Raw genomic sequence first — 72089 nt, forward strand, 5'->3', positions numbered from 1 at the left:
ATGTAGACATAAAAAAGCAGATTAAATTTCATATGACAAAAGTCTAAGAAAAAAGCTAACATAGAATACAGATTCAAATTAACCTTAATAGGTTTATTTGATTTTAGTTACAAGGAAGAGAAGCTAATGGGCTTAATTGAGAAGATGAAATTATATATATACAATGTGAGTTTCTAAAATCAAAAATCAGTTGCCTATACAATAACTATATCTATATGAAAGAGCTGGTTGGATGAGATTCCCTTAAACATGGCTAATCTGGTTATGTTCTTAATTGCCATTGATGAGTTCCTGGGTGAGAACTCCCTAATTTGGCTCTAGGTCAGCAAGTAAGGTTCAAGAGAGCATATGTAACTTATAGGTGCTCTATAGAGAAAATTTCATTACAAGGATTTCTGGTTTTATTGACTTTTCATGGATAATGATGCAAAGAAATTTCTTTGCAACATGATAATAACATTTGTGTTAAGTTCATCCATGACGAGGAATCTGATAATGAGAAACTGTACCCTGAAATACATTGTTGCTTGTGTCCTATTCCTATGCAATGATACATAGAAATAGAAATGTTTCTCATTGTCCAAATACTCTTCTCATGCTGATTGGTCAGAGGGCAAGTTTATTATCTTAGTCTATACGAAAATGTATGAACATTGTAGAATCCAGGGAGTACTTTGAATCCAAAAATTATGAGGTTAGCATTGAAGATTACTAGTGAAAACTGGATAATTTGCACAAATTCTTTGTTGGCAAAACCACCATTAAATTCCTTCAATTGCTAGGAAGAGCTTCTCTCTCACTGTGCTTCTCTCCTTCCTCCCCCAACTTCAGCCTGTTCTCATTTCTTATCATTTTTGTATACTTTTGGTTAAAATTTGGGTTCCATTTCCCTTATCCCTTACATTTGGAATTTACCAGACTAAAGAGTTGAGGTTAGGAAATAAAAGTTCATCTATCAAATACTAATAAATATATTCTCTCTAATATACAATGAAAAGACTGACTCTAGGGTAACTTACATTGGGGTTCAATTACCCACCAATATATCATGTAAATAATTAATATGCCAATAAAGCTAATGCAGTTAGGCCTCATTATTGGAGACCTATTGATATCTCATTGTATCATATAAGTATCTGATCAATTATTAGAAGGCAATGAATAAGTCTAAGGAAGGTAATCTCAATGTAAAGGATGGGCAATCATGACAAACAGAAATAGCAAAGGGAAATAACGATGTTTAGTATTAGGAAAAAAATGTTTAAGGAAAAATTGACAGCTACTTACAAAATTTTAAAGGGTTATTGTGTTAATTAAGTAAGAAATATATTCTCTTTTGGAACAAGGGACATAGATTTTGTTTAATAAAAAGAGCTTTCTAACAGTTTGGCTTGCCTGAGAATGAACTGCTTTTAAAAGTTATGAGTTTGTGAGATAATCTAATAATAATAAGTCTGCTTGTATTAGAATACCTTCCCATAGATAACAATAATAAACTCTACAAAAATATTATTAAAAAAACTATTTGAAGGCACTGGAGAACAACTAAAAGTAGACACTGTAAGGGATTGGACTAGTCAAAGAAGGGAATTAAAATAACTGAGTGAGACCCATATTTATACAGAATTTCTCTATGGGTATTCCCAGTCCTCAGGTGCAAGGCAGCTAGAACTCAAGGAGAATGTGTGATAATTTTTGACTTGTGATGTCAGTGAAGAGATTTTAGGTTGCCAGAGTGGCTATAAATTGAGAATAATCCCAGAAAGTAGGGAGACACAGAAGGAAGAGTATTAATAGCTGCCTATAAAAAGCCCTCAAATTTTTGACCAACTGTGTATGTGTTTGGGAGATTCCAGTGATGCCAGCAGAAAGCAGAAAGCAGCAGCTGTAAGGACTGGACAGAGATTTCAGTTGCTAGAGTTTGGAATTTGAGTGACACCAAGAATAGAGGAGCTTGGTAAAATCTTCAGGCATTCAATAGGCCTGCCTTAACAAGGTGAAACCAAAGGATCCAGAGGTTAAAGGTGATCGGCCTTCAACTGCCAGCCAGAGAATCATTCATACTCTCTAGAGGAAGAAGACAAATCAGAATCTTTATAATGTATTATCCGCAATGTCCTGTACACAATAAAAAGGTATATCCTAAGAAGCAGGAACGTATGACTTATTTTGGAAAAAAAAAAAAAAGCAGCCCATAGGAATAGATCCCAAGGTAAAACACACATTGGTATAAAGTAGTAACACAGTTATAATGATATATTCAAGAAAATGATGGTTTTAATAAATGGACAGTTGTGGAATCTCATCAAGAGATACAGAAGCAGGGGGCAAAAAAGAGAACCAAATAGCCAAATAGAAATATTAGAATTAAAAAATATAATATCTGTAATGGACTTAACAGCAGTTTGAAATAAGGGTCAATATATTTTGAAGAGAGATCTATAGAAAGTATTCAATATAAAGATAAAAAATCACAAAAATGTAAATAAAGTCTGGGTGAGCTGTGTGTGAGACAATATAATGTGGTCTAGCATACAATTAATTGAATTGAATTCTCAGAAGGAAAAGAGAGAGATTAGGAACAGGGTAGTAATTATGAGAAATAATGATTGAAAGATTTCAAAATTTGGTGAAAAATATGAACTTAAGTATCTGTGAAGTTCAGAGAACCCCAAGTAGAACAGATACAAATAAAACCAAGTATCAGAGGCTAACTGTAGAAAACCAAAGATTAAAAAGTTATTCTTAAAACCAATAATATAAATCCTATCAGATGAACATGGAAGTCAACATTGTTGGGAAATAAAAGAAACATCTGTCCACCCAGAATTCTGTACCCAGTAAAGATACCCAGTAAAGATATCCTTTAAAAAATCATAAAAAATTAAAAATATTTTTGCACTAAAACAAAGATGAGTGAATTTGTCTCTAGCTGTTCTGTACTACCAGAAATACTAAAGGAATGTCTAGTCTGAAGGGAAGTGACAATAGATAAAACTTAGATCTACAGGGAAAAAAATGAGGAGCACAGGAAATTGCCTATATGTAGGTAAATATAAAAGCTGTCTTTTTTCTTCTTTTAGTCTCTGTAAAAGACAACTGACTACTTAAGCAAAACTTACAACCTTTGGGTGTGTAGTTTATAATTTTTGTGTATGCATAGGTTTGAAGAACGTAGAGGTAATGCTGCAAATTTCTTAACTTTATATGAAGTGGTATAATATTAACTCTAAGTAGACTGTAGTAACACAAGAATGACCAGAAAAAAAGGAAATAATACAGAGATACAGCTAAGGAGGAACAAAGAAACTAAAATGGAATTAGTACAAAAAGTAATGAATTTGTTGTTCCTGGAAGTGTTCAGCTTGTATGTCATCAGATCGGGAATTTCAGAAGGGCATGGGTTTAAATCCTTCTCTTTCCCCTCAAAACTTGTGATTTGGGGTATGTGACACACTTTCAATGTTCTGTTTTGTTTTTTTCTAATCCCCCAAAGCAATGTGTTTCACAAGACATGTTTTGCTCTTGAGATTTTTGGCATCTTTCATGTGGCCATTATGGATGTTTACATTCATAAGTTCAATTTCTTGGCCCCTTTCTGATTTAAAACAATGGTAATAAGTACTATTATATTTTGCTGGAGTTTGACAACAATTTCTTTGTTTTGCGCTTTCAATAAAACACTATTTCTAAATTTGAGAAATGTTCCATGCAATTATTACTGAGAAAAACAGTACTAACAAATAATATGTACATAAAGGAAAATGGAAAATTCTAGAACTCCACTCCCACATGCCTTCCCCTATCCAACAGTCTCCCCCAGTGGAGTACTGCCAAGTACTCCTCGGAGCTTAATCAAATTTACTTCTATCCAGTTCTGATTCTTTGTAAAGTCAGAGGACATTTAGGTTCTCCCGCTTCCTGTCAGTGTATTGTGCTTCTCCCCATGGGCCAGGTTACTGAATCCCTTTTGTTTGAAAGAAGTATTTGTACCTCTTTAATACTTAATTACTGTCAACAACAGTAATTAACATGTCATTTTTCTCCCAAAGTCAGAAATCATGGGCACCCCTGCTCCCCCTTCCCTCTTTCCTGGTGTCTCTCCTACCTTCCCTCCAAGATCAAATTGGCCTCTTCCAATCCTGTGGAAAAGAAAACAGAATTCCTTGGCCCCATGCCTGAGTGTTTCCAGGCAGCATTGCATTGCCAAGGGCAGGTCTCCAAACCAATGGTCTGGGAGTGGGAGCAAATACAAATTAAAAAGACTCTTCAGAAAGAGTTTGTGTTTTTTTTTTTTTTTTTCCTTTCCTTTCCTTTTTCTCTTTAAGCACAGTAATCCTCTATCAGCAAAGCTCCTTTTCCCAGGCTCTAGAACCTGCCGCTCTCTGATGAGAGGCAACCGTGGGCTGGCTCTTATCCTTTCACCTCCTGTTAGAGCGGTGACAACTTGTTTTCTTCTTCACTGCCCCCTCCCGCCTCAGCTTTTAGGCTTCAGCCCATTTCAGGGTGCTCCACCCCTCCAGGGAGCGCCCCACCCCCGCCGCGGGCGGGCTGCTACCCCGCTCGGGTGGGCGGGGTCCCAGGCTTCGGCGGCCGCCCGTCCGGAGGGAGTGTCTACACCAGCCGGGACCCCGCCCCTGGAGCCTGCGCCTCCCTTTGCCACCGCACGCTTACTCTGTTTTTAATTTGAAAAATCCTCCTCTTCCGTCTCCCTCCTCCGCCTCCTCTGCTTTCCCTTTCCCCTGCGGATAAAAGTAGACCCTGCGTCTGGCGTCGCCGGTGCCTAGCGGTCTGCGGGGCGGGCGGTGAGTGGGGCCGCACGGGCGGGCCGGTCTGCGGGGCGGGGGGCGTGGTGAGGAGAGGACCGAGGCCGCGGTTACTCGGGCGCGGGGGCGGAGGGCCGCGGCGCCCTGGGCCGGCAGCTCCCAGGCGGCTGAGCCGTGCACTGCATCCTCAGGTGGTTGCAGAAGTTTCGGGGCCGAGCGCGCCTGCGGTGGAGACGCGGCAGGTTTGGTTGAGCGCTGTTTCCAGCAGTGGGGTAGTTAGTGGTCGCCGAGCTGTCCAGGACGTTAGGGTTCCCTGAATCTTAACCTGGCGGCAGTGGCCCGGAATGAAGGCTCTCTGCTGGGGAGACTCACTTCTGCCAGAGGCGACGGCAGTGATCGGAGAGGCGGCCGCACTTCTCTGTGGCCTCCCTGGCCACCGCGCGTTCCGTGATTGGTCCTGCCTGATCGGGCTCCTCTTGGTTTTCAAACTGGGGTGACCTCGGTGCAGCTAACGGACTCAGGCCGCTGGCAGGTAACAAGCGTTTGTGAGAACTTTTCTACATGCTTGTTGGCCAGAGCGGGGTTATAGCAGAGAACCCATCTCTCACATTGTCAATTTGGACAAACTGGGGCGATTTGGGGGTGTGTTGGCTTCATTTTATTTTATTTTATTTTCCTGAAAATAAAACGTTCATATTTCAAGACTAGATTTTCCTTCATTTATTTTGTGGCCTTGTTTGTCTTCTCAGGCTCTACAATTTCGTTTTTAACTTTATATTGCACTTGAAGCCACCAGAATAAATACACATCAAGATATTATACACTAAGGTTGATTTCCCAGCTGCTACCTACAAAGGGGATAGATCAATAATTTAAATTGCATTCTACTATAATAGGAATAGCTAGATAACCTCCGTTTGTCCATCTGCTATTGGGGCGGTGAAACATTACCATGATTTCTGTTAAATTTAAAAAAGACAAGAATGCTCATCATCACACATGGTTGCGAATTATATGTAGGCAGAACACATCACTTTATGCATGATGTGATTGTATACTTCTAATATTCACTCAGAACAACTGAAAAGCTAATGGGAAGAATAAGTGAATTTAGCAGAGTGTCCAACTGTATTTTACTTAATTTACAGAAATCAATTGATGTTCTATATGTAAACAAAATAAACTTCAGTTTGGCATGAAATAACAGAAACTTGAAAAGACCTATTTTAATAAAAGATATAAAATGTATATTTGGGAATCCAGTAAAATACATAAGTTTTCTAGGGAAATACATCATTTCACTAACACAATATGCAAATTAAATAGAATTTTAACCAAATATTTTTAAAGGGGATTGTTTAGCTCATGTGAACTAACAAACACTTGAAAATAGCTAGGAAATTTCAAATAAATATATATATATTGATATATATGTATTATATAGAGGCTTTAGCATATAATAAAAGGTATTATAAATCTATAGTGATTAAAAGACTATGGAATAGCCCTATCAGGCATGTCAATGAAACTGTAGAGCAGATTTAAGAATATAAAGAAAGTGGGCTTTTGATAGGGACACATTTTAAATCAGGGGTGAGGAAGAAATAATATTTAATTGATGGTGTATTTATTTGAGAAAACTTGTAGTAAAACTGAAACTTTTCCTCATTCAATACACAATTATTGTCTACATGGCTTACTACTTTGAATATATGAAGCCTGAAAATAAAATAAAGAAAACCTAAATGGGTATTTATGCACATGGCACATGGGAAAAGCATTTCTACACATAGTGCAAAAACCTAGACCCATTTAGGGACATAATTTTTATTAATATTTGCACCCAAAAAACAGATACAAACTGGGTAACTTGTTAACAGAAAAACAGATAATTTTTCCAATAAAGCTAGAAATCTCATTAATGACCTTTAAAATCAACAACCCAGTTGAGGATAAAAAGAAACAAAGCACGAGAAATGCAAATAATCAGCAGAGTGAAGACTCTTAGCCACACTGATTATCTGAAAAAGTGCAATTAAAGTAAGACATCAATTTTTGCCTGGTTTGCTAATTTTGACAGTCTGATAATTTTCAGTGTTGTTGATAATACAGTAAGGGAAATACACTTTTTACAAGCTTTCAGTGGAAAAGGTGAGGGCTATTCAAATTTTCAAATGCCCATTCACTTATTGGAATTTATCCTGTAAAATACACTACCAAGTGTGTAAATAAAAATCTGTGTCAAAGATGTTCACAGGCTTATTTGCAATATAAAAAACATGCAAACAACTCTAACTATTGATTGGGATTTGGAACCAACTTTGTAACTGTGGTACATCCAAAGGGGAAATAGTTTAAAACATTTGGTTTTCCATGTTCTAACATGGAAATATGTCCAAAGCATATTATAGGTTAAAACACAGAAACAAAGAACATATTGCAACTGTGTGTATGTATACAGTAACATAATATTTTTGTAAATAATCTGGAATATAGATTAAATTATATTATTTTGAGTATTTGTGTTCTATGACATTTCTATAATGTATGCATGTTTTTAAGGAAACATGATGGTATTACAATGGGAAAATAATAAAGCTCCTGAGAGTGTTTGTGATTAGTAATTTATACAGATTACTTCCTTCTTGAATATGTTACTTGTCATTTACTATAGAAGAAACATATTTCACAAAGCATTCCATATTGTTCTCTTCATTGTCTTTCTTTTTGAATGTTGTCTTTCAGCTGCTTCCTTAAAAAACCCCTTCCTTTTTCTTCTTCCTCAATATTGATGATTATGATGTTTATTGTGGGCATAGAAGTGAAAATTTTTTCCTGAGGGATTTCACACCGGTTAACTTTTTTATGAACAGAAAATACAAGAATGTTCATACTCCTTACGTATTTCACCAGCATTGTACTAAAATTCACCTTTATGGCACTCATCCTTCCATATGAGAGAGATTTGCTATTCTTTAGAAAGGAAAATATCTAAAATTGGACTATAAAAAAAATTTAAAAATGCATGGCAAAAATACAGTAAAGACAAATGACAAATTTTGAAAAAATACTTTTAACATAAAATTTTAATGCTTTAATCTCATATAAAGAACACAAAAAGAAAAGCTAACAACAACAAAAAAAAATAAACAAATGACCAAAGGGCAATTCACAGAACTAAGATATAAATGACTTTCAAACATATGATAAAAGTTCATCAACCTCTGTATTATAAGATACACAAAAAAAAAACTAAAAATTTTTTACGTATCAGATTGGCAATGACAAAAATTTTGATAAAACACTGTATTATAAATCTAATGTTTTCCTGTAGTGTAGGAATTGATTCAAATTCTTTGTAGTACAATTTGACAGTATCTTTCAAAAATGTACAAAACTTTGGTCAACCAGTTTTGCTTTCAGGAATTTGATACACAGGTACACAAACAACAAAAAATAAGTTTATTTCAGCGTTATTTATAATAGCATATTTAGAAATAATTTAAATTTTTATCATTAAGTAGTTAAATACATAATGGTGCAGCCATTAAAAAGAATAAGATTATATGAACTGAAACACAGCAGCAAAACATTTTAATAAATGAAAAAACAAGACAGGAAAGTATATAGAAGACTGCCATTTGTATTATATTAAAAGGTATATATGTTAGTTTGTATGTGCTTAGGAAATCTCTTGGAAGACAAAAAAATCGAATACCTGTGGTTGTCTTTTGAGATAGGAAATGGAGATTGGAGTAGATGGGATCCTTTTTATTGTATAAATTTTTGTACTTCTTGATTCCTTGAATTATTGTGTGCTTGCAGATAACACCTATTTAAAATGTAAATGTATTTATAATGTAATGTTTCTTATCAAAATGACTTACTTATAATCCAGAGGACATGTAGTTTTGCTACAATTTTTAATACTAACAGACTAGCCAGGAAATGGCACAATGAGGCATTACTGGTAATTTTCCAAATATCATAGTTGTCATGGTAATACTTTCTTAAATGTATTATATAAACATCATGAGATATTGTTCTTCCCATATTTTTTTGTACTCCAAATAACTAAAACATTTCCCTCCTGAACGCTAAAAAGGAGAGACCTGATATTTAAACATTTTGACCTATAATATGTTTAATAAAAGTTATCTATGAACTCTGGCTATCGATTTGCTTCCATTTAATCTCATCTTTTATTTTAAATTAACGCCAAATGACCAACCTCCAAGATCCTGAATATTTGCTAAAAAGAAGGAAATATTCTACTACATACGTTTTCTTTTGAAGGAGTCATGGTGTGAATAAAATAAATATATTTATATAGGTTATAAAAACAACATTATAACATTTATTAGATTTTCCCAACATTTTCATTTGTTGAAAATTAATCACTTTTAATTTTCTTGTAGAAATTATTTTATGGAAAGATATAATTAAATATATGTTACACGTAGTTCTAATGAATATTCTGCATATTTTATCACAATGGGCCTAGGTTTATCTTCTTCGTGCAAGCCTGGAATTAGTTTCTCTAATTTCAGCCTATGGAACAGCAACCTATTAAGTTGCCAAGGTGTGGACAGGAATTACTGAATCCATCACAGTCGTGGGACTTTAGTCCACTTATGTTGAGCCCACTCAATTATCCACTTCTCTGGTAATCAAGAAACCCGTAAAACTAATCAACAGGATACACTACAGGAGCCAAGAAAGTTGAATTAAAATCTGTAAAGATAATTGTACTTGGAAGGATGTGCATAAACCTTTCATCTTTGATGAACATGCAAGTCTTTTTAGTTATGGATTCACTGCAAGACAGTAAAGTGTCAATTTATTTTTTAAAAGATTCAGATTATAAAATCTATTCTATAGTTATTATAGAAAATTTAAAGAGGAAATATTGTTCATATTTAAGCATATTTTCTCCAGGTTTTTCATACTTAAAAAAATATAACTTGTTATAATTATCCAGACTATGTTTATCAGTTAAATATAAACATTTTATGATTTTTAGAAAACTATTTGTGGCCATATTTTTAAAGGAATATGATTTTATTATAATGTTTCATTATAATATGTGAACCATTGTACTAGATATCAATGTAGTTTACAATTAATACCGTTTCCATTCTATATTCTTTCTGTGGGAACGAGAATGTATTGCTTAAAACAAAAATATTATATAGCATAACTTGGATTTCTTTTGAATTTGATGTTGAGGAAATTTACTTGATTCTACAAATGAGATTTAAGAAGAAATTTAGATAAGTATTATATTGGTAAATTGAAGATTTAATTAAGTTTCTTATAGGAAGTGGATTTTTATTTGAATAAGGGAAAATGTCATAGATCTGCAATTGAGTTTTTGTGTGTTTTGGAGAGGAGGAAGGATATATTAAAATCACCCGAGAAATGACTGCCACTTCGCTCATCCGTAAGAAGCAACTCCCATCTGTTTCAGCTTTATCATGAGATTGCAGCAATTGAGACGAATCTTCAGGCACCACTTCCAGTTCTAGTTCTCTGGCTGTTTCCATCACATCTGCAGTTACTTCAACCACTGTAATCTTGAACCCTTCCAAATCAACTTCTTCCAAACTCCATGAGGGCTGGAATCAACTTCCTCCAAACTCCTGTTAATGTTGATAATTTGACTTCCTCTATGAATCATGAATGTTCTTAATGGCACCTACAATGGTGAATCCTTTCTAGAAGGTTTTCAATTTACTTTGTCCAGATTTATTAGAAGAATCACTCACCGTCTATGGCAACTATAGCCTTTCGAGATGTATTTCATTTAAGAAAGAAGACTTGAAGTCAAAACTACTCCTTGACCCCATGGGCTGCAGAACAAATCTTGGGTTAGCAGGCATGGGAAAAAAAAACATTAATCTTCTTGTACATCTCCATCAGAGCTCTTGGGTGGTCAGGCACATTGTCAGTGAGCATTAATATTTTGCAAGGGATCTTTTCCTGAGCAATCTTAACAGTGGGTTTAAGATATTCAGTAAACCATGCTATAAATAGATGTGCTCTCATCCACCCTTTCTTATTCCATTTATAGAGAGTGCACAGGCAGAGTAGATTTAGCATAATTCTGAAGGATCCTAGGATATTCTTATTGGTACATAAGCATGGGCTTCAACTTAAATTACCAGCTACAATAGCCACCAATAAGAGAGCCTGTCTTTTGAAGCCAGGTGTTGACTTTTCCTCTCTAGCTATGAAAGTCCTAGACAGTATCTTCTTTCAATATAAGGCTATTTTGTCTACATTAAAAATCTGTTTAGTGTAGCCACTTTCATCAATGATCTTGTATCTTCTGGATAGCTTACTGCAGCTTTCATTCCCCACCCACAATACTGTGTTTTGATCAAAAATGTTACTGTTCACTGTATTTTCTTTAAGTGAGGAGAATCATCAAAAGCAGTTGAGGGATCAGGAAATGGGTCCTCTAAGGATGAGGAGACTTTATGCTGGATAGCTTTTCACAATGTTTTTTTCAGAGTCGTCTGCATCATTAACAACAGGTTTTGTCTTTTAAAAGTCTTTGATTTCATAAGCTAACATGATTTCTTGTTCTATTATGAATGCTTACTGCTCTAGTCTCATCACACATTTTCATCATGTCATCGATAGGCACTTTTTCTGCAATGTTAATGTTATCTTCATCATTCATTTGTGGCAGCACATTGGTGCTGAAAAAGTTCTGGATTTTGGAGCATATCACATTTCCCATTTTAGATGCTCAATCTGTATAAGCATTTTGTATGCCAGGACTCAGCATGGATATTTTAATCTTGCCTTATAGACCACCTTCTCTGTTTTGTTTGCTTGTTTTCAAGATTAAATGACAAACCAATCAGGTTTTTTTTTTTTTTTTCCTAAGAAACTTTTGGGGCATAGCCAAGATCATGACAACAAGAAAGAAGTGGACAGAGGTGGCAGAGCAGGGATTGGTGAAGAGGGGTTTCAGCAGACTGAGAGGTTCCCACAGGAGAAGCAGGATTGAATAGAGAAATGTTTCAGAAAATGTTTTTCCTGAAAATGGTTCAATTGTCAATTAGACAGGAACTTTTTGGATTTGATTTCAAATACCCACCACACAAATATGTTTCTTCCTCTCTTAGAGGTTGGTACATTATTATTCTGGGAGTAAAGGCTTTGGGAGCTTTCTCTAGTCGGGAAACAGTTCAGCAGACCAAGGGGAGCGGGTCCATTAGTTGGGTGGTGTAAAAGTGAACAATTTCTTTTCCAGTTGCCTGGCTGTTTACAATAAAAGCAGACATTTTAGGATATAGTGTTCTTTAGTTTGGAACCCTTTGGTTTGGGCTTATAATATGTATAAGGAGTTCCTCTTGGTACCTGTAGGTGTTGTAACTGTAAAGACATGCACCCATTTGCACTTTGTAAGCAATTTCCCCACAGTGGCAACTCTAAGTTACCATTGGTAAGGCTCACCTATTTGTTTAGAAAATCACAGGTTTTTGACCCTTAGTCCTTATACATAAAATTGGCTGGAGTTCCAGATGGAGGAGTTCTAGCCTCTTTGGCTCCAGATGAACACCGGATTCCCTGTCTTTTATTAACCTTACCTACCTACTGAACCCAGTCTAATTTCTGTTTGATCCAGTCAGATACTTGAGGCCTCCCTAGAGGACCCAGTCCTGTTTCTGTCATGACTTCAAAATCCAGTGTGAACCAAAAATTCTGAAACTCAGAGAGTTCAAACCACAAGTTCATGGAACTCAAATCCAAAAAAGGACTCACTCCAGTTGCTGTAAAAGAGCCATGGGAGCAATGGGCACAGTGGATAATTTCCACTGGTCTCTTGGTACTCCGGGAGGATCACTGGAAGTCTACTTTGTATCCCACTTCTCATACCAAACTGCTAAAAAAAAAACAACTTTAGAAAAATTAAATTTAGCAGTTTATTTGAGCAAGGAGCAATTCATGAATTGCACTCAGAACCAGGAGAGTTTCAGAGAGCTCCACCTGGCAATGTGTGCAGGCAGTATTTATAGACAGAAAAAGAGAAGTGACATACAGAAATAGTTTGATTGGTTACAGCTTGGCATTTCTTTATTTGGGCATGATGTGCTGAGGCATTTGCCTTACATGAGCATGGTCTGATCAATTGGCAGCGTGTGATTGGGTGAAGCTCCCCGGATGTGGTGGCTGAGACTCAGCACTTGTTGCAAGAACACATCCTTAAGTTAGGTTGCAGTTTGTTTACATACTAAGTTAGGTTGTAGTTTACTACTTACAGAGGCAGCTTTAGGCCAAATTTAATTTAATTTAATTTAAGAGATTATTATTTATATTATATAGAAATGTGTTGTTTCATTTTTAAGTAGTTGAAGAATTTCCTGTTATCTTTCAGTTAATAACTCCTAGCTCATTACATTACAGAGGACAAATTGTGTATGACTTTTGTCCTTTGTAATATTCTAAGGTTTGTTTTATGACCTGTGATATGGTCTGTTTGGGTGAAGGTTCTGTATGTTGAAAGAATGGTTACTTTGATGTTGTTGAGTTGCATGTTCTACAAATGTCAATGTTGGCTGATGATGCTTCCTAGTTCTTCTATTATCATTGCTAGTTTTCCCTCTACTGGTTCTGTGGATGCCAAGAGAGGAGTGTCAGAGTCACCAGCAATAATTGTGAACTTGTCTATTTCTTTTTTCAATTCTGTCAGTTTTTGTTTTGTTTATTTTGAAGCTCTATTGTGAGGAGCAATCACATTTAGGATTGCTATGTTTTGTTAGTAAATTGTTTCTTTTACTTTTATGTGATATCCTTTCTTATCTCAAGTAATTTTCTTTGGGTCTACTTGTGATGTATTAATATAACCATTTTAGCATTGTTTTCTGTTTTAAAGACCTTGCTGAGATACAATTCACATACCATAAAATTCACCCACCTGAAGTATAGAGTTCATTGATCTTTAGTGTATCTACAGAGTTGTGCAGCTATCACCAAAATCTATTACTAGAACATTTAAATAATTCTAAGAAGAAACCCATGCCCAATAAAAGTCATTCCTCATCTCCTTGAAACCACAAATCTACATTGTCTTATAAATTTACCTATTCTGGATAGTTCATTTAAATGGAATCATACACCCCATGGATTTTTTGGGGGACTGACTTCTTTCAATTAGTGTAAGGTTTCAAGGTCCATACAGGATACAGCATGTATCAGTACTATTAATAAATTATGTTGTATAGCTGAATCATATTCCACTGTAGGGATATATCTCATTTTAAAATTTAGCCATTCCTCAATTAATGGACATTCGGGTTGTTTCCACTTTTTGGCCATTATTAGTATGCTGTTTTGAACATGTTTTTATGAAGGCATTTTTTTTCACTTTTCTGGGGTATATACCTAGGAATAGAATTGCTAGATCATATGGTTAACCATATGAACCATAATTAAACTCTATATTTAACCTTTTGAGGACCTACCAGACTGTTTTCGAAAGTAGCCGTAACATTTTGCATTCCCACCACTAGTATGTGAGGGTTTCAATATCTCCATATCTTTGGTAAAACTTGTTATTGTCTGTCTTTTTTTATTATAGCCATCCTAGTAGGTGTGAAAAGTATCTAATTGTAGCTTTGATCTGCATTTCTTTACTGACCAGTAATATTGAGAATAGGTTTATGTGCTTCTTGGCCATTCATATATTCATATCATATCCTTTGTAGAAATGTGCAAATCCTTTGGCCATTTTTCAATTGGGTTGTCTTTATTATTGACTTGTAAGTATTCTTTATATATTATAGATGAAAGGCCCTCAGGTATATCATTTGAAAATAATTTATCCCATTCTGTGGGTTGTCTTCTCATTTTCTTGATGGTGGGTGACCTTTGAAACACAAATCTTTTTAATTTTGATGAAGTCCAATTTATTTATTTATTTATTTTTTGTCACTTCTGCTGTTGCTGTCACATCAGTGAGACCATTGCCTAACCCAAGGTCATGAAGATGTACTTCTATGTTTTCTTCTAAAATTTCTTAGTTTTATCTTTCACATTTAAGTTGAAGATCCATTTTGAGTCAATTATTTGTAAGAGGTATTGCAGGAGTCCAAATTTGTTCTTTTGTGTGTGAATATACAGTTGTCCCAGCACTATTTGTTAAGAAGACTGTTCCTTCACCATTGAATGATCTTGGTACCCTTGTCAAAAATCAATTATTTATAAATGTTAGGATTTATTTCTGAATACTAAATTCTATTCCATTGGTCTATATGTCTCTTCAAAACAGTACAATACTGTTTTAATTACTGTAGCTTTGTAGTAAATTTTGGAATTAGGAAGTGTGAGTTTTCCATCTTTTGTTTTTGCTTGCAAGATTGTTTTGGATATTATGGGAACCTGTCATCTTTATGAATTTTATGTTTGATTTTTCAGTTTCTAGAAAAAAGGAACTTGTATTTGGATAGGGATTATGTTCAATCTGTAGATAAATTTGGGGAGTATTGTTATCTTAACCATTTTAAGATGAGCTTGGCTTCCTTTTTACTTAAATCTTCTTTAATTCTTTCAACATTATTTTATGGTTTTCAGTGTACAAGTAGTATGCTTTTTGAGCAGAGATACAAGAAAACACATATATTCACATACACACATTATAAGAAAAAACAGTAATTTTCAGAACAAAATTATATTGAATAGTTTAACCTATACTTACATAAGATTATTTCCTCCCCCCACCCCAGAGCAAATATGCAGAGAAAAATCTCCAGCCTCGGTGAAAACAAGCTCTTATATAATTATATTTTCAATGCTGTAACATTGTTTCCATCTTTTCCATTCCAGAAAAGAATCTTTATTGTCTTTTTATTGATTAAATAAAAATTTCTTTAAATTACTGGCTTTTAAACATTATTGAGGGCAAGCTACTTTAATCCATGGCAAACAATACATATATAGATACTTTTGTATATATTTATATGTAACTTATATTTATATGTAACCAAGCAATACTGAATACAGTGAGTATATAGTATACCAGCAATACAGTTTGTTATTTCTATTCTATTTTATTCTACTCTAGTTCATTTTATTTTATTTATTTATTGATTTAGAGGCAGGGTTTCACCATGTTGCCCAGGATAGACTGTAGTGGCATCTTCATAGCTCATTGCAACCTCAAACTCCTTGGCTCAAGTTCTCCTCCTACCTCAGCCTCCAGAGTAGCTGAGATTACAGGCATGTGATACTCTGCCCGGCTAATTTTTTTATTTCTCATAGGGACAGGTCTTGCTATGTTTCTCAGGCTGGTCTCAAACTACTGGCCTCAAGTGTTCCACCCACCTTGGGCTCCCAAAGTGCTAAGATTATAGACTTGAGTCACTACAACCAGCCTAGTTCATTTTATTTTTAAAAATTAAAGTTTGAATCATTGATTTTAAAGCCTACAAATGTATCATCAGTTCGTAAAATACTGTGTATCAGAACAGTATTTCTCAAATTTAGTGACTGACATGGATTAATGAAATAACTAAATATCAGCCAAAATATAGTTTCAGACTAAAATTGTTACTAGAGATAAAGAAGGACATTTTACAATAATAAAAATGTTAATCTATCAGGAAGACAGAATACTTATATACATGTATACACATAAAAACAGAGCTCCAAAATATATGAAGCAAAACTGATACAACTTAAGGGTGAGATAGATAATACAACAAATAATAGTTGGAGACTATAGTCATACCCTACTTAAAATAATGGGTAGAACAACTAAGCAGATCAAAAAGGAAATAGAAGACTTGAACATTATATGTATATGTATGTAATATTGTAACAGTTCAGCAGTTTTTTTTTTTGTTTTGTTTTGTTTTTTGAGACAAGAGTCTTGCTTTGTTGCCCAGGCTAGAGTGAGTGCCGTGGCGTCAGCCTAGCTCACAGCAACCTCAAACACCTGGGCTTAAGCCATCCTACTGCCTCAGCCTCCCGAGTAGCTGGGACTACAGGCATGCGCCACCATGCCCGGCTAATGTTTTTCTATATATATTTTAATTGGCCAGATAATTTCTTTCTATTTTTAGTAGAGACGGGGGTGGGGGTGGGGGGGTCTCACTCTTGCTCAGGCTGGTCTCCAACTCCTGACCTAAAGCGATCCACCTGCCTCGGCCTCCCAGAGTGCTAGGATTACAGGCGTGAGCCACCATGCCCGGCCCAGTTCAGCATTTTTTTCAGCAATCTAATTCTGATACTAACTACCCAGAGTTTGCACAGGCTTAAGGGCACAATTCCCAACAAAACTTCCCTCACTTCAGACATCAGCCACAAGTTCAGGGGTCTCCAGGCGTCCCAGACTTGTGACCAACTAACTACAAATTCAGGTGTTCCCATCACCCCCTAAGGTTTGATAATTTGATGAAATGATTCACAGAACTCAGGAAAGTGCTCTACTTATGATTTAAGTTTTATGATAAAGGCTAAAAATCAGGACCAGCCAATTGAACAGACACATAAGGTGAGGTCCAGGAGAGTCCTGAACACGGGGCTTCCAAGCGCCTCCCTGTGGAGCTGGGATGCATCACACTCCCAGCACACTGATGTATTTACCAACCAGGAAGCTCACTGGAGGTGGTTTTTATTTAGCTTTCATTACATGGCTATATGGTTGAAGTCACTCTCCAGTCCCCCACCTTCCTGGAGGTCAGGCAGATATCAAGTGACTCAAAGCTTCCACCCTCTTATCACATGGTTGGTCTTTCTGACATGACCAGCCCCTATCCTAAGTCATTGTCTTAGCAAAAACTCAGGTATGGTCCAAGGGCCCACCAAGTATAACAAAAACATTTCTGTCACTCGCGAATTCTAAGGGTTTAGAAGTTACCTCTCCAGAATGCAGGACAAAGACCAGACAAATTCTTTGTTATACAACTCTAAGTTACATATAGCAACTAAAATTGAATAGCCATCACTTTTTCTGGAGAAAGAACAAAATAATACATCAGACACTTAGAAAAGGCTAGTAGATATCTCTTTTTCATGAAAGGTGTATATACTTAGAACTACTAGCACCTTAATTTATATTCACCCAGCCTGGATTCTTGTTGTGAAATACGAGGTTTATAAAATTTTAGCATTTGAAAAATACTAACATTTCTATTTATTAAGAGTTTTATAAAGGCTTTGAAATAAATAAAATGTAGTATTACTTCTAATCATCCATATTATCTCACTTGCATCTTACACTATGAAGTATTATACTAATACAGACTTAAATATTCAATTTTTCATAGCACAGGGTTATAAAAAAGACCTCAACATTTATATGTTGAAGATATAATGCCCATTATATTCTTTTCATTTTTGGAATGTGTCTTTAATATAATTTTAATTGCTCTTTTTAAAGCTCATTACTACAATAATCCATTCATCTGAATAATATAATTAATATCATTATCCTGAACTGAAAGCAAATCCTGCAGCCACTTGAGCTATGCTCTAACTCATTTGGCTTTCATTTAGCCACAAATAGTAAAAAGCCCTTTAGCAATGTCTCCATTTTCTTTCTCCCAGTTGCTTCCACTGTGAAACTCATGACAAACAGTTCTCATGAAATTGTGTTTAGAACCTTACTCACTGGAGGTAGAAGGTGGGAGTTAGTGGAGTCAGCTCAGAACCCAGTGTAGAATCTACACATGAGTAATACATGTTGAATGCCTGAATGGCAAACAGCTTTTTTTAAATACTACATTTGAATACAGACATTTACTCTTGGTCTCTCTATGAGTTGGTATGTTTTACTAGTGAAAAAATAGTAAAGATTCTAATTTATTGAGGATTTGCTAAATGCCAGGCATTGTTTTAAGCGCTATACAAATGTCATTGTTTTAGTATTCACAATAGTTCTGTGAGGTTGATCCAACTGTCACCATGCCCATGATACAAAGGATAAACTAAGAACAGACTAGTCACCCAGGATCACACAGCTATTAGTGACAGACTTGGGATTTGAACCCACACTCTGGCCACTGTCCACACTGTCTGAAGCGTGCTGGTGTACACCATTTAATAGCCACCCAATCTTTTGCCCTCCTCCAGGTCTCCTTAAGGTAGGATTAAAATGTACAAAGGATATAATCTCCTAACAGTAACATATTGAACCCTCATGGGGGATTGTAGTAGCTAGAATAGGACTTGGCAGGATCAAGCCATTTTTCCTATCTCTGCCAAGAAGCAGAAGGAATTTTTCAGACAGTGACCTCCTGCTTTCTTTTCCCTCTTCTGGGGGCTGGAGGCAGTAGAGACAGGCAGTACCCAGGGTTTTGGAATGCATGTGTAGGTTTCTAAGCCTTGTGCCTAGAGATTCTCAATTGCCCAAAGGCGTCCTTGTGCAGAGGTCAGGGCAGCTTCCAGTAAATACTCAACTGTACAGAGCTGACCATCCTTCTGTGTTTCAGTGATTGAAGTTTCAAATATCCTTAGTGTGGGTTTAAGAACTTGTGCTTTTATTGAGCTCTGTGAGTGTGTTGCTGTTTACAGAGGTGAAATTGAAGAGCAAGCATATAACACAGCTGTACTGTTGGGTGCACCAAGTGATACCCATGTAGATGCTCTCTTGCTGTGGGATGTCATTGAAGATATCTAGGCTGCTTTATAAGGCAGCAAAGCCCAGCCTCACCAACCTCATCCTGTCCAGCCTATGTCTCCCTTCCCTCTTTATTATGTTGCAGTCAGCTTAGATTCATTCCCTGCATGCATCCTAAGCCCTGAAAATACCAAGGCCTCCACAATTCAGAGTTCTCTGCACTTTGTAATACTAACCTGTCATGGAGACACAGCTCAGTTTTCTAATCTGGTTTCCATCTGATATAAAGCCAAAAGTCAGTCTCTTGACACTTTTGCTGTTGCTGAGTGATAGGGAAATCTGAAATGATTCACTGAAGGTTAAGGGAGGATTGAGTTAACAACATTCATGCTTGTGCCAACTGGAAATTCTCCTGTCTTACATAACATTTTGGATAAAATTATATTGTAAAACTTTATAAGAAAGGGAAGAGAATATAGGGTGGTGAGAAAAAAAATCCTGGTGGCTTGAAGGACAGGGAAGATACAGACTCTTCGAGCACCTGAAACTTGTGAGGAAATATGTAGGTATATTTTCCTTTATTTAAAGTCACTGATATTAGTTGCTTTTTAAAATTTTACTGAACTGTTTATTTTTTCAAGTTGTTATTCAGTCACTAGAATCAGATGTGAATTCTTAATTTCTCCCTGGCAGGGTTGAGAACTGTTATTTTTCTTTACACTCATTATATTAGTCTCAAACATGCCTGATCATAAGGATCACATAGGACTGTATCAAGTAAAGGTTCTAGGACTGGATCCCAGAGGTACTACTTCAGATTTGGGGTTTAGAATTCTGTATTTTTTTTTCAACATTTATTTTGAAAATAAAAATTTTAAAAATAATATTCAAGTCTATTTCTTCACCCAGATTCAGCAATTGTTAAAATTTGCCACTTTTGTACTATACTAAACAGTTTGCCACTATAGATAGCTGGATAGATGATGGATGGATAGATGGATAGATAATTTGTCCCGTTTAACATAGAGCACTTAATAATCTGTTCTAATTAGTTCCCACTGTGGTTCCTGGCTAGTTTGCAATCCCTAGATACCATAGAAAGGAACAACCTTTAGTTAGAAGAAGGTTAACCTCAACACAGAACTGTCAGATGGTTCTTGTTTATTGTGAAACAACATCATACATATAAATATGCATATTTAAATACACATGTACCCTTTAAAACTGATGACCTCTGTTCTCTTCACCCTGATGGAACCAGAAGACTGGCAGGAACTTAGAGCTCCTTGTAGGCTACTGCTAAACACTTGCCCTCTTCTCCCTCACATGTAGCCATTTTCCTGAATTTTGCATTATTAATTCCCTAGCATTTCCTCAATATTTTTCTCCACATATTTATCAGATAAGGTGTTTTGTTTAGGTTTCCTGCTATTGAACATTCTGAAATGGATGTGTCCTCGAATGACTTGCTTTTTCTGACAAGTGACTTCAGCAGAGTTGGCTGTTTATATATTAGAGAGGTGTTGTTATAATTAGCAATAATATGTGAAAAGTGTTGGGCCTTTTGCCTAACACTTGATAAGCAGTCAGTAAATTATAGTCTTTGTTGATGTTCTTCTTTTTACTATTTGTCATTATCCAGAAGTTGGAAATTCAGATATACTGAAATTCCCTTCTCTGATAATAGGCTTTTTTGTTGTTTTTTGGCTGATTGAATCTAGACTATTTTAACTCCATCCCCACTTCTTGTTTCAAATCTAATCTCAATTTCTAGTTTCCTTCTCTGAGTTACTCTCACAATGTTAAAATATACATATTTTCATTTACATGCTTAATTTGTCTTCTTTTGGCCTCAAACATAACATGCCCCAGTTTAAAGTTTTGATTCTTATCTTCCTCAGTCCCCAACATTTCCCTACCATCCTACTCTCTAGTTCAGTTAAAGTCATCACCATCAACTCAGTTACCCTGGGCTAAAACTGAGACCCATCCTTGAATCCTCTCTTCTTTAATCCATTAGCAACTCCTGTAGGTTCTGCATCAAAACCCTGTCATGCCTCTGAGCACTTCTAACCCTCTTCAGTGTCACCTCCCCAGTGTAAGCCCACACCAGCTCTCGCTGGATTACCACTGCCGTCACTCACTGCTCCCTCTTTGTACCCTCCCACTCCCACCATACGGTATGAATCAGGTCTGATCACTCCTCTGACTACAATCCTCCAGACTTCCCCCTGGAATTATAAAACATGCCAAACACCTTGCCATGGCCTTCAGATGTGATCAGACATTGGTTTTCATCTCTTAGTTCGGTTTTCTTCATTCCCTGCGGCCCAGTCACATCCAACCTCTTTCTCTCTTCTCGAACATCCCAAGCTCATTGCCATCTCTGGGCTTTTGCACTTACTTTCCTCTGTTCCTGGAACTCTGCCCACAATTTTAGTGTGAGGTTTCCCTTTCATAGTTCAAATAGTTCTAAGGTCATTTCCTGGGAGAAGCTTACCCTGACTCTCCTAGAACTTCCCATCCATGTTTTTCTTAAACTTTTAACTTTGTTTCCTTCAGAACTGTACTTTCTAAACTTAAACTAAAATATTTGTTGACCTTTTTTTTAATCTTACTCCACAAGAATATGAGCTACAGTAGAGTGAGTAATGGAGTGTCTGGTTTATTGCTGCATTCTCAACATCTATAATAGTGCCTGGTATATAATAGATGCTCAATAAGTATTTGTTGCATTGATGAATGAATGAATGAAAGGTAACTCGAGGCTAAAAGAATAACAGAACTTGTTACCTATATCACTGAATAATAATAGTAACTATATGGTATGTATATATTTTTAAGGCATTAAAATATTTTATTTTTCAGGATTAATTGGAATTCTTCAAAATGTCAGGTAAGTTTTTATGGCTATATTTGGAATGTGCTTTATTTTTAAATTTGAATTATGTGACTGTTTTCCTTAAAGGGGGTCTTTATTTCATTTTGGAGTTTTTAATTATTTAGTATTTGGAGAGCATAAATATATAAAATGTATACATATATTTATACATATAAACTATCTATCTTTGTCTGAAAAGGATTAAAAAAGGACTTATATTAGCATATATGTACCAAATGATCTTTAAAGTATATGGGGCAAATTAGGTGAAGGAAAAGCAAGGGTAGCAAAGCAAGTCTGTAAAGAGAGGTGATAGCAAGTAATGGTGACAGCCTGTGGTGACATCCTGCCTTGGTAGAGGAGGGCTGAAAGTAGGCCCTGCATTTTCTAGAAACTGATATAAAGAGAACCCCCCCCCCCACATTTAGGGGATTTGTGTTTTCTATGAGATAAAAGTCAACTGGTTGTTTAGGAAATTGAGAACTTTTTCCTATAGTGAGTCCAGAGAGAAATTTCTCTAATCTCAACAAGAGGACAAGGTGTAACATCATGAAAATGACTCCAATATCTGCTTTGCAGCAATTACTGTGACCCAGGTTGGCTGTAGAAAGAATTCAGTAAAAATATGGGTCACTGGAGATGTAGTCTAAACTACCTCTAATTGAATGGCGTGTAGAACCACTGCTTTCTACACCATTAAGTGTTTAAGGTGCTATGTTTTGATTTATTTAGATACCACTTTCCAAAAAGGATTAGGGGAAAAATCAAATTCACTCTATCTGTATATGCTTGTTTTCTCACATTATATAATAGGAAAAAAAATTTTAATATTGTGCGAGGAATTTACTATGTAGGTAGGAGTTAGCTTCAGGTCAGCTGAACCACTAGTATGAAAGCTCTTTGCTTTGGTCACGAGCACAACATAATTGCTTAGTTTTATTTTTAATCTATGTGCAGTTTGAAAATTTACAAAATTTATTAACAGGTTGATGTCTAATACAGGACTAATTGTTTTTATAAAAATAAGAATGTCTTCATATTTATTATATTGCTTGATGCATACTAATAAGAAAAATATGAACTTATTTTGTTATCATATTATCATTTCCTTTGTAAGTCATGTCCCCTCTCTTTCCCCCAAGGTGTAGTCCCCACAGCTCCCGAGCAGCCTGAAGGTGAAATGGAAAATCCAATAAAATCGCCAGATCCAAGGCCTGATGCCCCTCCTGAATACAATTCTCATTTTGTACCAGGTAGGTAAAATATTCATAAACAATCTTCCCTCCTCCAGCAAACCATACTAATAGTTAAAATTGCTTTTTAAATTAATTCATTGATTGAGTCAATACATAAATTTTTAATGCTAATAGGGTGCCAGGTGGTTTACTGTGTGTCTTAGAAGACATTCCTGTCTTCATGGGATTTACAGGCTATCAGAAGGAGGTTGTACAAACACTGATGACATTCTCTCCATTCTATTATGGACATATGAAGAGAATGTTATAAGGGAACAGAAAAGAGTAGCTGACTTTGTCAGGGAATTGAGGAAAGCCCTGACTGAGGAAATCAAGTTTTGCTGTCATGATGAGAATTTCACAAAGAAAAGTGGGAAGTGACCGTGCGTAGAAGGAAGAATTATATGTCTAAAAGCACGTGGTCATGAAGGTCTGGCATGAGGCATGCGTGCAACGAAGAGCAGGAGAAATTCAGAGAAGTGGAAGTGAGTGGCCTTGAGTGCTATTTAGGAGCCTGTTGTTCTGGAAAATATTTTTATAAGTCTGAATACACTACTGATGATAACTCAGGAAAATGAATACTTATACATGGCTGGTATAAATTTGGGTTTTTTAAAATAGTCTTTTTGGAAAACAATGTGTCATTATGTAAAATTTTAAAAATTAAAAATATATTCACTTTTGACCAAGGAAATATATTCAGTCAGTAATATATTCAAATATATTTTAATGACTTAGGAAATGATAGATATAGTTTAGCAATATTTCTTTAAATATATATATTTAAGTGTATACCTACAGGTGGAAGCCACTGGTGAAGCTCTGAAAGGGCAAAGAAGCCCTGGTATTTATAGGATGATAGCAAAGATGTTGTTTTGACTTTAGACATATGATCCATGCAGCTCAGGTTGCTGAAAAAAGTAGGATTCACCGTCCTCCTTTTCCTAATGTGTATGTGTATTATACAGATAAGGTCATCATAACTTACCTCATTACTGCCTCAACCTCTCCTAAATCCAATATATTGGCAATCCTAAATTATAATAATGCTTTATCTGATAATTTTTCTACATTACACTTCAATGACTGTCACCATGATGTACACGATCAATGTTATATTCACCAATCACTCCATATCCAAGAACCTGGATTCCACTAGAACAGAAACTCTACCATTTCTAAGAAGCAAATACTGGTTATAAATCATGTTCTGCTTATGTAGGAAATATATGTCTATTTTTCTCTATATTTACAAAGAAAATTCGCAAGAAGTAGGAGACATCCTCAAATTAAATGACTAGATAAACTGAAAACATGATCATGCAGAACATACAACTAATGAGGTTTCAACTATAAAATACAGTAAAAATTCGTCGTGATCGCCATCTAGTGGCTGGACTCTGTACATACTCATAATGACTGATAGAAATTGTGTCTGTAATTCACATTAAGAATTAAGAAACTTGAACTACTGTAGTTGAAATATTTGTTTTAATGAATTTATTTAAATTAAATTACATAATTTTATGTGTATTTTAGTACAGGATATGTGTTCCTACCAAAAATAATTTTGTTCACTATGCTTGTTTAAAAGGATAGTTAATAAAGTAACCTTTGTTATATATAGTCTATTTAAACAGAAAATATGATTTTTTGGCAATAAAAAAGAATGATAATATTCAAAATAACTAAGAAAACTCAAACACTATAAGACAGTGTTTCTCACACCAGTACTGGTAAGACAATGCTCCATGACAGGGTTCTTTATTTAAATGAGTATAAGATACTATAGTCACACAAAGTTAAACGTGTGTTGTTTTTTGTTGTTTTGTTTTTATGAAGAAGCAATCATAACTTTTAATGGAAATTGCAAAGCTCAGAAGAGAGTATAATATGCCAGTTTCCCAAACATAATTTCATTGTGTTTTTTCCTTTTTTCTGGTAATAAATACCTATAAGAAAACTCATTCAATCACAAACGTTTTATATAATTTTTGTTAGAAATACTAATTCTATACTGAATAGCCCTAAGATCTAAATCATAATTTTGTTTCCAACTTATTGATCCTCAAATTTTATATTTAAATTACATTATAAATTATTAACTCATTATAGTGATATGTTGATTAATGTCCTTAAGATAATTTATGTGACTTTTAGTTGCGTTGTTGTTTTTAATAATGGCTAAAAAGAGGGGAAGGATATCTGATTTCTACTCCAATTTGGGCAGTCTTAAACACAATTCTTAAAGGAATTAGACTATATTCTTCATGTCAAAACTCAAACACATATTTTCTCTCATTTTTTTCTAAAGACGTTATAGCTTTTTCTCACTTAGCTCTAACTTGACATTGTTTCTAGTTAGCATCATTTTTCCTTTGGTCTCTGCTTACTCTCAATCTCTATCAAGAACACTGTGTCCCCTACCCTTTAAACACTGCTATTCCCCAGAGTTCTTTGGTCCACTCCCCTGTCCTTCCCTGTTCTGTCTCCCTCTCTCACCTCTTCCATTCACCCTTCCTTTTACATGCTATCCTAAGTGATCTTGGTAACACCAATGGTTTCTTTTGCCTTTAATCACTTACGAACCCCATATCCCTAGCCCATATTAGTCTACTGTGCTCTAAAACTTGCATTTCCGACTGCCTGTACACTGCTTCTGCTGGATAACCATTAGATCTCAAACTCAGTGATCATCAATACAACTTTGATCATCAATACAACTTTGTCATGTTGCTTATAAACTCATACCCTCTATTTTTTTTTTACCTACTTTAGAGGCTACAGGAGCCCAAACCAGAAACATGAGAATCTTTCCTCATATCTAGTCCAATACTAAGTCAATACTGCCTTTTAAATGCCAATTATCATTTTTCCACTTTCTTTATTTTTTCACTATAATGAAACTTCTTAGCTTTCCATTTGGACTCTTGCAAGCACTTCCTGACTAATCTAACAGTCTCATTTACAAAGGATTCTACATGTAAAACTAATCTCTCTACTTTCCATTTTATTGGCAGAAACTTAAACTTTGCATAGAATACAAGATCTTTCATAATCTTCTCTCCTTCTTACCTTTCTTTCCAGCTTTGTCTGCTACATCTCCACACGTAGTCTTTACTCCTGCAGTACTGAGCCTCGTGTATGCACCTGCTTGTTCCGATCTGTCTCCTTGTAAAACTTTCCCTGTCATAGAGGTCGTGGCTAGGTCTAGTGTGTTATCAGTCTTCTCTTCATAGGTAAGATGCTACTCCTCTCTAAGCCCTTAACACACTCTGCATCTACCTGTGATTACACCAATTACTCACTTCATGTTAACCACTCACTTTTTCTTATAAATCTGTGTGTCCTCCACAGATCTGGATGCCCTTGAAGACAGGCATGTGTTTGTATATCTTTCTGTCTCTAGCAGCAAGCACAGCAGCTGGTCCTTGAAATAGGGTTGAGGATATTTTCTAGAAAAAGGAATGTTGGATTTACCTCGTGGCCTTGTTTTCAGATAGTATTGGGAGAATTAGTTTCATAATTCATGACTTTTATGAGTGGGATTTTTATGAGTAACCAAAATGTCCCAGACTTCATCACCTTCAAAGACTACTCTTCTGTTTAATGTCCATATCACAGGAATCTGAGCCTCTGTCCAATTTGCCACACAGAAAGTGCTATCTTTGCACTATTCTCATCCCATAGAACTTCTGGGAGTCCTAAGGAACATCTCATCCTGGTGGTGACTGGCTTTTTTAGCATTAGCTGACCCCAAGCCACTGCTTTGCCCTTATGATGTCCCATGGAAGGGTGCAGAACTTAAGGACTTAAAAATAGCTGCCAGCTAGGCTTACTCTTCCAGTCTACAAGCCAAAGGTCCTCCACAGAATCCCCTCTTGGGTGTTGCTCTTCCTTGCCTTTGGTGTAGGGGAAGTATTAGCATAATTTAGTTAAGGGTGCTTTTGCAGTCAGAATGCTTGAATTCGAATTCTGGTTCTGACACATATTATCTAGTGACCCTCAGCAAGTTACTTAACCTCCCTATGCCTCAGTTTCCTCCTCTGTTAATTAGGGATAATAATAATAATACCTACGACCTAGGATTGATATAAAGATTATAAGATTTAATACTTGTAAAGTTTTTAGAACAGTGCCTGAAATAAAATAAGACCCCAGTAAGTGTTAGTTATTATCTTTTTTTTTTCTTCTTTGCAGCTGATATAGCTTTATCCAACAGGAGTTTTTTCCAGATCTATATGGTATCCAAGACCTCATTTGTTTGGGGGCTCTGAGAGAGAGTATAGTATCCACCTTACCCCACTCTCTGAAATCTTTTTCCTTCTGCAAGAGTGACCTTTTCAAAGAACAGCTTCCAATGAGACTGTTCACATTTTTCAGGAGATAACGTTCCCTGCCCAACACAGAGTGTGGCATTGCTCTTTGATTACAAAAGGCTCCAGATTCCTTAGTCCTATAGACCCACAGTGCCCCAAACCTCAGTGACTTAGCGGAGCTTTAACAACACAGCCCAAATCTGCCTTTTATAATTGCAGTCTTCCCTTTAGCATACTTACCTGGACAGAAGGTGAATCTCAGCTTCTGACACTTTCCTTCTGTCACATGGACTGACAACCCAATAAATAAATAAAAGAATAGAGATACAATAAAACACACATATATGCATATATATACATTATAAGAAAAAATATAATAGTAATTTTCAGAAAGAAATTATTGTTTAACCTATATTTACATAAAATTATTTCCCCCCTGAAGGAGGAAATATGCAGAGAAACATCTCCAACCATGGTGAAAACAAGTTCTTATGTGATTATATAATGCAATGTTGTAACATTGTTTCTGTCTTTTCCATTCCAGAGGAGAATCTTTGTCATCTTTATATTGGTTAAATAAAAAGTTCTTTAAATTACTGGCTTTTAAACATTGTTGATGGCAATCTACTATAATCCATGGTAAACAATACAAATATAGATACATTTGTATATATTTATGTATAACTTATACAAGTTTCACCAAGCAATACTGAATATGGTGAGTATATAGTATACTAGCAATGCAGTTTGTTATTTCCATTCTATTTTATTCTACTCTAGTTCATTTTATTTTTATTTATTTATGTTTGTTTATTTTGAAACAGGGTTTCACTCTGTTGTCCAGGCTAGAATGTAGTGGCATCATCATAGCTCACCGTAACCTCAAAATCCTAGACTCAAGTGATCCTCATATCTCAGTCTCTAGAGTAGCTGAGACTACAGGCACACAATACTGTACTTGGCTAATTTTTGTATTTTTTGTAGAAATGGGGTCTTGCTATGTTACTCAGGCTGGTCTCAAACTCCTGGCCTCAAGTGATCCTCCCACCTCGGCCTCCCAAAATGCTAGGATTATAGGCTTGAGTCACAACACCCAACCTAGGTCATTTTATTTTTATAAATTAAAGTTTGAATTATTAAATTTATTTTAAAGTGCACAACTATTATCATCAGTTTGTAAAACACTGTGTATCAGATCAGTATTTCTCAAACTTAGTGGCCAATAAGGATTAATGAAATAACTGTACAAACATCAGATAAAATACAGTGAGGCAAAAATTGTTACTAGAGATAAAGGACATTTTATAATAACAAAAATGTCAATCCATCAAGAAGACAGAACAGTTATATACATATATACACATAAAAACAGAGCTCCAAAATATATGAAGCAAAACTGATAGAATTTAATGATGAAATAGATAATATAACATATAATAGTTGGAGACTGCAATACCCCACTTAAAATAATGGATAGGACAACCAAGCAGAAGATCAGAAAGGAAATAGAAGACTTGAACATTATAAACCAAACTAGACAATACATACTCTACCACAGACACCAGAAATAATAAAACACTCTGCTGTATGACGGCACAATACACGGTCTTCTTGAGCTCACCTAGGGCATTCTCCAAAATTATTGTTAGGCCATGAAACAAGCCTCAATAAATTTTAATAAATTGAAATCACATAGAGTATATTTTCCTACAATGGTAGAAAAAAATTGGAAATCAACAACAATAGAAAGAAATTTTGGAAATTTACTAATATGAGGAAATTAAACAATAGACTTTTAAATGACTATAGAGGCAAAAAGAAATTACAAGGGAAATTAAAAAATGCTTTGAAATGAATGAAAACAAAACACAATATAACAAAACTTACAAGTTGTAGCTAAAGCAATACACAGAGGGAAGTTTATAGCTGTGCATGCCTACATTAAAAAATAAGAAAGATCTCCAATCAGTAATCCAATATTGCACTTTAAGAAAGAAAACTAAAGTAAACAGAAATAATAAAGATGGAAGCAGAAGTAAATTAAATAGAGAAAAAAGAACAATAGGCAAAATCAATGAAATCAAAAGTTGGTCCTTTGAAAAGATCAACAAAATTAAGAAAACGTAAGTCAGACTGACCAAGGAAAGAAAAAGACTCAAATAGTAAAATCAGGAATGAATGTAAGTCCATTTCTACCAACATTATAGAAATTAAGAAGCATCTTAAGGGAATAATATAATCAATTTTATGCCAACAAATTAGGAAACCTAGATGAAATGGACAAATTCCTAGAAAGTCACAAACTATTGAAATTGACTCAAGAAGAAATAGAAAATCTGAATAGACCTATATCATAAATAAAGAGATTGAATTATTATTTTAAAAATTCCCACAAATAAAGCCCAGGCCCAGATGGCTTCACTAAAGAATTCTACCAAATGCTTCATGAATATTTAAATACCAGTCCTTTACAAACTCTTCCAAAAACTGGAAGAATAGTGAACTCTTCCCAGTTTATTTTATGAGGCCAGTATTACCCAATTTTCAAAGTCAGATAATCACAAGAAAATTACAGATGACTATCTCTAATAAATATAGATGAATCTATGCTCAACAGAATACTAGCAAATGAAATCCAGCAATATTAGAAAGGATTATACACCATGACAAAGTGGGATTCACCCCAAGGATGAAAGATTGGTTTATCATATCAAAATCAATCAATGTGTATGCCATATTAATAGAATATAGGACAAAACCCACATGATCACATCAATAGATAACAGAAAAAGAGTTTGATAAAGCTCAACATCTTTCATGATAAAAACACTTAACAAACTAGAGATGGAATAGAACTTCCTCAATACAATAAAGGGTGTCTATGAAAAACCCGCAGCTAACATATTTAATAGTAAAGATTGAAATCATTCATTCCCTCTAAGATCAAGGACAAGACAGCATATCTTCTCTTGCTATGTCTGTTCCTCATTGTACTAGAAGCTCTAGCCAGGGTAATTAGGCAAGGAAAAGAAATATTAATAAATATTAATCCAGATTGAAAGGAAGAAGCAAAACTATCTCTGTGTGCAGATAACATGATCTTATATATATAAAAAATCCTAAGAAATACACACACACACACACACACACACACAGAGCACACCAATAAGTGACTTCAGTGGTGTGGCAGGATACAAGATCAATATACAAAAATCCAATTGTTTTTCCCCACATTATAAATGAACAATCTGAAAAAGAAAGCAAAGGTACAATTCCACATAGAATGACAACAAAAATGATAAAATACTCAGTAATAAATTTAATTATGGAAGTATAAGACTTGCATATTGAAAAACATTGTTGAAAGAAATTAATTAAGACTTAAATAAATGGAAAAGTATTTCACAGATTTGAAAAGTAAATATTGTTAAATGGCTATACTCCTCAACTTGATTACAGATTCAACACAATTCTTGCCAACTTTTTAGTAGGTTATATATACATATATATAAAGAAATTGACAAGCTGATACTCAAAAACATATGGAAATGTAAAGAACATAGAAGAGCCCCAACAACCTTGAAAAAAAATCTGGAGGACTCACACATCCCAATTTCCAAATTGACTGCAAAGCTACAGTAGTCAATACCATATAGTGAGTACTGGCATAAGGATAGACATGTGGACCAGTGTGATAAAATTCAGAGTCCTGAAATAAAACACCTGTAGCAGTTGATTTTCAACAGGAGTGACAAAATAATTCAATGTGGAAAGAATAGTCTTTTCAACAAATGTGCTGATATGAATGAATGTCAACATACAAAAGAATGAATTTGGAACCTGCCACACACTAGATACAAAAATGAACTCAAAATGTATCAAAGGCCTACATATAAAAGTGAAAGTGCTAAAACTTCTAGAAAATATAGGTGTAATTATTCATGACCTTGGATTAGGCAACAGTTTCTTAGATATGATACATAAAGCATGAGCAACCAAAGGAAAAAATAGATAAATTAGACCTCATAAAGATTTAAAATTTTGGTGTGTCAAAAGACACTATCAAGACAAAGAAAAGACAACCTACAAAATGAGAGAAAATACTTGCAAACCATTTACCTGGCAAGGGACTTTATTTTGAATACATAAAGAACATTTACAAGGCAACAATAAAAAGACAAATTATCCAGCTTAAAAGTGGGCAAAGCATTTAGATAGCTATTTCTCCAAAGAGGATATACTAATGGCCAATAAGCATATGAAAAGATATGCCACATCAGTAGTCATCAGGAAAATGCAAGTAAAAATCACAATAAGGTACCACCACAAACCCATTAAGATGACTAAAATAAAAGACAGACAATAACAAGTATTGGTGGAGGAGATGGGAATGTAGAACTCTTATACACAACAGATAGGATTATAAACTGGTGAAACCACAGTGGAAAACAATTTGGAAGATCCTCAAAATGTTAAACATGGCGATATCGAATACCTCAGCTAATTTCACTCCTACACAGAGAATTGAAAACATATGTCCACACCAAAACTTGTATATGGATGATCACAGCAATATTATTTATAATAACCAAGAGTGAAAACACCCCAAATATCTACCAGCTGATTAAAGGATAAATAAAATGTGATATAGCTATACAATAGAATATTATTCAGCCATAAAAAGAAATGAAGTACTTACATGTGCTACAACATACAAGATCCTTGAAAACATGCTAAGTGAAAGAAACCAGACACAAAGGTTAAATACTGTGTGATTTAATTTATATGAAATATGTAGATTAGGCAGTGATTTCCAGGGACCGTGGGGAGGAAGGAATGGGAATGTCTACTGATGGATATGTGTGCTTTTGTGGTATGATGAAACTTTTGGATTTAGGTTGTGGTGATGGTTGTGCAACTTTGAGAATATAGTAAAAAAAAAAAAAAAAGTAAAGAAAAGAAATAAAAACCTATTGAATAGTATATTTTTAAAAAGAATCAGTGAAATTAGATATTTTTCTTCCTATATTTTGCCTTATAGATTCTTAGTCCATAGATTAGAATGGGGCTCAGGAATTTGCAATTTTATTAAGAACTCCAGATTATTTGTAAGCACTTGATATATTAAATCACAATTTAAGAAAAAACATTTTCAAATTTTTTTTCCCTAAATTTGAAAGTAGTAAATTTAAATACCTACCTTTGAAATCTAGAAAATCTAGTTCCATTTTTTTCAAACTCCTTTCATGTCTAGCCACCAAAACGTCAGCAGATTCTGCAGGTGAGGTCTTACCTAGGATTCCTTGCTAATGTAAAGTTTTATTTGATTTTAACTAAAGTAGATCTACAGTTGTCCTTCTGTATCTGTGGGCTCCCCATCCATGGATTCAATTAACCATAAATTGAAAGTATTCAGGAAAAAATAATTAAAAACAATGAAAATTATGCATGTAAAAAACAATATGACAACTATTTACCCAATTTTCATTGTATTAGGTATTAAAATTAAACTAGAGATGATTTAAGTATTTGGAAACCTGTGTATAGCTTATATGCAAATACTACACCATTTTTATATAAGTGGCTTGAACACTGGCATAGTTTGGTATCCCTGGAGGTCCTGGGCATCACCCATGAATGCTGAAGAATGACTGTATATTGATAAATTAATATGAAATATCTTGGCTTACAAAATTTATTTTTGTTTTCAACCACAAGACTTTCCACAGGACATTGTTTCTTAAAATCTCTGTTAGAGGAGGAAAAGCTTTCTTTATCTGAGTCTAACCTTCCTGGCAGTTCAGGGAAAAGTGCTTGTGGGCTTTTTGTGGCTCTACCACTGACAGGATTTCAGTTAGGGCTATAAAACCTCAGAAATAATTTAGAGTCTTTCGCATATCTCTTGGTAGACAACAAGGGCCCCGTTACTTGCAAATTTTAATTAATGGATCATAAACACCTGGAAAGGAAAATAAAAATGAAAATATTAAAGTGCAAAATTATTCAAAAAACTCTTGATAACTAGAGTTCATCACCATATCTCAGCAGCATAGGCATTCTCATATCTACTGCTGGAAATTTCTTGAATTTTAAAAATATCATTGTGAAATTCAAAGTTACCACTGCTTATCTTAAGAGACCTTGATAAAAAAGAAATCCTAAAGTCAGCCATTAATTGTTGTATGCAAAGGCATTATTATGAGTTCCATTCTTAAAACATTATAAAATAGTGTATCTATTTTAAAAAATCCAGATACCCTGACTGATTTATAATGACAAAGGCAAAACTCATAAGATCTCTGGAGGTGGAGTGGGGAGAAATAGTGGAGGGTTAAGTGCCATGGGCTGAATGTTTATATTCCCTGAAATTCATATATTGAAGCCCTAATCCTCAGTGTGTTGATATTTGGAGGTGAGTCCTTTTAGGGGTAGTTAGATGGAGAGAGTAGAACCCTTACAATGGAATTAGTACCCTCATAAGAGGAGACATGAGAGAAATAATCTGTTTCTCCATTGTGTGAGGATAGATACAGCCAGAATGTGGCTGTCTTCAAACCAGGAAGAGAGCTCTCACCATTCGACCATACAAGCATTTGATCTTGGACTGCTCAGAACTGTAAGAAAGACATGCTTGTGGGTCTTTTTGTTTGTTTTGTTTTGTTTTTTTTTAAGCCACTCGGTCTGTGGTATTTTTTTATAGCAGTCCAAATTACTAAGACAACATGCTTGAGAAATTGAATCTAAGAGATGTCAGGATTGAGGACCAGTCTAAGAACTTGATGATGAAGATATATAAAAGTGATTGAATCAAAGGCAGCTCAAAATAGTCATTAAAAGCACTTTTTTGATGTAAAATAGACATTACTGTCTTTGTGATAATAAAGAATAACAAATATGATAAAAATTTACAATAGTAATTATATGCTAGACCTTGTACTAATCTCACTACAACATAATGAAGTATATTATCTCCAAAGAAGGAACTTAATGCATTGAGAGGCTAACATGTTATTTAATGTTTTAGACCTTATTTTTGTGCCTCTGAACTTGGAATAATTATTTCAAAAGATTTTCAATTATTTCAAAAGATTTAGGAGTATTAAATGAATTAAAATGTAAATGAATCCTCTTAATACATTGTCGGTACATGGTACACACTCAAAAAATGGAAAAACTTGTCATTTTCAAGTGGATATTTTATGATCCATTTCATCTTAATATAAAAAGTCATGTTAACTTACGATATATTATAGTGTTAAGAATGTATAACACTTTCATTTGTTTTCAACCCAGGACCGCCTGGACCATCTGTCCCTCCACCTGCAGGTTACCCAGGAGGCTTGCCTATGGGATACTACAGTCCACAGCAGCCCAGTATCTTCCCCTTGGGCCCACCAACTGGTGGTACCCATACTATCCAGTATCAGCCTGGCAGATATCCTGTGCCAAATCAGCAGGCTCTAATAACATGGATGCCAGGGCCACCTCCTGTGCCAAACTGCCCTCCTGGTCTGGAATACTTAGCTCAGGTACTCCAACCACATACAAATTATGTTCTTATGAAGTATGACCATGGGGATCCGAGAAGAGAAAACAGGCCAGACAGAGTTAATAAAAGAGATGAATCAGTGATGAGAAATGCCTAATTTGTGAAACTGTAAGAATGCTAATACTAATTTCAGAAGTTTGAAGGGGGAGCAAAGAGTATAGGGATGTTTTCAGTGGGATGAATGTGGTTTTCATAAGGATTTGTGTTAAGTTTTAAGGCATTCAAGATGTTTTCTTGAAGTAAACTAGAGAAATCGGAACAGGAATAGAAAAAATGCTCTCATAGATGCTAGTTGCATCATTTGCTTAGAAGTAAAGACTTAACATCAAGTAAACCAACATAAAAAAGAACAAAACACAAAACAGCAGGGCAATTACTGAATACTTTAGCCTACTGCTTTTCCTCCCCACCCATAATTTTCATTAGTCACTCTTGCCACCCTCAAAAACATACAATATATATAAAAATAAGGGACCTAGCAAGGATATGACTTCAGGCCAGGTTCCAGAAACTCCCTTCACATAACACAATGACTCTCTAATTTCTATCTATATAGGCATTCTGGAGCCACCAGAACATCCAGATTTTTTGATAAACTAAAAGTTCTATTACTCCAGTTAACACACAAATGATAAAGTAGAAACACCTTATTGCTGACATGCAGAAAGTTTTAGTGGTCTGGATAGAAGATCAAAACAGCCACAACATTTCCTTAAGGCCAATCCTAATATAGAGCAAGGGCCTAACTTTCTTCAGTTCTGTGAAGGCTGATAGAAGTGAGGAAGCTGCAGATGAGAAGTTTAAAGCTAGCAGAGATTGGTTCCTGAGTTGTAAGGAAAGAAGCCACCTCCTTAACATAAAAATGCAGCAAGTGCTGATGTAGAAGTTGCAGCAAGTTATACAGAAGATCTAGCTAAGATCATTGATAAAGGTGGCTACACTCAACAATAGATTTTTGATGTATACACAACAGCCCTCTATTGGAAAAAGATGCCATCAAGGACTTTCACAGCTAAAGAGGAGAAATCAAGGCATGGTTTCAAAGCTTCAAAGAACAGGCTGACTCTCTTAGTGGCTAATATAGCCAGTAAGTTTAAGTTGAAACCAATGCTCATTTGCCATTCCAAAAATTCTAGGACCCTACAGAATTATGCTAAATCTAATCTGTGATCTATAAATAGAACAACGAAGCTGAGATGACAGCACATCTGTTTGAAAGCATGGTTTGTTGAATACTTTAAGCCCATGGTTGAGACCTAGTGGTCAAAAAAAAAAAAATCCTTGCAAAATGTTATTACTTGCTGATAATGCACCTGGTTACTCAAGAACTCTGAGGGAGCTATACACGGAGATTAACGTTGTCTTCATGCCTGCTAACATAATCTGCATTCTTCAGCCCATGAATCAAGGAGTAATTTCAATTTTCACGTCTCATTGTTTAATGAATACATTTTTTTAAGGCCATAGCTGCCATAGATGGTGGTTTCTCTGATGAATCTGGGCAAAGTAAATTAACAACCTCCTGGAAAGGATTCACCCTATCAATTCCAATATGAACATTCATGATTCATGGAAGGAGGTCAAAATATTAACATGAACAGGAGTTTGGAAGAAGTTGATTCCAGCCCTCATAAATGACTTTGAGGGATTCAAGACTTCAGTGGCTAAAGATGTGTTGGAAATATCAAGAGAACTAGAATTAGAAGTGGGGCCTGAAGATGTGACTAAATTGCTTCAATCTGAAGATAAAACTTTAACAGATGAAGAGTTGCTTCTTATGGATGAGCAAAGAAAGTGGTTTATTAAGATGGAATCTACTGGTGGAGATGCTGTGAACACTTTAAATGACAACAAAGGATTTAGAATATTATTAATACATAAACGTAGTTGATAAAAGAGCAGCAGGATTTAAGAGGAATTTAAAATTTAAAATTTTGAAGGAAGTTCTATTAATACTATAGTAGGTAAAATGCTGTCAAATAGAATCACATGCTACAGAATCAATCGGTGTCATAAGCTTCATTGTTTTCTTATTTAAGAAATTGACACAGCCACCCCAGACTTCAGAAATCATCACCCTGATCAGTCAGCAGCCATCAATATCCATGCGGGACCCCCCACCAGCAAAAGGATTATGACTAACTGAAAGCTCAGGTGATTGTTAGCATTTTTTAGCAATAAAGTATTTTTAAGTAAGGTTTTTTTTTAGACATAATATTATTGCACACTTAACACACTACAGTGTAGGGTAAACATAACTTTTATATTCAATCAGGAAGCAAAAAGTTCGTGTTACTAACTTTATTGCAATATTTGCTTTATTGCAGCGGTCTAGAACTAAACATGCAATATCTCAGGAGTAGGCGTGCAGTGAATATTTTTACTTTTTAGTTCTATATGTTAATATCCTAGACTAGTAAAAGGGACTATAAATCATTTTAGTAGCAACGTTTGATATAAGACGTTTCAACCCCCTTACCTGGTTGTGTCCTATACAGGAAAAGGTTTTTAATTAAGCATGATTATGTCCTTTCTGTACCCTCCAGTTATTAATCACATCACAAAACATTTATGTTTAGTTAATTTTAATTTTATTTATCAGCACATTCATAAATTTCTTATTAATTATTCAACCAATATTATGGTTGAATACATAAATGCCATATTTGGTGAAATATGGCATTTAAGGCATTGTTCTGGGCCCAAGGATTAGGAATGGTCTAATGGTCTAAATATTAATAATCTAAAATCATATGAATAAGATCAGTGTGTCCTCAAGAAGGCTTTTTCACTTCTGCTAGCATGTTCTCACATACAACAGATGATAGCCCCATGAAATTGTCCATCTTTAATTTAGAGTGGTAAGTACTATTCCTAAGTAAAAATAGAAGTTTCTCTAATGGTATCTCCAACGTATCTTTTCATGTTTTAGCACCTAAGAATGTTAATTCTCTCCCTTCCTCTGATTCTATTCACATATTCCTGCCCTCATGGACCCTCCCTTTATTAAAGTGTGAACTTGGGGAAGACCCTGGCATTAGTAGCACAATGCGTTAACCTCTCTCAGAGATACTTGTGAAATAATACAAAATTGGACACTGCATGTGAGATTCACCCTGGCCTCTTTGTTCTCCCTAATTCACTGAGAGAATTTCCTTCTCTTTGGCTGGCCCACGTTAAGTTGTTCTGAGCTTCCTAAGCACCTCCAATCTAAGGACGGTATGTCAGAGAGATGGGTGAGTAGGGACTGATCTAGGAACAATGTATGTAAGCACAGCTTCTTCTAGATGCTATTACTATAGCAAGTAGATGTTTTTCTGGTATATTGGACAACTGTTTGTTAAAGTGGAACTGGAGGAAAGTGTTTTTCTTATGTGGACAGCTCTACTAATACCCATATGATCAGATGCAGATAAACTAACTTTTGTTGATAAACGTTTTAGACTCTATTCACCTTCAAAAAGATATTTTGGTATCAACTGATACGTTTGATGTCTATCTCATCAGCTTCTTTTCTAACGCTAGTTTGATTTAATTCTGTTATTTCTCTCTTCTAATTACTTTGTTCTATCCCAACAGTTGGACAACATACATGTTCTTCAGCATTTTGAGCCAATGGAAAGTACGTATAATTTTGGTTAATGTGCAATGGTATTTTAAAGAGGTAGAAATTTGCATTATTCAATATCTACTTCCTTCTTTATATGGATCATTTTCAGTGGTTCAAAGAGAAAAAATACTATGATCTATAAATTTTGTCTTCAAGAAAGTAATGGAGCAAATTATTTTGTATAATTTTATTTATCTATAAATCATATAATCAAAAACTCTTGGATTTGAAAAGGGCATTCATTTTATTTGGTCAACCCCCATCCTTTACCCATTATTTCTGTTCCTTATCCATCTTTCATATATGAGTAAAAGAAGGAGCCAAGGTACTAAATGAGTTGGCTAGAAGCACCACTGTCAGCTAATCAGTGCCAGAGCTGGAAATAGAAGCTAAATCTGCTGAATTCTAGTTCAGTGCCCTTGCTTTGGAAGTAAGAAGAAAATATCACAGTCAAAATCATGCCTGTTCTCAGTTCAGCCTTTCAAGATTACTGACCCTCACTGTACTAGCTGTACACGTTCATTTGGCCACGACAATAGGGCCTTTGACTTTTCTTGGTTTGTTTTCTTATTTGCAAATAGTAATGATCCTAGGCATCTCAGCATATTTCATGAGCAGATTAATTAAAGGTCCAATGTATAATCTCATTTGAATGATTTTATCATTAAAGTTTTCTAAATTCAGATACTCCAAGAATATTGTTTAACTTCTTTGCTTTTGTGTGGAAAAGTTTTAAAAACAAATTTACAATGAACTTCTTATTAATAAAAGTAATGATTTGCATATCCAAAATTATTTAAATACTTATAAAGCACATGGATTTTTGGGTGTTCTAATCAATTGTATATATTTACCTTGAAATTTTTAAAAGTTATTTTGCTTTAAACCCCTAAGAAATGCTAAACAAAGACTTCTTGAGGGCCAGTTTAACTGGTTCTAATTTAAGATGGCATTCTTATTTTCTTTTATAGTGATAACACGTTTTGAAACTAATAATAGATATGACATTAAAAACAACTCAGACCAAATGGTTTACATCGTAACTGAAGACACAGATGACTTTACCAGGAATGCTTATCGGACACTCAGGCCCTTTGTCCTCCGTGTCACTGACTGTATGGGCCGAGAAATCATGACAATGCAGAGACCTTTCAGATGCACCTGCTGTTGCTTCTGTTGCCCCTCAGCCAGGCAAGAGGTCAGAGAACGGAAGTTGAATCATTGTTTCTTTCTGATCCAACTCTTCACAGTGTGATGTGCTCCTTTCAAAACTACACAGGAGGGATTTTCCCTGACCCTGCCAGTCAGAACAGAAGTTGTTAGAGGGGAGGGAGGAAGCCAAATTGTCTCACCTAAGGAAAACCACAGAGGGCTTTTCTTGAGAGTTCATATTCTTCACATGCTGGTTGGCGGGTCAAGCACGAAATAAGCTTGTTTAGGCAATGACCGCTCTTCCATCAGTTTTGTCTACTGAATTCGAAATTTATGAGTTTGATGGTAGTCACATACATTTATCTAAATGTACCTGCATATAATATCAGGTAATGCTAAACATAAACATGTACTTTTAGATTTGGAGGGACTTTAGATACCTTTACGTTACTCATCCCAAGAAAGAGTGGCTCAAAAAGATTAAGTGCCTGAGAGGGTGTCACACTTGGCAGAGGACAGTGCTGGAAATAGACTGCAGATGTGCTGAGTTACAGTTTGGTTACTGTTTTATTATCTGTGCAGTTCCAGGAAAGTTGTTTCCTACAGGAAAAGAAAAGCAGTTTTAGAGAGAAGTCAACGGGAGTTTGAAATCTAGATATGCCACCTACTAAATTTGGACAATTTACTTAACCTTTTTGAGGCTTAATGTTCTTATTCATAAACTGGGTAGAACAATACTTTATAGGATTACTGGGATATTTAAATGATATATTATGTTAAATAATGTCATTTACTAAATGTCAATTTATTTACAACCCTCTCTGTGCCTTAATTTATTTACCTATAAAATAGAGATATTGCTAGTACCCATCTGACAGGATGATTGTTTCAAGGATGAAGTCAATTCCATAGCACAGTGTCTGGCAAATAGTATGGTACTCAATAAACATTTAAGTATCTATTGTTCTCAGATATCTTACTGTTTTGTCATTACTGCCTTTGTAATAATAGTCTCATATTTGAAGTGAATCTCCGCCTCTTAGCCTCAATCCTTTTGCATATCATAGACATTTTTCTTCATATTTGTGATTGGGATTTTTAATCAAAGCCTATAAATATAGCCTTCTGAGATTATAGGAAGCCAGGATAGAGTAAAAAAATCAATATTGCAAACTTAGTCCAATTTTTGAAACTTTTGTCCCATAACTTTATCTAGTTTTTTTTTATTTCTTCAGTTTTAGTTGTATTCATTTGTTTGTGTGTGTGTGTGTATGTGTGTACATTTAGTTTATGCAGTTTTATCAGCTGTATAGATCCCTATATCCACCACCATAATACAAATACCAAACAGTTCCATCATCATTCCATTTTATTACCACACCCACATACCTCCCTCCTCTTCATCACTAACCCCTGGCAATCACTAGTCTGTTCTGCATCTCTATAATTTTGTCATTTCAAGAATGTTATATAAACAGAATCATATATGTAACTTTTCAGGATTAGCTTTTTTCACCCTGTGTAATTACCTTGAGATTCATACAAGTTGTTCCATACATATCAGTAGTTCATCCCTTTTTATGTGTGAGGAGTATACCATGGTATGAATTTTTTTAAGTAATTTATTTTTATACAATTTTTTTTTTTTTTGAAACAGAGTCTCACTCTGTTGCCCAGGCTAGAGTGAGTGCCGTAGCGTCAGCCTAGCTCACAGCAACCTCAAACTCCTGAGCTCAAGGGATCCTCCTGTCTCAGCCTCCAGAGTAGCTAGGACTACAGGCATGTGCCACCATGCCAGCTAATTTTTTCTATATATATATATATATTTTTTTTTAGCTGTCTATATAATTTCTTTCTATTTTTAGTAGAGATGGCGTCTTGCTCTTGCTCAGGCTGGTCTCGAACTCCTGAGCTCAAACGATCTGCCCACCTCGGCCTCCCAGAGTGCTAGGATTACAGGCGTGAGCCACCGCGCCCGGCTTTTTTTACAATTTTGATTTTTATCTCAGAGGCTTAAAATTATATGAGCTATCAGTTCTAGGAAGATATCAAATTTTATGTTTATATATAGGTGGGAATTTATATATATATATATATATATATAATCAGTAACATCTTGATTTGACAGTTCATGAAACTGTGTAGTCCTGCCCCATGTCCTGTGTAACCCTTTCTCCAAATTCCTAGGAAAGTACATGTGACACCAGAGAAATAGTCAATAGAAGCTTCACTTTAGGCTTTTACCAAAAAATGTAATGTGCACCTTAGGAACACTGAGCGTGGACAACTGGCTATTTTATTACCGGCTGTAATTAAGCCTGCCCTTTATCTCAAAAGAAATGTGACCTTCTACCTTGAGACTACTCACTGAAATATAGTCCTAAGACGAATGGTTTGGGTAAAATGGGAGATGTTCTCTCTTAGCAATAATTTCTTTAGTCTGTGAGTGAATACAAACACATCTACGTGGTGTATCTGAATATGTGTGTAGACATGTGCATGTAGCGTCCTAACTTCTGTCACTATTTACTTGCAGCTGGAGGTGCAGTGTCCTCCCGGTGTCACTCTTGGCTTTGTTGCGGAACACTGGAATTTGTGCAGGGCAGTTTACAGCATCCAAAATGAGAAGAAAGAAAATGTGTTGAGAGTGCGTGGGCCATGCTCAACCTATGGATGTGGTTCAGATTCTGTTTTTGAGGTGAACGTATGTAAAAACAATGTTTCTGTTATTTTTTCTTCCATGTAGTCAGAGACCTTGGAATGATGTGGTTTTAGACATTTTTTTTCCATGTAAATGAATAAGACTGAGCAAAGAATTACTTAACCAGTTGGCAACAAAGGATTTTATAATTATTGTTAGTGGATTGCTTAATGTCTTCCAAAATCTGAGTTTCTTATTTATGATTTGAGTGCTTGATAAAAATAAAAAGAAGCCATTTAAAACATTGAACTGTCTGAGAGTAAATAGCCTGACTTAATGGAGTTATTAAATTCTTGGCTGTATTTAATTAACAGTTTTGTCCAGAGATTTCCAAGATGGGAATATAGGTTCTATGTAATACAAGTGCCCAACATATCACAGAACATATAGAGCACTCCTAAGGTTATGTAAATTGTGTATGTGTCTGATAGAAATCTATCAGCATCCTCAAGAAATCAGATAACACTGATAACATGGATAACTTATAATAGGTTATATTGTAACATTTTCTCAAGAAAGAGAAAAATCCTTTTGTTTTCCCTGTATCTCAGTGGCTACAAAATGATAGTTTATCATCCTGTGAATCTGACAAAAGAGATGCCTAGAAGTATTTCCTGGGCTTCTTAAAGAGTACTTTCTGAATGCCTTGCAATTTCAGCAAGCGTCATCATCTACTAAAATTGCTTTTTTTTTTTTTTTGAGACAGAGTCTCACTCTGTTGCCCAGGCTAGAGTGAGTGCCGTAGCGTCAGCCTAGCTCACAGCAACCTCAAACTCCTGAGCTCAAGCGATCCTCCTGTCTCAGCCTCCCGAGTAGCTGGGACTACAGGCATGCACCACCATGCCCGGCTAATTTTTTCTATATATATTTTTAGCTGTCCATATAATTTCTTTCTATTTTTAGTAGAGATGGGGTCTCGCTCTTGCTCAGGCTGGTCTCGAACTCCTGAGCTCAAACGATCCGCCCACCTCGGCCTCCCAGAGTGCTAGGATTACAGGCGTGAGCCACCACGCCCGGCCTAAAATTGCTTATTTGAATGTTTCCTATTGTACCCAACAAACTTTTCTTAGTGCTTATTTTCTATCACTATATCATTAATCATCAACTATTTATTCAAAGACCAATACAGATGCGCCAAATCGTCAGGGCAAGCTGTATATGATCATTTCCATTGTCAAGTGACCATTGGTAAAAGTTATTATTTGAATGTTTTCCCTGTGATAAGTGTCAGGGTCCCCCTTTTATTATGGAAAATGATGCCCTTTGGTATATTAAGGAGACAGGGTAGATTTGGCTCACAAGATCTTGAGTTATGTGAAGTGCACTATTCCGTACCTCCCTGCTTTACTCATAGGTTTCCCTAGATTGGAAGTAACCCACTCCCAATCCCTAATTCCTATCTTTGCTATATGGAGAAGAATGTAGTAATCAATTCAAATCATACCTCCTCTGATAAGGTCCCTTATAACTCATTTGAAGATGAAGAAAGACCAATAGCCTGAGAATCATAAGATCTTCCCCAGTTGCAAAGGAGCTTGCCTGTAATTTTCTCATTGAAATTATGTAATTACCATATTCTTTACCTACTGTCTCAGTGTACACTGCTTCTAAGTAGAAGACTAAAACATATACTCGAATACCTTTCAATCACATAAAGTCACATTCTTGTCATTCCAGGTCAAATCTGTCGATGGTGTATCCAACATTGGCAGTATTGTTAGGAAGTGGAATGGTTTGGTATCAGCAATGGCAAATGCTGACCACTTTGACATTCACTTCCCATTGGACCTGGATGTGAAGATGAAAGCCATGATTTTTGGAGCCTGCTTCCTCATTGTAAGTCTTTTTCTTTCTTTTTTTTTTTTTTTTTTTTTTTTTTGAGTTATCCTAAGAGAGTTATTCTTTCTGATGAGAAGCAGTGTAGTATAGTAGAAAGGGAATAATCTTTGAAACTAGGCCAACTTCTCTCTGTGCTACTTACTAGTTACATGTTTTGCCAAATGTTTAACACTTGCAAGCTTCAGTTTCCTCATCTGTAAAATGAAGATGAAAATACATTTTTCTGGGTTATGAATATTGGTTGTCATATGAGTAAAATGGCCAGGAGAGTGCTTAGAAGATAGGCATCCAATGGGTGTCACTGCATCTATCATTCTCATTGCTTAAAAATGCCTGTCCTGTGACTTGCTAATGACATAACTCTAAAACTGATATCCTTTCCCATCTTTCTTACTGCCTTTCTCCCATTGTGTACCTTGGTGTTGTACCATCCTTCGATTGTCAAATTTTTCCTCCTGTTAATGATGAAATTTAGTTAATTGGTACTGAAAATAGAAAGCCAACAGTTTCAAGTTTGTAATTGCTGCTCTTCACATTAAATTGTCTTCAAAGAGATCTCATTAGATTTAGTTGTTTTTAACTGGAATGTGAGGTCTCCTCATAAATTATAAAGGATAATATTGTATGGATTGCACCTAATTCATATATATGTATGTAGATAGATATATAGATAGATAACATTCTTCTTCCAATTTCAGGATTTCATGTATTTTGAAAGATCTCCACCACAACGTTCATCAAGATAAAGGGATGCAGCAAATCATCAATTATGGTTAATAAAGAAAAATTAGAAAGTTAATATAGGCTTATAGACAATCCTCAATTATTTGCAAGTATATTTTCTGCTTTGCAGATTTTTGTTATTGAGTATTAACTTTAACAGGTAGGTTGAGAGTCTGAATGAAAGAAAGGATACAATCTAAACATGTGTTTCTGTTCACTTGGTAGACTAGGAGTTCATCCTGAAAGCCTATGAGTCCTACTTAAAATACTATAAACACTTAAAACACTATAAACATGAAATAAGGGAAAATGAATCCCTAAGCTCTCACATTAATAGGTAGTAAGATGGTGGGCTCTTTAGAGCCATCTTTGTTGAGATAAAATAGCATGTCGTCTATCTTTAATCCTCTCCTGTCTCTCTTCTGCATCATGTCCTTTTACTGAAGACAAGCTTGATTCCATGTGAAATGAATGATACTCTTCATCTTTAAAAACAAAAAGAAAAGCAGACAGAAATATTATGTTTTATGGTACAAAGAAAGTTTACTTGGGCACATGTATCAAAACCTCATTCTACAAAATTTATAAAAGGTTCACTGGGAAATTTGATTTTATTACAAAATAAAACATGTATTTTTTTTAATCTTAAGGCTTATATTTCCCATGCCTGTTCCCTACCTTGCTGGCATGGACAATCAGGAGCTGCCTGTACATGAAGGCAGGATCAGACTATCAGGAAAGGAGCTGACCAGAGCCACAGTCAGTGATCTCTGAGGAAATTAGAGATATTAGTGTCTTTATAAGAAGCTTGCATTTAATACATTTATACATAATACATTTAACACATAATCTCTTTTGGTCACAGATGCCTTATATATAAAATATGTATGACTGAATCTCTAAGATTTTTCTATTGTACCTGTGTGTCTCATTTCATGTGATACAGAAGACATAATTGTTTTTTCTTTCAAGAAGATCCCTGGTAGTCATCATACTGTTCTAATGACAAGAACTGGAGTTATGTTTTTAAATTTTGAAATGTGACATTTTGTGTAGCAGTTTATAAAAGCAAAAGCCACAAATTCTGATGTGATTAATAATGCTTTGCTGCTTTTTATTTACATGATAAATAAATGTGTATCTACACAAAGTAACAAAACACAGCAAATATGCTACTTCTCTGAGATCCAAAGCTTATCAGTAAACATTATATAAGACCAAGAATAAAGTATCCATTGTACTTGTTTGTACGAATTAATTAAAAGCATAGTGTATAAGTGAATACACTGTGATTAACTTGCCTCTATTGTACCTTAGCTTCCTACCTGGACATGGACTGTGTTTCTGTGTGTGTGTGTGTGTGTGTGTGTGTGTGTAAGATGTTTCTTATAATTTATCTTTCTTTAAAATATAATACCTGTACTATATTTTGTAATACAATTTACATTATTATTTGTATATTTCATAGTGGCATTTCATTGTATAAAATTGATCAGTTTTATTAAGAATGAACACCCAGTATGTAGAATGGGATGTATTCTTCATCTGCTCTTTATTACATAAAGAAAGACTCAGTGTTCTTAGGTGGAGTTATTCTGAGATAAGAGCCTTAGTCCACAGTTCTTTTTGAAATGAAATGAAGGTGCTCCAATTTTAAATTATACTCATCTTTTCATGGTAAAGTTGTTTAACTCAGTTTCTTGTAATGTTCATTTTTATATGCTGCTACTAGCTTTTTCAAAAAGGTGCAAAAGCTGCTTTCTAAAATATTAATTGCCTTACATTTGAAAATGCAATTGCAATCTTAAACAGACATATGCATTTCCTGTAATGATATGTGATATTTAATATAGAAAAAAACAAACAGTATTCAGGAAGTTTATCTATATAAACTTTTTATTTTTACTTGCCTAAATGCCTGTATTCCAAGATTTGCTGCCTAACGGTCAATATGCACATGTATATATTCAGCATAAGACGTGACATTTAAAAATTCTGTTTAAAGTTTTGTGGTATTAACATGTCTCCTGTCTCCTACAGTTACAATTTATCTTTCTTAAAAAAATAATATCATGTGCCATATTTTTATAATACAATTTACATTATAATTTCTCTATTTCTTAGTGGCATGTCATTGTGCAAAATTGAAAAACAAACAGATGTTATTCTCTGAATTTTGTGTTTTCATGATTTCTTATATTGCTTGTGGCTTTTAAATAAATATGATATGGTTAATAGTAAAATACTGTTTAATTTTTTGACTTGTGATTGAGTCTTTGAATACTTTCTTTCTAAAGGAATTTGAAGTAATTTTTTATTAATTATTAGGTTTATTCAGAGCCCTTGCTTTCTTATATAAATTTAATACCATTAAAGTCATTTCAGTCATGTTGCTTAGTAGTAATTAGTTTTCTTTTATAACCAACTTATTTATAAATGCTTATTTCTAATCCACTTTTAAAAGATGGATTTAAATTTCAAGTACAATTTTAGTGTCTGTAAATCATGCAGGAAGGCTGCTAGGATTTGTAACTCTCGTGAAGGATACATTTTAAAACAATTTTTCTAAGTGATCAGATTTCCAGAAATTATACACAAAAGCAGGTTACCAGATTCATTTACTGAGTTTTCCAACCAACTAGATGTTAAATTTAGTTCAAGTATACAATAAGCAGAGTGATTCCAGGGTACAATATCTTGCCCCTATTGGGCCATCTGGCTACGTTTTAGTTTTTTTTTTTTTTTTTTTTTCCTCCCAATGTTCAAGGTTTGACTTAATTTATATTCAAAGATACAAACTTGGGAAATGCAAGGTTCTGAATTTAACAAACTAATATCAAATTCAGCTGTTTGGCTACTGATAGCTAATGTTTAAAATAGATCTTTTTCCATAACTTTACAGAATGCATTTCCCATTTGCCTCGAGGCCTCTTAAATTGTAAGTCTCAGAAAAGAAAAAGGTGGCACGATAGTTAGACTCCAGTCGAAGCAGCCTAATATGCTACTTGATAACACTTAGAATGGTTAATAATAGCACATGATAGGCATTCACTCAGTATCTGCTAAATAAATGAAAATACAGTAGGTGCATAGATTTTTGAAATATTTATTATTTCAGTAATAGCAATAGCAATCAGTAATAGTAATAGTAATCAGTAAAACTCTTTACCATCCTTTACACTATTTCCTTCCATCAATACTTACTTTATTGAGCATCTACTAAATTCAGGCACTAAGATATTTCTGTATGCAAAGGGAAATACAAGATGAAAAATACATAACTAGTACTCTCTGAGGCTCATAGGTTAGTGGATGGGACAGACTTATAAACAAAGAAATGCATCTTTGAGGACTACAATGAACACATGCTCAATGGGTGTTGGTACATCCAATAGAGGTCATGTCATTAGCACCATCTCAGGTGCTCTATGATTCTTTTTGTCCCATTTAATCAGACACCCAAAGCAGACTGGTTGTGTCATGTGCCCAGGGAAATTTCCTGGTACTGCTGGAGGCAAATAAGATGCACTTTGTAGCCACGCCTGCAAACTGAATGCATGATAGGTGCAATTGAAAAGGTCAATTTAGCAAACTTCATCAAGCAAAGAAGGAAATAATTGTTTATTACAGAAAACCATGAGTCCAGGACAATATCTGGTATATCTAAGATGCTTAATGAATATTTGTGAAATGAATTAAAGGAAGTCCTAATATGTGTATGACACTGTGCTAGGTGTTCAAAGAGAGAATTGAACGTGTAGTATTCTATCTCTCAGCAAAGACAAAGCAAGTAAATACATAATTTCAACACAAAGCTAGTTATTATTGTATAAAACACAGTTTTTGTTTAAAATATATATTACTGGATTCTCACAACTACATCATGAGGTAAATGTCAATTGCATTTTTCAGAGAAAGAACAAACTTCAAGACGGGATAGTAATGAGGACATGGGCTGCTGAAGAGTTTCTTCCCCTGTTGTAATTGTAATAAAGGAAACTGAGGGTTGGATAAAAGTTGAGGAACATGAAAGCTCCCTAGAAGAGGAAGAGTGGAACAGGTAGCATTTAGTTAATGCAAGGGCTTGTAGAGCTTCCCAGCCTCAGGTGTGCAACCAGAAATCTGCTGAGGCCTATTATCCTAACCCTGTGTTACCCGGTGCCCAGAGTGGGTTGGTGGAGAGTGGTGTGTGTGGCAAGGGTGGGAAAGGTGCGAGGGGTGGGGTTATGGCGGTGTCTTTATATATAGTATCTAAACAAAGAGGTAAATAGCAAATTCCAAAAACACGTTCTGTAATTAGCTAGCATATGGTTGCCTGTTAAATTTTCCTGCAGTTCTTAGTTCTGCTGCTACTCAGCAAAGGAGGCTGTCATGTGAAATCATTCAATTTTGAGATGTGTAGTTGATAGGTTTACCTCAAGATTTAATTCTAGGCCAGATGGATACGCATCTGGGCATGTATGGAGAAAAACCAACCTAATCATGAGGCAGGTGGGATAATATAACTAATTATCTATAATAACAATAATGATGATGATGATACTAATAAAACTGGCTAACTCCTTTTAATGCATCCCATAAGCCAGACACTGGTCTGATTCTAAGGCATTTCTATATATTAACCCATTTAATTCTCATAACTCTATGAGATAGATTACTGTAATAATTCCCATTTTGCAGATGAGAAAATGGAGATTTAGCTACCTAGCTGTCCACAAAGCCATTTATTTGTGGCCGGTACCAGAGACTACACCCAAACTAAGCCACTATTCCTTGTTCTTTCATCTCTGTGTGATGTTTGGTTTCTTTGTATGTTACCACAGAAATACAGGGAAACAGAGATAGAGGAGAATGGTAGCATGTTACCTGAGGCGTTTTCAAATTTAGGATTATGGCTGGTAAACCCGTGAGGCTCCAAGGAGGTCTTGTCTGAGGGTAGACTGTCTTCAGAGAAGTTTTCTTTTGCTCCTGCTGGTGCCCCAGTGGTGTTATCCACTGAAGACAACTTTTTATGTTATACCTTAGTTTGGTATTACCCAAGTCATGTGTGTATTTTGAATATGAACCCCTAGATTATGTGGAAAAATTCTTATTTATAAATTCTCAGTGAACAATTTTTTCCCTACCTATAATACAGGTAAAACAATCAAGCTTTCTCTGTTTTTTGTTTACCAAGGAGTGAATTTTTCCCTAGTTCATCCTTTATACTAGACTGTGTCCCTTTAAGGGTTTCCACTTTCTTGGGGGTCTCTGTTCCAATAGTCCACTTTGCCTAAACCCAAAACCTCATTACCAGGTGATAATGAAGTTGGTGACTTGTTCCCTTTGGGAAGCTAAAGCACCTGGCTCCCAGCTCCCTCGGGGCATGTCCCACCCCATAGACTCAAGCCCATCAGCAGGTGCCATATTGCTTCATTCTTCCCTTCCCCTCCCTTACCCATGACTGCTGAGAGAGACAATTTAGCCACCACCCGGAGGCATCCACAGGGAACAGGAGCTTTCTTTTTGGGTCCCTGCAGTGGACTGAGAGGTACTCAGACTGTGAGCTCCCTACACACCTGTCCTCCGTGGTGCTGCTTACCTGGCGACTCCAGCAGAGTGGGGCAAACCCTGAGACAGAGAGACATTGATCCAGGTTGGGCACCCCATGGGTGACTTGAGACCAGCATTCTTCTCCCTGGCAGGGTCAAGGATTGATTTCTGGGGCCCAGGGGACAGGACTGCAGGCCAGATCCCATACACCCAGGTATCAATTGCATTGCCCAGGGGCACAGAAGGGATATTTGTGTACTAGTCTATTGAGATGTGTGTGCCTTCAGGGAAGATCAGAGTGGGTCCTAGCTGCAGCATGCTTGAGGGGCAATCCTCCTTCCACAGGAGGACCAGCTCCCAGGTCAGGCTGTGATCCCGAGCAGGGAAATTCCAGCTCACATCATAGTCAGGGAAGATCTGCTGGCTTGAGGTCCTGCCTGCTCTCAGAGGCCCATGAGAAACTGCAGAATAGGGGAGGGTGGAAAGGAGCGAGCCCTCCTCCTGACTGCAGTTCTCAGCCCCACGCTCATATGCAGACTTTTTGGCTGAGTGGAGCCACTTCAGCCCCATCTCTGGCAGCTTTGCCCAGAAGCAGAGAACAGACATTTGACCCCTGCTAACACCATTTGAGAAGCTTGAAGGCAGGTTCACCCAATCCAGCCCCACTCAGCCTCATTCCCTCACTTTCCCCTGCTGAGGTGGAGAATAAGAACACACCTGGAAGTCGAAGGGCACCACCCACCATCTGAGGCACTAGAGTGCCTCTCCAGAGAAATGAGAGCTGGTTACGAACCCCAAAAGAACATTGCAGCTTCCTCCTCCCATAAAGCACCACCTACTGACAGGGAGGTCAATTTTCATGCCCTTTTACTGCATTTTCTGACTCACCACACAGGGTGTGGTTGAATCTCACCCACAAGCATCACCTACTGGCTCAGAGATTAAACTGGGCATGTCATTATCTAAACAAAAATCCAAAGATAAGAAGCAACAGCTGCTCCAGATGGGGAGGAATCAGTGAAAGAACTCTGAAAGTATGAAGAATCAAACTGAAAGGACACCCCCAAAGGGAAACATCAGTTCTCTAGCAATGAATATCAACCAAATTCAGCACACTAAAATGACAGAAGAATTCTGAACATGGATTGTAAGAAAACTCGATGATATGCATGAGTAAATGGATACCCAACACAAAGAAACCACACACACACAAATAAAAATCCAGGACTTGGAGGAAAAATTCACTAAAGATATTGAAATATTAAAGAAAAATCAAACAGAACTTCTGGAAATGAAGAATTTATTCAAGGAATTACAAAACATGGTAGAAAGCCTCAAGAATAAGGGCAGATCAAACAGAAGAAAGAAGCTCAGAGATTGAAGATAACACCTTTCAATTAAACAAGTCAGTAACAGAGATAGAACAGAGAAATAAAAGAGCAAAGCCTACAAGAAATGTGGGATTATGTGAAGAGGCCTAACATGAGAATTATAGGCATCCTTGAGGGTGAAGAAGAAAACACACAAGTATTGGATACATTATTTGAGGATATAATGGAGGAAAGTTTCCCTGCACTTGCTAGAAATCTAGGTATCCAGGTACAAGAAGCTCAAAAGACTCCTGGGAGATTCATTGCAAACAAGAAGACACCACAACACATAGTCATCAGACTGTCCAAAATAAACCTGAAAGAGGTCCTGCTATGAGCTGTAAAGTGAAAGAAGCAGGTAACCTACAAAGGAAAACCCCTCAGTCTAACTGCAAACTTCTCAACTGTGTCCTTACAAGCCAGAAGAGACTGGGACCCCATTCTCACTCCTCTTAAACAGAATAATGCCCAGCCTTGCACCCTACAAAACTAAGTTTCTTATATGAAGGAGAAACAAAGACCTTCTCAGACAAGCAAAGACTGTGAGAATTTGTCAAGACAAGACCTGCCCTCTAGAAAGTACTCAGAACAGCATTACACACAGATCAGCACAATAAACACTCACTAGTGTAAAATCATCCAAAAGCTAAAGATCAAAGGCCAGATATTATGGCTCAAAAGAGCAAACAAAGAAACAAAGTTCAACTCAACAGGATGAACAGAAATCTGCCCCACTTATAAATTCTTTCAATAAATGTGAATGGATTATACTGTCCACTAAAGAGACATAGGCTGGCCAACTGGATAAATATATACAAGCCAAGTATCTGCTGTCTTCAAGAAACACATATAACCCACAAGGATGCATTCAGACTCAAGGTGGAGGGATGGAAATCAATATTCCATGCAAATGGAAACCAAAAGAAAGCTGGCATAGCAGTTTTGATTTCAGATAACTTAGTCTTCAGATCAACAAAGGTAATGAAAGACAAAGACGGTCACTATAGAATGGTACAATTCACCAAGAAGACATAACAATTCTAAATATTTATGACCTAACTCAGGTGCACCCAGACTCACAAAGCAAATCCTACTTGATCTAAACAAAATGATACAGAGCAACACCATAATAGCTGGGGACTTCAACAACCCTCTGACAGAACAGGACAGATCCTCTAAACAGAAAATAAACAAAGAAACAATATATTTACACAGAACTCTAGCACAAATGGGCCTGACTAACATTTACAGAACATTCTACCCCAAAACCACTGAATATACCTTTTTCTCATCAGCTCATTAGGCATTCTCTAAGACTGACCATATCCTAGGCCACAAAATAACAAATTTAAAAATTTGGAAATTATGCCATGCATCTTCTCAGACCATAGTGGAATAAAATTAGAAATCAACTCCAACAGAAACTCTCATCTATACACAAAGTCATGGAAATTAAACAACATCCTGCTGAGTGATTATGAGGTTAAGGAGGAAATTAACATGGAAATCAAAAGATTATTTACACTAAATGATAAAGGAGACACAAGTTATCAAAATCTGTGGGAAACAGCTAAAGCAGTCCTGAGAGGAAAATTTATATCCATAAATGCCTACATCCAAAAGATAGAGAGGTGACAAATCAACAATCTAATGAATCCTCTCACAGAATTGGAAAATGGTGAGCAAACCAACCCCAAACCCAGCAGAAGAAAAGAAATAACAAATATCAGAGCAGAACTAAATGAAATTGATAATAAAAAAACTATACAGAGGATTAATAAAACAAAAAGTTGTTTTTTTGAAAGAACAAACAAAATTGACATGCCTCCTGCTAGATTAATGAGAAGCAGAAAACAAAGGACTCTAATAAGTTCAATCAGGAGTGAAAAAGGATAAATTACAACTGATACCACAGAAATACAAAATATCATCTATGAATATAAAAACCTCTATGCACATAACCTTGAAAATGTGAAGGAAATTGACAAATTCTTAGAAACACGCAGCCTCCCTAGACTCAATCAGGAAGAAATAGAATTCCTGAACAGACCAATAGCAAGTGTCAAAACTGAAGCAGGATTAAAAAAACCTTCCTAAAAAGAATAGTCTCAGACCATATGATTTTACACTCGAATTTTACCAGACCTACAAAGAAGTGGTGGCTATGCTGCAGAAATTATTCCACAACATTGAGAAGGAAGGAATCCTCCCCAACATGTTTTATGAAGCCAACATCAGCCTGATACCAAAACCAGGAAAGGACACAGCAACAACAACAACAAAAAAACTATATACCAATATCTCTCATGAATATAGATGCAGAAATTCTGTAAAATACTTTATCCCAGAGATGCAGGAATAGTTCAACATATGCAAATCTATAAATGTCATTCACCACATCAATAGAAGGAAAAACAAAGACCAAATGATCGTCTCAATAGACACAGAAAAAGCATTCAACAAAATTCAGCACCATTTTATGGTAAGAATGCTTAAAAAAATAGGCATAGATGGGACTTACCAAAAAATGACAAAAGCCATATATGACAAACTCACAGCCAACATCATACTGAATGGGAAAAAATTCAAAGCCTTCCCACTTAGAACTGGACCAGATAACTTTGCCCTCTATCACCATTTCTATTCACCATAGTGCTGGAATTCCTAGACATAGTATTCAGACAAGAGAAGGAAATCAAGCACATCCAAATGGGGGCAGAAGAGGTCAAACTTTTGCTCTGTGCTGATGATATGATCTCATATCTAGAAAACCCCAAAGATTCTGATATGAGACTACTGGAGTTGATAAATTCAGCAAAGTCTCAGGTTACAAAATCAATGTCCAGATATCAGTAGAGTTCTTATACATCAACAACAGTGAAACTGAGAACCAAATCAAAGACTCAATAGCCTTCACAATAGCAACAAAGAAAACAAAATATCTAGCAATATATTTAACTAAGGAGGTAAAAGACCTCTACAAGGAGAACTACGAAACACTGAGGAAGAAATAGTAGAGGACATAAACAGGTAGAAAACTATAGCATGCTCATGGGTCAGGAGAATCAACACTGTTCAAATGACTATATTATCCAAAGTGATCTACAGATTCAATGCAATCCCTATTAAAATACCAGCATCATTTTTCACATACCTAGAAAAATAATTCAATGCTTCATATAGAACCAGAGAAGCTCTAATACAGTAAAAGCAATCTTAAGCAAAAAGAAAAATTTGGGAGGCATCAATTTACCAGACTTCAAGCTATACTACAAGGCCATAGTAACTAAAACAGCATGATATTGGCACAAGAACAGAGATATTGACTAATGGAACAGGTCTGAGAACCCAGATATAAAACCATCCTCATATAGCCATCTAGTCTTTGACAAAGCAGACAAAACTGACAATGGGGAAACAAATCCTTTTTCAATAAACGGTGCTGGGAAAATTGGAGAGTCACACGTAGAAGACTGAAACAGGATCCATACCTTTCACCTCTCAGTAAAATCAACTCACAGTGGATAACAGACTTAAACCTAAGGCATGAAACTACAAGAATTCTAGAAGAAAATGTTGGAAAAACTCTTTTAGACATTGGCCTATGGAAAGAATTTATGAAGAAGACCCCAAAGGCAATCACAGCAGTAACAACAAAAAACTAAATAAAGGGGACTGGATCAAATTAAAATGCTTCTGTGTAGTCAAAGAAACTATTACAAGAGCAGACAACCTTCAGAATGGGAGAAAATATTCGCATGCTACACATCTGATAAAGGGTGGATAACTAGAACCTATATAGAACTCAGGAAAATCAGCAAGAAAAAAAATCAAACAACCCCATTAAAAAGTGGGCAAAGGACATAAACAGAAACTTTTCAAAAGAAGGAAGACTAATGGCCATCTAACATATGAAAAAATGCTCAACATCTCTAATCATCAGGGAATGCAAATCAAAACCACAATGAGATATCACTTAACTTCAGTGAGAATGGCCTTTATCAAAAAGTCCCAAAACAACAAACATTGGCATGGATGTAGAGAGATAGGAACACTCATACACTGCTGGTTGTATTGAAAACTAGTATAACCTCTGTGGAAAGTAATATGGATATACTCAAAGAGCTACAAGTAGAACTACCATTTGATCCAGCAATACCATTACTGAGCATCTACTCAAAGGAAAAAAAGACATTCTATAAAAAAGACATCTGCACTCAAATGTTTATAGCAGCAAAATTCACAATTGCAAAGATGTAGAAAGAACCCAAGTGCCCAATACATAAGTGGATTAATAAAATGTGGTATATGTATACCATGGAGTTCTTTTCAGCCACAAAAAACAATGCTGATCTAGCATCTCTTATATTATCCTGGATAGAGCTGGAGCCCATTCTACTAAGTATCCCAAGAATAGAAAAACAAGCACCACGTGTACTCACCATCAAATTGGTATTAACTGATCAACACTTATGGGCACATATAGTAGTAATATTCGAGTGTCCAGCAAGTGGGAGGAGGGAGGAGGCGATGGACATATACACACATAAGGGGTGCGGTGCCACCTTCTGGGGGATGGACACACTTGAAGCTCTGACTCAGGTGGGGCAAAGGCAATATATGTAATCTAAACATTTGTACCCCCATAATATGCTGAAATAAAAATTTAAAAATCTATTACTCTCCTAGAAGTTACATTTTATATTCAAATAGCTTTTGATTATACTGCAGCTAGACTTCAGGTGTCCTTTAGCAGGAATGTTTTAAGATTAGTTCCAACATTGCCAGCAATGGGAAGGACCTGTTTTTAAAAACTGAACACAGTTTTTAGAATGAAAATTTCAGGGGAAAATGCTTTAATATAAATATAACAAAATAATTTTGGAACTCACAAATTATTACTATTTATTAGACTTAATTTACAGCTGAATCTTTATTTTCTATTTGAGATGACATATATTACCTTGATATCATCACATTATTGAATTTAGATTCTCTTGAAATATGTTTAATATTTCTGTTTTTAGGTAAAAGACATGCATTTGAAATGGTGCTAACTCTCCTGCAATCCAGTTTGGGGCATATTTGTTTAGAAAAATTGTAGGATCTTTTCTATAAACCATTTAAAAACACATTTGCTCAAATTGTCCTAGTTAAAAGTCATTAAACATAATTTAATTGAGTTTTAATTTTTTCCTTACAACATATAAAAGCAAACACAGTTAGAAATTAGACCATTTTTAAAACTTGATTTTTTAGAAAGAGGCAAATGGAAGATGCCTGAGAGAAGCAATTAGAGTATACAGAGTGAGAAAATATTTGTCTAGTTTTGCTGTCTTCTGTCCCCAGAACCACATTTCAGTAAACGGAATAAAACAATCTACAATAGGGGGCAGTATCAGCTCAAGGATTTCTTTATTTACGAATGCTCATTTTTTTTTTTTTTTTTTTCCTCCAAGAATTTGATCTTGGGAGTGGAAACCATGAATAGTAGACAAGAAAGAAGAAACTTGGGATGCTGAAGACTTCTTAGATAAAGTAGTGATACCACAGAGCTGCCATATGGTTCCTAAAGTATCCAATGACATACTTTCATGTAGGAAATAAAATATCTATCTTATCTGGATCTCAGTTATCTAAATCTGAACCTAACAATAAAAGATTTTATCTTCCAACACATAAGTCTTTTACATTTACAAACCATAAGATAGATGTTCATTTTCTAAAACTATGTCTAAGAGTTGAAAAATTTAAGTATAATAACCTAATTGATTTAAAAAATTTTTCTATCTTGGCATATTCTTGTCAGAGTATAAGCATACTTAGTTACTTGCAAGTACCTTCTTATAAAATGGCAGGTTGCTAAACTCAAATACAAATAAGAAAGAGTATCCTTCATACTGGCAAGTTCCCAGCCCACCATTTCTCTCCCCGTTTTTATTCTCAAATGAACCAATTTTGCCCTTCCATTTCCCCAAAATATAAGAGAACTTTCAGTGCACTGTGATTAGGCCCTGTCTCAGTAAAGGAATAGATGCATAGTCATTTTGCTCTTGAGTGACATAAGAAATACCACCAAAGAGGCTATATTATTTAAAATTCATTACAAAGATGTCACAAGACAGCTGACTAAAGACATTGAACTCCTACACTCTCTAGAAAGAAGGACCAAAATTATAAGTGGAAAATCATCCGTTGGATAGAATACCAAGGAGAAAACACTGGAGTCCAATGGACAGGTCACAAGAATCATCTGAAACACAGAAGGATGTAAGTCACTACTCAGTAGAGATCTGCAGGAGCCCAAAGGGACTCGGTATTGTGGAGAAAGTGTGAGAGAGTTTCATTGGTCCACATCCTTGCTGTAGAATGCTGTGATTTCTTCCATGGGAGAACTTCTCTATCCACATGAACCCTGACACTAGCATGATTTTGACCCCCCTGCCCAGGGCATCGTACTGGGCTGGGAACTCATTCTGGGTCACTTGCCTGCCACCCCAGTCCTGGGTGGCTCCGGCAGGGCACCACTATGAGAACATGCCATCTTGGGACTGCATCCTCCCTTGGGAACCACAGTCCATGTGTCTCCACATCATGGGAGTTCCCTCTGACATTCCTCAGTATCCACCTAGGGGGCTTCAGTGGCACAGCACTGGCTGGACTGGGGTACTTCAGGGTCCCCATTGCTCTAGCCCACAGGGAGTACCATCCCACAGGAAAAGGATGATGCAGCATGCCAAAAAGTCAGCTCTGGGGACAAAGGAAACTAAAGTGCACACTTTCCAGAGCCTGAGAGCTCCCTGCCTCACCAGCAGAGAGTGAATTCTCTTCTCACTGGCCGGGCAGCCTCTGTGCTCCAGATCATGGGTAGAGAATAAGACTTCTCCACACACCACTGCAGGCCCAGCCACTGCTGCTGCTACCAGGGGAAGCCAGGGTGCATGAGCCAGGGGGCTGCCTCACTAAAGACATGAGTGGTGACTATGACCCCACTGGTGGCATGCCGTCTGTCCCTGGGGCGAAGAGTGGGACCCCTCCGCCCCTTCTGAGAAGTGTTTTTTGAGGTTAATGTTGCTGAGAGCAGGACAGCCTGATAGCTGCATGTTTGGGCCTATAAGTGGTGTCCCCACACTGTAGTCACTGGCATCACCCACCAGAATCAACCTGCCACTGCTACTGGAACTCACACACTTGCCTGGTCCACCACTGCCACCACCTGCATCCAAGCAAAAACTACTACCTCTGCTGAGGGAGGGAGGGGCTCACAGTCCTCTCCCTCAGCTACTGGTCCCTTCTAGAAGGAGCCCACCATCCTTGGAGGCAAGTCCCTGGCACAATTACATCTCCCCCACTAGAGCATTTCAGTCACAGCCCACAGTCAGTCTGGTAGCTCTGCACACAGGTTAAGATGCCTACACCACTTATGCTGCAGCTTGGCCAGGGTGTGAGCTGGCATCTGGGCAGTTTTCTGTCCCTGAAGGAAAGAGAACATTGTTACTAAGGAGAGAGGCAGGTGCAAGCAGTGGGTGTACCACACAGCTTCAATGTCTGCTAACCTCATCAAGAGGGGCCTGCCCCTCTTGTTGCAGGCTCACAGTGCATCTGTCATTCTCCTGCCTGAACATTCTTCTTGACCAGGCAATGACCCTACCCTTCACTATCATAGCCAGAGCCTGAACTCAGGGAGGATTGAGGGCAAGTTTGCTACTCTGGTCTCATCCGGTACTCCAGGACTCAAGCACTCCAACCAGAGGCATGGGGACTGAAGATTACTTAATCTAGTCCACTTCTTCTTGCACCTGGGTACTCTCCCAGGGGTCATAGGACCAACCAACTCAAATTGCAAGCAACATGACCGTGGGTACCTACCTGCACAGCTGAAAGGCAGTGTACTTCTGACTCTACACTGAGCAGCAGAGGAGAAAAGATAAACAGTAAAGCTATCCGTCTTGAGCTGAAGGAAGAGATTCCAGATGGGGAAGAATCAGCATAAAAATTCTGGCAATATAATAAAACAGGCTGTTTCAACATGCCCAAATAGACTCCAACCAAAAGGAAATGTTTGAAATATCAAATATAGAATTCAAAATATGGATTACAAGTAAGCTCAATGGGATACATGAGAAAGTTGAAAACAAGCCCAAAGAAACCAAAAAAATAATTCAGGACATGAGTGAAAAATTCACTGAAGAGATAGATATTTAAAAAAAATAACAGAACTTCTGGAAATGAAAGAGTCATTTAGGTAGTTTTTGTAACAACAGAATAGAACAAGCAGAAGAAAGAATTTCAGAGCTTGAAGGAAAGTCTTTTGAATTAACCCAATCAGTAAAAAACAAAAAAAAGTAGCAAGAGAAATGAACAAATTCTCTGAGAAATATGAGATTACGTAAAGCACCCAAACATTAAAATCATAGGCATCCCTGAGGGAGAAGAAGAAAAAGCAAAAAGCATGGAAAACCTATTTGAGGGAATAATGGAGGAAAATATCCCTGGTCTTGTTAGAATTTTAGACATCTAGATACAAGAAGGTCATTTAACTCCTGGAAGATTCATTGCAAATAAGACATCATCAAAGCACATAGTCATAAGACTGGGCAAAGTTAAAGCAAAGGAGAAAATCCTACAAGCTAAGAGGTGAAAGCATCAAATAACTTATAAAGGAAAAACCCAGCAAACTAACAGCTGACTTCTCAGCAGAAAGCTCACAAGCAAGAAGGGAATGGGGTCCCCTCACTAGTCTTCTTAAACAGAATAACTGTCAGCCAAGAATTTTGTATCCTGAAAAACTAAGTTTCACAAATGGAGGAAAAACAGCCTTTCCCAGACCATGGAAATGCTGAGGGAATTTGCCACCACTAGACCTGCCTACAAGAAATGCTCAAAGGTGCTCTAAACACTGAAAAGAACAGCTGATACCCAGCAGTGTAAAAAAAACTCAAAAGTAAAAACTCACAGCTCTTACAAAACAGTAACACAAGGGAGAATAGAAAGCAAATGGTAACACTCAACATGATGACTGGAACAATTTCTCACTTATCAATATTAACTTTGAATGTAAATGACCTAAATGCCCTAATTACAAATACAGATGGGTGGAATGGATAAAAAGACACAACTCAGTATCTGCAGTCTCCAAGAAACCCATTTAACTCATACAGGATGTCAAAGACTCAAGGTAAAGGAGTGGAAAAAAATGTTTCATGTAAATGAAAACCAAAAGTGAACAGAAGTAGCTACTGTTATACCAGATAAAACATATTTTAAACCAACAACAGTAAAAAAAAAAAAAGACAAATATGGTGATTATATAACGGATAAAGTGATGCATTCAACAAGAAGATATAACAATCCTAAATATATATGCACCTAACACCAGAGCTACAAGATTCTTAAAAAAAAAAAAAATACTGTTAGACATAAGAAATGAAATAAACAGCAAAATATTAATTGTGGGGGACTTCAACACTTCAGTAACAGAAATAGATCATTGACTCAGAAAATCATCAAAGAATACTGAACTTAAATGGGACTCTAGAATAAATGGACCTACCAGACATTTACAGAACATTCTGCCCCCAAACCACAGAGTACACCTTCTCCTTATCAGCACATGGGACATTTTCCAAGATAGACCATATGTTAGGCCCCAAAATAAGTCTCAGAAAGTTTTAAAAAACTGAAATCATACTATGTATTATCTCAGAACACAGCGGAATAAAACTAGAAATCAATTCCAATAGGAACTCTCAAAACTATACAAATATATGGAAATTAAACCACCTGCTGTTGAATGATCTTCGGGGCAATAATGAAATCAAAATGGAAATCAAAAAATTTTTTGTATTGAATGACAATGGCACTATTAGCTATCAAAATCTCTGGAATACAGTACAAGCAGTGCTGAGAGGGCTGTTTAGAGCATGACATGCCTACATCAAAAAGACAGAAAAATCACAAATTAAAATCTAATGTCATACCTCAAGAAACTAGGAAAAAAAAAAGAACAAACTAAGCCCGCAGTTAGTAGAAGAAATAACAAAGATCAGAGTACAACTAAATGAAATTGAAACTAAGAATACATAAAAAGGATCAATAAAATGAAAATTTGGTTCTTTTGAAAAAATAAATAAAATGAATAGACCATTAGCTAGATTAACCAAGAAAAGAAGAGAGAGGATTCAAATCAGCTCAATCAGAAATGAAAAAGGAGACATTACAACTGACACCACAGAAATATAAAAGATCATTCAAGACTACTTTGAAAACCTCTATGCACAAAAACTAGAAATCTAGAGGAAATTGGTAAATTTTGGGAAACACACAACCCCCGAATCCTGAATCAGGAAGAAACAGTCATCCTGTACAGACCAATAATGAGTAGCAATACTGAATCAGAAATAAAAAATCTCCCAATTAAAAAAAAGCTCAGGACCAGATGGGCTAAAGTCTACCAGACGTACAAATAAGAACTGATACCTATCCTGCTAAAAGTCTTTGATAAATTGAGACAGAGGGAATCTTACCTAACTCATTCTATGAAGCCAGTATCATTCTGATAGCAAAGCGAAGAAAGGGCACACACACACACACACACACAAAAGAAGAAGAAGAAGAAGAAGAAGAGGAGGAAGAAGAAGAAAAGAAAATTACACACCAATATCCCTTATGAACATATATGCAAAAATCCTCAATAAAATGCTAGCAAATAAAACCCAACAGTACATCAAAAAATAATTCACCATGTTCAAGTGGGTTTTGTCCCAGGAACACAAGGGTAGTTCAACTCAATAATGAACAAACTGAGAATCAAATCAAGAACTCAATACCATTTACAATAGCTGCAAAATAAAATAAAATAAAATATGTAGGACTATACTAAACTAAGGAGATGAAAGACCTCTACAAGTACAACTACAAAACACTGATGACAGAAATGACACAAACAAATGGAAAAACATCCTATGCTCTTGGATTGGAAGAATCAATATAGTTAAAATGACCGTACTGCCCAAAGTGGTTTATAGAGTCAATACAATTCTCATTAAAATATCAGCTTCATTTTTCACAGAATTAGAAAAAACAATGATAAATTTTATATGAAATAAAAAGAGAGCTTGACTAGCCAAACAATCCTGAGCAAAAACAGCAAATCTGAAGGCATCATATTACCTAACTTCAAATTATTGTGCAAGGCTATAGCACCCAAAACAACATGACACAAAAATAGACATACAGATCAAAGGAACTGAACAGAGAACCCAGAAATAAAATCATATGCCTATAACCAATTTATCTTCCACAAAGCAGACAAATATATACACTGGGGAAGGAAGGCCCTATTCAATAAATCTTGCTGGGAAAATTGGGTAGGAACATGCAGAAGAAGGAAATTGGTTCCCTGTCTCTCCCCGTATGCAAAGATTAATTCAAGATATATTAATGACTTAAATATTAGACCTGAATCTATAAAAATTCTAGAAAAAATCTTAGGAAAAACTCTTCCAAACATTGGCCCATGCAAAGAATTTATGACTAGGACCTTAAAAGCAAATCAAGAAAGACAAAAATAAATAAATAGGACTTAATTAAACAAAAGAGCTTCTGCACAGCCAAAGAAATAATCATCAGAGTAAACAGACAACCTACAGAATGGGAAAAAATATTCACAAACTATGCATCCAGTGAGGAACTAATATCCAGAATCTATAAGAAACTCAAAGAAGTCAGCAAGAAAAAAACCAAATAACTCCATTATAAAGTGGTCAAGAGACATGAACTGACATTTTTCAAAAGAAGATATACAAATGGCCAACAAACATATGAAAAAATGCTCAACATCACTAATCATCAGGAAAATTCAAATTGAAAACATGAGATACCACCTTACTCCTGTCAGAATGGCCATTACTAAAATGTCAAAAAATAATATATGTTGATGCAGATATAGTGAAAATGGAACACCTATATACTGTTGGTGGGAATGTAAACTTGTACAACCTCTATTAAAAATATTATGGACATTCTTCAAAGAACAAAAAGTGGATCTACCATTTGATCCAGCAATCCCACTACTGGATATCTACTGAAAGGAAAAGAAATTATTATATTAAGAAGACATATGTAATTGTATCTTTATCACAACACAATTCACAAGTGCAAAGATGTGGAATCAACCTAAGTGTCCATCAACTGATGAGTGGATAAAGGAAATGTGGTATATATTTATACCATGGAATACTACTCAGTCATAGAAAAAATGAAATGATGTCTTTTGTCTTGGTGGAACTGGAAACCATTATTCTAAGTGAAGTATCTCAAGAATGGAAAAATAAATATCACATGTTCTCACTTATAAGTGGGAGCTAAAGGATGGGAATACACGGTCATACAGAGTGGTAAAATGGACTTTGGAGACTCAGGAGCAGGGAGGGTCAGAGCAGGTGAGGGGTCAAAAATAACCTATTGAGTACAAAGTACACTATTTGGGTGATGGGTACACTAAAATCCCTGACTTCACCATTATACAATTCATCCATGTAACAAAAAACCACTTTTACCCCCTAAATTAAAAAAAAAAAAACTATGGAGATAAGAAAAAAATTAGTGGCCAGGGGTTTATGGTGAGTGAGGGATAAAGAGTCACAGAACATTTTTAGGGTACTGAAATTACTCTGCATGACTACAATAGTGGATATGTATCATTATACATTTGTCCAAACCCATAAAATTTACAACTATAAGAGTCAACTCTAATGTAAATTATTGACTTTGAGTGATAATGATGTGCCAGTGTGGATTTACCAACCATAACAATCCATAACAATGTGCCACTCTCATGCAGCATGTTGATAATAGGGGAGGCTGTGCATTTATGGGGTTAGGATGTATACAAGAACTCTATGCCTTCTGCTAAATTCTACTATGAATCTTAAACTTCTCTAAAAAATAAAGTCTATTAAAAATAAAATTTATTCATCTTTATCCAATAGGATCTTTATTCTACTAGATTGTCCCAGTAAAATACACTTGTCCCCAGTCCAGAACATACTGTCACATCACATACTCAAATTCCTGTAGAGGCCAAGTGAGTGACACAGTGAGTTAGGACTATCAGAAACTGTGGCAAACTGGAGGCTACACAGAGTATCTAAAGGGAGAAGGTGATATTAATATTTAGCACCAACAGATTGTTCCATTGGAGCATGTGGGACTTTGATGCACAGATTACCAGTCAGGGTAAGCTAGATTATGCTGTGGTGACAACCCCAAGGTCTTAGCAGGCTATGAGAACAAAGATTTGTCCCTCACTTACACTATGTGTCCAATCCAGGCCGTAAGGACATGTCTATTCATCACAGTCACTCAAGGACCTGTGCTGGCAAAACCTCCATTGGGACCCAGGTTTCCATAAGTGCTAAGGCAGGAGAAAGTGGACATTGCAACTCAAAGACTGGTTCTTAAAGTTTCTGCCCAGAGGTAATACACCTCACCTGCAGTCACAATTTATCGGCCAAATCTAGTCACGTAGTCCAACTTCAAATGACTAGGATATGAAATCTTACCACATGCCTAGAAGGAAAGATAATAGTTTGTAAATAATACCAACAAGTTGTATTGTTCTGGGTTTTTTTTGTTTGTTTGTTTGTTTTCTACTTTTTCTTCAACATAGTGTGCAATCCAAAATATTATGTGGAATTTCCTACATATAAATATAGGTAGCTAGTTACATGTTAAAAACATGTCTATTGGATGATGCTTGCTTCCTTCTCATTTATTCTTTCATGTTTATCAGCTCCCATCTAGGATTTAGTTGGCAGCTGAGTAGAAGCAATGAAAGGTCTGGGAAGAAATAATGGATATAACACAGAGGTAAGTTGAAAAACACATAGATAGTTATGCCTTCCTATGCTTACTGGGAAAGCCACAGGCAGAAGTACATAAATTTTTACCTGCATCAAAATTTATCTGCCCAGAATGGTTAAAATTTAAAAGATTGAGCATCCAAGTGTTGGTTAGGATACAGAACAACTGGAAATCTCATAAGTTGTTTCAACCACTTTGGAAAACCATTTGGAAAGTATCTACTAAAACTAAACATATACTTATCCTATCACCTGGAAATCCCACTCTTAGGCATATTCTCAAGAGAATTGCATGGTTGCCAAAGGACATGTACAATAATATTCACAACAGCTGTATTCATAATAGCCTCAAAATGCAAATATAGATTATCTGGAATGAAACAAGCCAAAATGAACAAAATATGTACCCAATGATTCCATTTATATGAAGTTCAAGATCAGATACTACTAATATATGGTGATAGAAGTCAGAATAGTGGTCACTGGGATAGCATGACTGGAAGGGAACATGGGAACATTCTAGAGTGATAGAAATCTGTATACATCTGGTTTTGGATATGTGAGTATGTATATAATATTGAATAATAATTACATGCTTACTTAAGATTTGTGCACTTACTGTCTGCAAGTTAATCCTTAATTAGAAATGTTAAAAAGAATTTTCTTGCCAATTTCCTGATATTTACTGGAGATAGATCAAGAATTCAAGGGGATTCATTATATAATTCTCCACATTTTGGGAATGATTGAAAATCTTATAAGTTAAATAATAGCATGCTTAGTATAGGAAACACACAGATCAAGACTTTAACAGTAGATACCTCTGAAAAAGTAGAATTGGAAGAGTTCATTTTTATTTTAGATATTTCTGCATTCCTTGAATTTATAACAATAAATATTAATTTCATAATTTAAAAAATTGAAGGAAAGTGGAAATACTATTCCTATAGCTGGGAATGCCTTAGGATGTCATTTTTAGGCTATAATTTAGGGCTAACTAACCCTGAAGGAACATTAAAGTTTACTGGAAACTTTTCCTAATAACAGTGCAAGGGTCTTGCCCGTAGAGACATTGATTTAATTGTTCTGGCATGGGATCTGGGCATGAGTATTGTTTAAAAGTCCCCTTGGTGTTTGCTAGGTGTAGGGTAGGTTAAGAAACACTGGACATCAGTCACCAGCTCCTTGCAGCAGAAGCGTCATCTGGAATGCCTTGAAAAACTCTATACCTGGCTGAATCCCACAGCAACTGCACTGGCAGCTGGATGGAGTTCTCCAGGTGATTCTAATGTGTGGTCAAGTTTGAGAACAGCTGTTACTGCCTGAAAGCCTCCAGGAAACTTTCCCTTAATTTGCATGTAAGCCAATAAAATAAATTTTCTTGCATTCACCATGTGTTAGCCAATTTGCTAAGTGAAATACAGGATGCCAGATTAAATGAGAATTTCAGGCATCAATTTTTAGTAAAAGTGTGTCCCATGCAATATTTGAGACTTACACAAAAAAATTATTCATTGCTTATCTGAATGTCCCTGAAGGAAGTCAAATTTAATTGGAGGATTTTCTGTGTTTTCCTTTATTTTTATTTGTGAAATCTGGCAGCCCTACAAACAAAACAAAACAACGCAATGGTAGTCTAAAAATCACTTTAGAGCAATGTAGATTTCTTCTGTATGTAAAGTAGTCTTAAGGAGATTGAACATTGATGAGGAAACAAAGGGGAATCCCCTTGCTAATGGCCAATAAAACCTCCAAATATTCTTTAGTCATCTCCCTTCCCCAATAGTCCTAAGCTTTATTAACAACTGGCTCAGTTTCTTTGCTGTATTTTCTCACTTGACTCAACAAATAAGCACCTGACTCCCAAACTCCACTCTTATTACTTTTACCCCCACCCTTAATCCATTGTCCTTTTGACCAGTTAAATCTACTTGAGTTTTTACTAATCTTTTTTTCTGAACCACACAGAAAAGGTTCTACATCAAGAGAATGCACAGATGGACTAGCCAGGGTGTTTGTGTGCACATGTGTGTAGAATTCTTAGGATCGTTTCTCTATGTATCATCCTGCTTTCATTCACGTGGAAATGTAAGCTTCGGGGTATAGCTGTCATTGTTAAACTAGGAATTTAGGTAAATTTATTTCTTGACTTCTGCTTTCAGTGTCAGTTTCAAATTAAACCATAGAATTTCCTTCTGTAAATGGTGCATTGAAGAGAAAGAAGCACTATTATCTCTGTCAACTTGTAAACTCCATTTTCTAGAACCTCCACTAACCACACAAATTGCCACTACAGATAGCAAGTAAACAATAAGAGAACAACAAATGCTTAAATTGTGAGGAAGAATGTATCTGGTAAGTATGGGGTGTTTTCTACAGAGACATTGGGAGGTATTAGAAAGAATCTACTAGATTTCATGGGGCCCAGACTTTGGCTGAGGCCAGTCCAGCAGTCACCTTGCTAAGTGACTTTAAGCTAGACAGGAAGCTCTGTGCTCTTCCACTTCTACATCCTTAAAATGAAAGCCATAATGCCTGAAATGATTTGATAACTGTGGTATTATAAGAATTCAAATGAGGTAATATATATGGATAAGAATGGACCTTGAAAATTTAGCAGTTTTACTAGGCAAAAGAAAAGAAAGAAGTGTAGGAACTGGGCTTGTTTTGCTCTATGCAACGTAACTTAGCCAGGCTCTTGTATAGTCTTTCATGAGCTATCAAAACAAATGGACCCAGAAATACCCTTAAGGGATAAAAGAAATGTTTGGTTAGCAGACCAACTGTAAGCAACAATTTTTTTTTAAGGAAAAAGAAAAGATAAAAGTGCCAAGCCACAAGATTAGCCCCCTTGAGGCTCCTGGCATCCTAACTGGAGAGCATGGATTTGTTAAATAGTCATGTTCCCTTTCTTTGATTAGATGGAAGTATGAAGTCATCTGAAACTAAAACTGAGTCACAGACAAACTTTCGGGAAGATACCCAAAGTCTGAGTGGTAAAGTAAATGAATTGGGAAAAAATGTGTATGAATACCATGTTTCCACATGTCTATATTAGCTAGTTTAAAGTTCCCCTAGTGAACCAGAACCTAGTTCTGTTTTTAGAGTTCAAGGAGATTGCATTGCTTTGAGCTTACGTTTGAATGTGTGATCATTTGGATAAGCTCTAGTCTCAAGTGTACTATTACAGTTTTCATGAAGAATTAAAAAAAAAATAAACACCACGTTTAACCTTCCCAAAAAGACAAGGAAAGTAATATGAGTAAGCATGTTATCTATCTACAGATAACTCAAATGTTCAAATTTTAGACATAGTAAATTGTTCACAAACATAACTGCCCTCATATATCTTGTTAACAAGATATTTATTCTTAGTAGGTACTTACTTGTGGTGAGGCTGGTGAGAGAAATCTCCTAAGGTCTCTTTCGCTAATACAGTTTTGGAAATCATCTTTTAGAAATGACTCTCTACTCCCTAAACTACAAAACCCATTTTGTACTGTAAACTCTACGCTTCAGTGGAATCACTTACCACCTTCACACACTTATCTCACATCCACTTTCATAGACTTACCAAATTGTTACTCTCCTCTGAAAACCTCTAGTGGCTTGCCATTAACCCACAAAGCAAGCTTTGTTTCCTCAAAAGGCCCTAGATCACTCTTCCCGTGTCTTAAGGTAGCTTATTCCTTTTCTTCACAGGTCAGAAAGGCATGCCCTGACCCTGATATCTAAAATATTTCCATTCCTCCAAGTCATTCTCTCTTTTGTTTCAGCACTTAACACCATCAAAACTATAATTTGTATATTGTTTATTTATAAGCCTTGAAAAGGCAGAGGTTTTGGGTGCCATGTTTACATTCTATTCTTACTGTCTACAACAGTGACTAACAAGAAGCAGGGACTAAGTTAATGTTGGATAGATGCCATTAAGTATAGGCAAAATAATATCATGGCCTCTGTGAAGAAAATTTCAAAAGAGGAGTTTAAAAAGAATATAGATGAAAATAGCATCATTAGAATAATTATGTCTCTAGCTATGAGGCAGTGATGCTAGCACTGGGGAAAGGCTGCAAATACAGATCATCATTAGCAGAGAGGTGTGACTGCACAGAGACCATAGTAAATCAATTGCTTGCAGACTTATATCAAAACCCAATCAGTGAGTGGCAAGTGACAATTAAGCTGCATCTGGTGGCAGGCTTTGTAGTGGCAAGTGAGCATCTTACTTCAATTGTAAAGCTGCATCTGATGGCAAGATTTATAGTGGAAAATGAGTTGATGTACTTCAATTGTACAGCTGCCTCTGGTGGCAGGCTTTAAGTCAGAATCTGGCACTTATTTTAGTCCATGTATACCCCGCCCATTGTTTTATTTGCCAATTCCATCCGCGCCTCTTTCCCACACTGCACACTTGTCTCAGTCACAGTTTTGGTAAGCCCACCAGCTAATCCTAGCAAAAATAAGTGAAAAACAAACATAACAGGAGAGCTTCTTTGAAAATGGGAAGAGACCCGATGAGACAGCAGAAGACTCTAAGACTGCCAATAAAATGAAAGCTGCATTTAAAAGAAAATACCAAAAGTCCTACTTGAATTACAGTTTCATTGCAACAGGTGATTCATTCTCCAAGCCCATTTTGCATGATATGTGGTGACTGGCTATCCAATGAAGCCATAAAACCTTCAAAACTGCTTTGCCATGTGAACACCAAGCAACCTGCATTACAAGACAAGCCTTTAGAGTTTTTCAAAACAAAATAAATGTGAACGTGAAAAACAGAAGCAATTATCAAAGGCCACAATTTCATCAAATATGTCCGCACCGAGAGAATCATTCTTAGCGGCTAACCCATTACTAAGGCTAAGAAGTCCTTTACTATTGTTGGAGAGTTAATCCTGCCTGCTGCTAAGGACATTTGCTGTGAACTTTTAGGAGAGGCTACAGTTCAAAGGGTGGCATGTGTTCTTCTTTTGGCTACCCCTGCAACTAGACGGATTGATGAAATAGCAGAGGATACTGAAACACAATTGTTAGAGAGGATTAATTAGTCACCATGGTATGAAATCCAGGTTGACGAGTCTACCAGTGTTGACAAGGCAACAGTGCTTGTTTTTGTGTGATGTACTTTTTTCAGGAAGATGTGCATGAGGATATGTTATGTGCACTTTTGTGCCAACCAACACCACAGCTGCAGAACTATTCAAGTCTTTGAATGATTGCATATCAGGAAAACTGAAACGGTCATTTTGTGTTGGTATATGCATGCATGGAGTGGCTGGCACGACTGGACGGCTTTCTGGTTTCACTATTCAGGTCAAGGAGGTCGATTCTGAATGTGAGTCGACACACATTCAGTGTGTGTCTTCCATAGAGAAATGCTGGCTAGCTGAAAAATGTCACCTGAACTAAACAATATTTTGCAGGATGTGATTAAAATTATCAACCATATTGATGTACATGCCCTTAACTCACATCTGTTCACACAACTTTGTGAGGAGATGGATACAGGGCACACATGTCTCCTCTTATGCACAGAAGTGAGATGGCTTTCTAAAGGTAGATCACCGGCCAGAGTTTTTGAGTTATGAAATCTGCTCCAGAGATTTCTTTTAGAAAAACAGTCACCACTGGCAGCACATTTCAGTGAGACAGAATGGGCCTAAAAACTTACTTGTGTGATACATTCAACCTGCTCAATGAACTCAATCCGTCACTGCAGGGGAGAATGACAACCATGTACAAGTTGGCAGATAAAGTGACTGCATTCAAAGCCAAACTGGAATTATGGGGGCAATGAGTCACATTGGGATTTTTGACATGTTTCAAACGTTAGCAGAGATTTTGTAAGAGACTGAGCCAGGGCCTTCTTTCTCCCAGCTGATGCATGATCACCTATTTGGCTTTCAAAAGAGTTTGAACATTACTGCCCAATCACAAAAGATCCCCAAACTAGGAAGGAATGGATGCGT

At 36.0% G+C, this 72089-nt stretch overlaps 1 protein-coding gene across 1 annotated transcript; it reads left to right on the forward strand.

Moving 5' to 3' along the window:
• Window positions 1–4694: 4694 nt before the first annotated feature.
• Window positions 4695–46155, forward strand: PLSCR4 (phospholipid scramblase 4). The gene is made up of 9 exons (XM_069473131.1): window positions 4695–4805; window positions 22210–22237; window positions 23365–23475; window positions 35070–35305; window positions 38905–38947; window positions 39907–40133; window positions 42624–42785; window positions 44466–44624; window positions 45326–46155. Exons 2-9 carry the CDS (start codon window positions 22231–22233, stop codon window positions 45371–45373), a joined length of 993 nt encoding a protein of 330 aa, XP_069329232.1. The 5' UTR covers window positions 4695–4805; window positions 22210–22230; the 3' UTR covers window positions 45374–46155.
• The last annotated feature ends 25934 nt before the right edge of the window (window positions 46156–72089 follow it).

Source organism: Eulemur rufifrons, chromosome 7 (assembly GCF_041146395.1).
Source record: "Eulemur rufifrons isolate Redbay chromosome 7, OSU_ERuf_1, whole genome shotgun sequence".
NCBI lineage: Eukaryota > Metazoa > Chordata > Mammalia > Primates > Lemuridae > Eulemur > Eulemur rufifrons.

Coding starts and splice junctions, on each gene's coding strand:
- PLSCR4 (XM_069473131.1), top strand. Junction 23,476..35,069: donor CAATTCTCATTTTGTACCAG/GTAGGTAAAATA, acceptor TTTTCAACCCAG/GACCGCCTGGACCATCTGTC. Junction 40,134..42,623: donor GCCCCTCAGCCAGGCAAGAG/GTCAGAGAACGG, acceptor ATTTACTTGCAG/CTGGAGGTGCAGTGTCCTCC.